Source organism: Papaver somniferum, chromosome 4 (genome assembly GCF_003573695.1).
Source record: "Papaver somniferum cultivar HN1 chromosome 4, ASM357369v1, whole genome shotgun sequence".
In the NCBI taxonomy this organism is placed as follows: domain Eukaryota; kingdom Viridiplantae; phylum Streptophyta; class Magnoliopsida; order Ranunculales; family Papaveraceae; genus Papaver; species Papaver somniferum.
In genome coordinates this window covers 37,966,898-38,038,986 of record NC_039361.1, presented here as the reverse complement: position 1 = coordinate 38,038,986, position 72,089 = coordinate 37,966,898, and the positions used below count along the sequence as shown (strand labels likewise).

Here is a 72,089-nt window from a genome sequence, read left to right as displayed (position 1 = left end):
TATAGTGACCAATCCTGTCTTCGTCTCTAAATTCCTTTTTTTGTGACAAAATATAGTGACCAATCCTGTCTCTGTCTCTAAATAATTCTTTGTGACGAATTACTTCGGTCGCAGAATTGGTTTCTAGCGACAAAGGTAAAATATGGTCCCCAAAAATCTTATTGCCAACAATTCAAAACTTTGGTTCCTGAATGTATCTTATGCTGACAAAATTAGTTTGTTGCCGAAATGATTGCATGTCAAATGAGGATTTTCCCGTTAGAACTATTAGTATCCGAAAAAATTGTAGTCATAAGAGGATTGTTTTCTAATGACGGAAAAGAAATTGGTCCCTAAAATTATTATTGCTGACAACATATAACTTTTGTCCCAATATCTATTTATGCCGACAAAAAATGGTTCGTCACCTAAATGAATACGAAGCAAATCTGAAATTTTGCCATTAAAACATTGCTAGCGGCAAAAAATTGTTGCCTGCAAATCCGAATATTCGGTGACCGAAAGTGAATTCAAATCGGTATCTGAAACTGAAACTAGAATTAAAATTAGGAATGATGCCAAGCGACACAGATGAATAAGAATTTCTGATGAAAAAGCTCAAAAAGAATTTTTGTGTGCACTTGTTCAATTCACAAATGCTAACTGAACTCAATCTTATGACAAACTTTTTTTTTCTCAATTCGGCACAGATCAGTAAAATGAGCATAATACCAGATACAGAAGCCAGAAAACTAACTATACTAGTTATACAATATTACAAACACAAAAAATAGAGAAGAATAATTGAGAGATAACAAACTAGGCTTAGTTTCAGTGAACATCAGTCCTGCCCCAAACAAAATTGTCATCATCATCCTGTTGCGTACCACATTGTATATTTTCCAATGAATAGATATCCTGCGTTGCTTCATTAGGACTCGAAATCTGTATCAATATCAGGCTCCGGCATATCATAATAGTTGTGAGATTGTATTTTTACCATCCTCTGCCATTGGGACCCATGTCCTTCATTCACATACATAACCTGTGATACTTGAGACGGTAGCACATATGGTTCATCTTGCCAACAACTTATGGTTGTAATACAAATCAACATACACCAATATAAACTATCCAGTGTAGTATTGTCTACCGATTATGGAGGATATTTTAGACATTTAGAAAAAATGAGATAAGGGGTGGATTTATTTTAGTTTTGGATAACCCTATTTTGTCTTATTAGTCGCTACTAATTCTTTGATGGTCGCCCATAATGACGCCAGGTTAATTATGTGAGGAAAAACATTTAGTCACCATATAGAAATACCATAGATTGGTTGTAATGGGGGATGGTGAATAAAATATAATACTACGATTATTACGAAATAAAATAATTAAGGAATTGATGTAAACCCGGTTTGCATTGATTAACAAACATCAATAAATTGAATGCACAATTAAACAGCTTGGTAATCGAAAAATCAAGGTTTATGTGGTTGCACCATCTTCAAGTTCGCAACGACTAGTTCCAACCGTGACATACTATTACCGATCAACTATTTTAACGTGTTAAATTCCATTGGTAAATATATGTGTATTTCTTTTAAAAAAAGTTTGTGCGTTTTCTGTGTTACCAAAACATTAATATTTCTTGTGCATCAGTTTTTTTGTTTTTCGGATGGTCATTTGTGTTTATTTTAACATCAAAATTAGTATATATATATATACACGGTTATTACCCAAGTAATATTATCTAAAGTATATTACCCAAAAAACAAAAAACAAAAAGTAAAAAGGGCCATGTTTTGAACGGGGCGCAAAATTTCGTTATTATTCTCAAGCGAGGGCCAAATAGGCTCCTGGTCATGGTACAAATTTTGGTCACATGAAACGTGAACAATCAACAATCTAGAAGTTAATCATATCCGTCAATTAAGTTTAGTTTTCATTCAATCCTAGGGTAATGTAAAACCTATACAAACCCTAATCTCTTTTACTTTTAACTCATTTCTTATTTGGACGCTTTTCAATTCCTCCCCCTCCCCTTCTGTCTCAGAAACTGAATGCCTCTCTCCAAATCCTTCATTATTCTGATGTTGCTGCTTTACTAGATCTTGCCGATTGATAAATAATAAACCTTGTTCACTTGTTTGATGATGTTAATCGAGTCTTATAATTTTGATTGATTTATATCTCGAATTTTACTTGAACGTTAACAGATTGATTGATTTATATCTCGGTTTTTACTAAAACGTTAATAGATGTTGCAGATCTTGAACGCTGATTGTTTTCAGTGTAATGTATTTAGGGATTATGTTTTTTTAGACCTATACTAGGTTATTTTTTGTTCTTTCCTGCATCTTCTTATGATCTTATCTGTAATCTTTAACATGTAAAGTTCTGATCTGTTTCCCGGTGTTGTTTCGACACTAATTAGACTTTGAACTCTTTTCCTGGATTTGGACCGTAAGCTATTAAATCTCTGTTTTTTCTCAAAATGGATCTGATTGGTTTTCCTAAATTTTTGTTGGAATGAATGAATCAGGGTGATTTACTCCAAATTGGATTTTATGGTGATTAGTATGTTTGGAAAAGGTACCAAAATACCAGTTTTTACTTTTTATTATTTGGTCTATTGATTTGGTTCTTGATGTTTAGACTACGGATCATCTTTCTTATACTAATTAGATCCGGACTTATTTGTATTTTTAATATGCAGGCCTCAAGTTTTTCATTTTTGTTGATGATGGACTAGATCTGGAATGAGTACTCTATTTGATCTCAAAATCAGAGCTAAAAAACAGATTAGTGATGGAAGGTCACAACTGCATGGATCTCTAAATATTTTTCATCTTGTGCTTTGAGAATCAAAGAAGTTCCGTGGGTGCTTCAAAGTTGAAGTACTATTCTTCATCTTTTGTTTCTAAAATTGTGGAGATAGTAATTTTTTTTATAAAGAAATAATTAAATTGTATTTTTGTTTTTTTTTTCCCCTCTGTGTAAGGAATATAACTTTTCTAAGAAATGATGAATAAATTATGTTATATAATATAATTCATTTTCTAAGGAAAAATTAATTATCATTGATTATTCTATTTTTTAGAGAGAGTATTTGTCTTTGAAAAATGCATTGCGTGGCAAAGCGAGCCTGTCATGGATGGGCAAAAGAAATTGTCAAAATGAATTGTCTCTGATACAAAAAAATTAAAGACAAAAAAAATCTTCCGTAGAACAGGAATTTGGTCACTAAAAATTTGTTTGGAGGCATACTTTGTCTCTAATAAAAAATTTAAAGACAAATAAAAAATCTTTCAGAGAGGAGGAATTTGGTCTCCAAAAATTCTGTTGGAGGAAAGAAATTTGGTCACTAATAAAATATTTAGAGACGAACAGTTAATCTTCAAAATATGATATTCATGGGCTCTTGATTTTGTCTCTGAATAAATTAATTAGAGACAAATTTTCTTATTTCAGATGATTATTGTTAAAGACAAATTAAATCGACACAAAACTTTTGTTTTTGAGATAATTATTTTGGTCTTAAATAATTATCGTTAAAGACAAATTAAATTGACACAAAACTTTCATTTTTGAAACAATTTATTGGTCTTAAATAGTTATCATTAAAGACAAATTAGTTTGCCCTTCAATTTACATTTTTACGACAAAAAATTTGCTCGTAAGAAAATGCCTTTTGGTGTCAAATTTTTTCGTCATTAAAAATAACGTTCAAAGACAAGTTTATTCGTTAGTGAAAGAGACTTTTATTGACAATAAATTTTTGGTTTTTAATTAATTTTTCTCGTGACGGTTCGTAATTTTGTCGCGATATACTTTCCCAGACGGGGTATTTGAGATAACTTCGTGACAAAAAAAATTTCATCTCGGAAAATATTTCTAGACGAAAACCGTGGATTTCCTGAAAGAAAAAAATTGACACTAAACCCCCATTTTCTTGTAGTGGGAGGAAACGCTGCACGAGCAGTGAGAAAAGCTGCCCAAGAAGGAGAAGCAAGGTGAAGGAAACGCTGCAAGATCATCAGAAGACCGTCGAAAAACAAAGAGCAGTAGACCGCCAATTCATGACTATGAAAATGAAAAACATCGACAAACTCAAGTGAACTTTGTTTCAGACTATGACAAGAATAAGATTCTAAGTGCAAACACCTCAACAATGACCCCTAGACAATTGATGGTATGAGAGATGGAGAGGTTAGCAGAGGAGTTGGAAGAAAAACGTAACAAGAGAAATTTAGAAAACAAATTTGGAGGTCAAGCTGAAGATGAGGATGATGAAGACTACGATGAAGTAGTGCCCCTTAATTAGTTAATGTATGAGCTTTAATTTTAATAAAGATGTAGTAGTTCAGTTATGATGAACGAAGTTGTACTAGTTTTTCATTATATTAGAACTTTGTAGTAGTTTTTCATTACATTAAAACTTAAACTTGAAAACATCCATTGAAATTAAACATTAAATTACAACTTGACAACATTCATTAAAACTTAAGACTAAAACTAAACTTAAGACTAACATCACATACGAGTTATTGGAAACTCCTTAAGAATTTGGTAATGCGCTTCGTAATAAAAAAAATCCTTTCTATCTTCGCTACTCGTCTCGAGTTCGTATTCCCAATTTAGCATTGGTGTCACCTCTAAGACGATATCGATTGACAATACTTCTCATAGCTATAAAATCCAAAAGAAGTTTTTTGATAGTCATGAATCGAAAAAACAAAGCAGCTTGATCCCGGTTATGAGGATTACATGTCTCTGTGCAGAAGGTTTCATGAATTTTACCCCAATAACTCATACTGGGTACGTAAACCATTCACATGTCATTTTTCATCTCTCTACGGGTAGTATATTACATAGTTTCTATAAAGAGATAAATCTTCATCTTCAGTAGAGAAGATACCATAATATTACATAGTTTCTATAAATAGATAAATCTTCATCTAGGATCATCCATAAAATACCCAGAAAGTAGAGAAGTTTTTAATTAAGTGAATGTGTGATTTTGAAATGGATGAAGTGGAGAAGTTTTTAAGTGAATGTGTGATTTTGAAATGGATGAAGTGGTATGTATGTATAAGGATTATTGGCGATTGATCTAGGCCGCTAGTGATTGAGTCTAAACCGCTACTTCTAGTGAAAAACGTAAAAAAAACTTAAAACGCTTCGAAATAACTTAAAAACAAAACTATGCAACAAACAATTAAACTTAAAAAACTTCAAAACAAAACTAAGAAACAAACAATTAAACTTAAAACAACTAAACTTGACAACAGTACTCAATTAGCCCTTCACGTCTTCCAAACTCAGGCCACATATTCGCACTGAGATATTCCCTTAACCAGTTATACAGAGCTCTATTCTCAATGTGACTAGTCATTTGCGCATAGTTCCTTGTATGTAATCCTCTTTATGGTTGAGGCCTTAAGTCTTCATCTTCATGGTTAGTCCAATTCTTATTACGATGGGTTTCCTGAATTACCATGTTATGTATAATTATGCAATAGTCTTATGAATTTTACGAGAACTTAGACCACGATAAGGCCCACAAATGATGGCGAACTTCCACTCCAGAATTCCAAAAGCCCGTTACAAATTCTTTCTCAGTTCCATTTGTCTATTATTAAAATACGAGTATGAACGACCCATTTCACGGGAAGGTGGCTGACGGTAACATTGAAAAAAAGTTGACCACTTTGGATAAATTCCATTTGCAAGATAATAACCATGAGTGTAGCGATTCCCGTTGATAATGAAATTTACCTGAGGACTAATTTCATACTTTAAATCTTCAAACAAAGGCGATTTGCGTAAAACATTTATATCGTTCTGAGATCCCGAAAGACCAAAACAAGCGTGCCATATCCATCAATCATAAGAACCAGCAGCCTCAAGAATAAACGTTGGTTTTGCCTAGTGACCCTTATACTGACCGACACAACATGTAAGGCATCCAGTCCATACCCAATGCATGCAGTCAAGACTACCCGGCATTCCTGGAAATCCTCTTTGTTGATTTGCTTTAATATTTCTCTAACATCCGCGTCAGTTGGTTTTCGTAAATAGGTTGGACCAAAATGATTAATCATTGCTTCGAAAAACAACGAAAGATACTTGGATGCAGTTGTTTTTCCCATACGAAGGTATTCATGATTAGAATCTGGAGGTTTTCCATATCCTAGAATCATTAAGGGTTGTTAATACCCAAAAATATCTTTTAGGTAAAATAATGTACTGTCAAAGTACTTTCTTTAGGTTCGAAAATCAAAATCGTACAAAACGAGTTGCTTCGGTTACAACGAGAGAAAATGGCTTGATCTTAGGGGAGGAAAAGCAAACAAAGTTGAGGACATCAGTGGTGATTGAATTTGGTGTGAGGTTATTGAACTATGGAAGAAGAAGAGCTTGGGAATGATAAGCTTGTTCTGTCTTCTGAATAAAGAAAATGGTATCGTTACGCCAGAAGTTTTTGGAACCCGTAAACCATCGATATTTCCTCGTAAGTAGTGGAGATTGTGGAGATATAGAGAAATGGGAATAGTGGAGATAATGGTATGGTTACGCCAGAAGTTTTTGGAACCCGTAAACTATCACTCCATTATTTAGCCACTTCCTTCTACTGCTTACCACTACTTGTAACTTCCTTGTCATGAGATGTTGCCATGTCGCACGTTGCTATAAACCACCAGACTAATACCCATAAATAATTTCTCCATGTAACATGTTTTGATTTCTCGTAGGAATTAATAGAGTTACGGATTTATTTTTATTCTTGTCTATATCGTCACAATACTTGACCGAGTAATAGCCTAAGCTAGCCAGTCGGCCGTAGCTTGAAGAGACAACTCGATCCAAGAGTATATGTGACCAACGAGTTTTCCATAAGATGGCATTGTAAAGAACTAACCATAATAATACACCAATATACACATACCAAGCTAATGACTAGTCTTAGGCATTGACTTAGTCGATAGTTTACCGAGTCGGCATGTACATGGGTGCTTATGAAGCTTTTGGATATATTGATTCGTAATCGTGGCCTACGAACTTTGGCGGGACGAATCACGACCGAGAAACTAGGTAATCGTGGCCATGATCATAGTTGACCGAGAAATAAGAGGCCCATGACTAGTTAAGCTAGGCTAGGCCGGCTAGCAAGGAAGTCGTGGCTAGTTAGGGACTTGGACAACTAACAAGGAGGCCATGGTCCAGAGGTTGGGTGGACGGCTAGGCTGGTAGCCGTGGGCCAGGCCGTACCGAGAGACAGGGAGGCCGTATCTGGGAGACCGTTTCCTGGATAGCTAGGAGGCAAGGAGGTCGTGGCCATATGGCTAAGCCAAAGACAGAGCCAGGCCAGCAGATAAGTTAGTCGTGGATAATGGCCAGGCTAGGGGTAAATAGGTCGTTGTCATGATCAGGCTAGTCCGTCTAACAAGGAGACCATGGCTATGGTTATCCAGGCTAATAGACAAGGAGGTCGTGGTCGTGGTTAGCCAAGCCTGAAGACAGGGAGGCCGTGTCCATATGGCTGGGCTAAGACATGACCATACTAATAGATAAGATAGTCGTGGCCAATGGCCAGGCTAAATGGGAAAAGAGGTTGTGGCCAAGACAAGGTGGCTATGGACGGTTAGGCTATACTAGGAGGTCGTGGCTAGTTACAGAACTGGTGGCCACGACCTTAACTAGTTAACTATTTAGGGATAGGGATGTCGTGGCCAAAGACATGGCCAGGCTAAGAGATAAAGACATTGTGGCTTAGCTAGCTAGTTGGATAGCTATGGAGTTAATGGCCATGGCCTGATTATGGAGCGCGGCCATGTTGACGCTAGCACTATATTTGTAGCGTACATATTCGAGGAATTCAGTCGTGGAAGTTCTGCAACTCGAGGTAATATTCCAAATATTATGCTTCTGATAATGCTAATATTCAAAATAGTGTAGTAGATTATTCTGAATATTTATAATTGCAGCATCAGTGTAAACTGATCAATGCATGACAATTTATATGGTCGTACATAAAATAATGAGAGTTCAGCTGGGTGAAGCTCTAAAATATTGTGTAGGCATATTGAAGGCCAGTATGGCCATTAGATGGATGTGCATTCTCAATTCTCTTGCGGAACACATCGTAGAAGTACGAATATATAATTCTGATGGCGGATCAGAAGCTTATACATAAGCAAAATCACAATTTTTTCCCTTGTCAACAACCCAACATCTACAAGGGAGAAGTAACCTTTTGTTTAGGGCTATGACCTCTAATATTCAGTGCATCATACTGATAATTAAATTGAGGTTCTACCTGACAACGCTCACCAATAATCTTTAGAACCAAATGTTGGGGAATGCGGAACCGGCCTTGGAAATTTTCATCAGATAACACACAGTTGGAAATAAAATAATCGTGCATCAGCTTCTCACATCATTCATCCCGACCCTGGTACGTATATCTTCTTTTGAAAACTTCTTTTGGCTCTGGATCTCTAGGTATATGCCTCGATAAATATAGCTGCAGCAAATTGTTGGTAAGTTCTATATCTTCATATGGCTCATCATCAATTTGTCGCAACGCCTGAACGAATATTCATTGTTATTCTTCGAATCGATCCATATGAATACGCACCTCTTCGTCAGAAGAATCCATTGATTTGAAACTAAAAATCAAACCGACGATTAAGGTATAAAAGAGTAAGACGATAGAGTTAATGGGAAAAAAGATGTGTGATTAAATTGAATTGAATGAGGGGAATTTATAGGGAGACGTGGGTGTGGGTGTGTGTATGGGGTGGGTGGGGATAGTCATTACATCTATATCTAATAAGCGACAAACTCTAGACCTCTAACAGTTCAGTCTCTACCGCTCGGTAGAGGCACAATCGCTTAACATTCTCCCATAATGGCTCGGCCAGTTTGCTAGGCCAGCTGGCATGGCACATGAAGGGATTAGCCACCCTCCATAAAGACCGGCCTAAGGGGCCTATTTTTAGGTAAAAATTAAAAAAGTAATAGTATCAGTTTTTCTTAAACAAAACAAACATAATATTAACAGCCAATTATATGGAATATTTTATCTAAATGGAAAACACTCGAATATTGTCTTGGACCTTCTTGATATCTAAATATTTTAAAGCCACATCAGTTAAGAGTGCGAATTTGTGTCCCCTTAAAAGTCGGTGCACAAATGCTTTTCTTTTATTAGGTAATTTATTTTAGGACCTTGATACATCCCATCATGAAAGTCTTTCGAAAAAATTTCCAGAGACATAGGGGTTGTTCGGTTACCATTATTTTAATTGATTATTAGCTTATAATCCATTATGCAGATTATAATGGATTCTATATGCGTTTGGTAACCATTATAATAATTGCTTATTTTAATCATAATTGAAAAAATCCATTATTTTCATAAACAAGAAAAAGTTGTTTTGAAAATTTATTATAATCAATTATTTTTTCAAAGGAACTCAAATTGAATTTTTTCTTCTGATTTTCTCTAAACTATCAAGAGAGAGACAAAATAACAATATAAGACTAAAGAAATATCGTAGATCATTATTCTTTCCTCTCCTTTTTGAGATCATCATTCTAATATAATCAATTATCTGAAGAAAAAAAGTGTTTGGAAAAATTTATTTTTAAAATAATTGTATCAAAATTATTTATCAATTTATGATTATCTATAATCATAAATAGATAATCATAAATTTTACCAAACAAGACCATAATTTTGCATAGACTAGTAGGTGCTTTTGTAGGGCTGTGTCTTTCGATTATTATTATTGGGAGACTTTCATCATAAATCTCGAATTATTGTTTATTGTAAAAGGCACTATAATGCTTGTGTATCTCCAATGCAAATTCTAATAATAATATGGGATTTTAAAGATAGTTAACCAATGAGAAAATGATTCTTGTGTATGCATTGTAATTTCGTGGTTTATTGATGTGGACTCACTATTCGTAAACATGTCATTTCCAACCAAACCAAATTTCTCTCGACTCCTAACCAAATTCTCTGTTAAGGGCATTCATCTTTTTTTTGTAATAGATTTTGGGATTACAAAACATCCCATGTGATAGGTAGGCAGGGAATCCTTTACCGAGCGACTTTACTTTATAATCACAAGAAGAGTGTACGTGCGATGCACATCGGCGACGGAAAAGTAGAACCACCGGAAAAGTGAGAACTACCCGGGAAAAGAAAAGGCCATGAAGTATTAGGACAGTTTCTATATTAAGGTCCTTATACTTATTTCTTATTTCAAATAAACTCCTAAATAGGTAGCATATCTAACTGAAATCCTTTTCAATCTAAAATCAAATGGCTACGGTGAATAGTTCAGACGGAAATTCTTTTAGGAATCTCTTCAGATCCGACAGATGAATCTTAAATCAGGGAGATCTGACGGTTTCAAGGAGTTGAGCTTTAAGATTTGTTGCTCTCATTAAAAGGGGGAGATAATTTACCAGAGAATAACTTGTTTTTCCGTGCAAAACACTTCTAAACCTATGAGTGAAAAGTGAGACACTTTGGTATTTATCTTCAAGTCTAAGATCCCTTTTAGAGTATGAACTTTATTATTATTATTATTTAAAAAAAAAGTGGCCAGGCCTCTCAAATATAGATTGATGATGCCGATACGAAATCGGATTCGTTACAAAGATGATTAAAGATCATATGACAATCAATGATGCTTAGAACTCTCCTCCAGTTATTGATTATTCCTACAATTCCAATCTTCACAACTATACCTGGAATTCTTAAAGAAACACAATAAAGGTGTCTCAAGACTAATAGGCCAAATTTGTTTTGTATTAAAATTAAATTTTCACTACTGCAGTGTCGCAGTAGTGGGAACTTTAAGAGATCCATCCAAGTTTTTCACAAAAACTAAGGATTTTTGATCACTTGGAGAAAAAGGAACAAGAGTAAGAGTAACATAAGTAACAGTAGCCTGAGTAACATGGGTTTTTGGTTTCGCCGGAGTTGGTCGGAGTCTGTTAGAATCTGTCTAAATCGGTATGGAAGTCTTTGTAAACAATATTAAAGTCTTTGTAATCGTTGTTGTTGTTGATGTAATCCCTGCCTCTTCTGATATTGCTGATGTTGTTGATCTGGTGATTGTTGTTGCTGGTATTGAAGGATTTGATTCTATAAAAATATTGTTGAAGTTCTTTTGGGAAGAATCATGTTCTCACACTTAAGCTTGCTCACCAGTGGCTGAATCCAATCATGGATAAAATCTGTAATACAAGGAGAAGCCTTAGTAAAGAAATCTAAAAAGAAATCAAAATTAAAACCAATTATGTATTGTAGGTTTAATAAATTAAATCCGACCATGGATTCTCTTTAGTTTAATAAAGAATTTATTAATTTTTTTAATTAATGAAGAAACCGCAATAACAGAAAATCCCCGTACCTCGTCCATATTTGAACACCAAACTATATTAAGCCACTACAAATACTAGTCTACTATCATACTTCGGATTGGAATGTAGTTGAGACTGAATCCACCCTCCAAGCGATTCAGTCACAGTCGCGCTCCTTACGTCTCTTGAACCTCGCAAGGCTCTACGCAATTGATTCCTTAGCTGACGTCCTTTACAATCTAAGAGTTGCTTTAACCTAAGTGAAGACTTTTGATACCAATTTTCATCTAACAGATAAGCCTATTTGATTTCCGTTTAGATCAAAGACCAAGGTGAGGAAATATGTTTGCAATAGAAAAATCTAGCAAACCTCACACGTCCAGAACTTACGACTCCCAAAGAGAAACCTAGATTCTTAACTACTTCTCAAGAACAATCTCCAAAAGATCAATTAAGATCAGTTTGCAGATATATCTGGAGGAATCACAAAGTCTAACATGAAGAGAACTTTGTGATTACTATATATCTTGCCTGAAAGAGATTACGAAAACCTCGATAACATAAAAGCAAGATCAGGATACACAAACTATCAAGGTAAAGATAGTCTTACCTGACTTTACGAATCCCCAAAGCGAAGTATTTTAGTCGTAGACCTAATTATGTTTCTCAGAGAAAACCTAAGGTCTATAGAGGACGACTATAAAATCCACTAGGACACAAAACGTCATATTTTAATTTTATCAGTCAAAAGAGGATATCTATTTATATATTTGCAAGGACCAGGGGTTACTTAGAATTCAAGCTAAGATAACTTGAGAATCAAGTAAACACTTTAGGTATTGAAAATACAATAAAAGAATATACACTAGGAACCGGTTCTGGAACCGTGTATAATGATTGTTTTCGGTTTGGAAAGTATGCTAAGGAACTAAAGAAATTTGATATTCACACCTAAGAATTTAATCATGATGCAGACACATAAGTGTTTGAGTGATCAATGAAGTCTTACAAGTGTTTGAGAGAGTTCTTGTAATGCAATTTATACTTAAAAAATAAGTCTTTGAGCATTTACTAAAATCTTAAAATGGGACAGTTGGTAGAGTGAACCGTTAGGCTTGTTCAAGAGTCAGGGTGCAACCACCAGAAGGAGATGAGAAATCAAGAGAAAGGTTGACCTTCTCCTGAGGAGCAAATCTGAGGAGAATATTTTTTAAGTGGCTAAGGGTTTTTCAATCGGATAAGGGAGGAGAGAGTATAAAATTTGTGATAGCATCTCTAGTTGGAATTTTATACATAGTCATAGGGAATTAAATTTCTTCGTGAACATATTAGCAAAGATATGAATAAATATTCCAAGGAGAGAGTGACTTATTTTTTATACTAGACAGGTTTTTTTAGGGAGGCTCGAGAATGCTAATCAATCATATTTCAAAGTCTATTCAAAGTGTATAGTTAGGTGCCTAAAAATGAAGGCAATTTACTTTTTTGGGGTGGTCTTTGGTTGCCCTCTGGAGTTTTTATATTTTGTTTGGTTTTTCTTTAGATCAATGAATTCTTATTATCAAACAAAAAAATTAAAATCCTTATTAGAGCATTTGTATTCTGTTATTCCCCGCATCACATGAAAGATAATCCGTTTCCTTCTTTTTTTTGGTCCATGATAGATGATCCTTTTATTTTCATAATATTGTTAAAATTTTCTCAAAAAATATTAAGAATTTGGTAGTAATGTTTATACTCGTTGTATAAGACTTTTTAAAATATTTCTAACAGTATAATATTTACACATAGTTAGGTTTTCCAAAACAACACTAAGTAATCATTACCTTAGTCTAAAGTTTCTTTACCTTAGGTTTTCTAATGTTTATACTCGTTGAAAAATAGTCATCCTTTGTTTGCTAAGTCTAAAGTTTCTTTTAATCATTACCTTCAAAAAAACTAAAAAAACGTCTTTTTTTGTTTACTAAAACAGTCACCCTCTCGTCAGTTTATAGTCACTTCTTATCGTTCTCCTCCCACAAACGCATATTTTTTTCTTACATTTTTCATACTAATTAATCACAAACAAACTAGTCAAAATGAATCAAAATTTTATTGTCAATTTATTCTGTGTTGTTCTTTTTCTCTGTTCTGCTTATACAAATGCAACCAATTAAATCTAGAATTTCCAAATACGGAGAAGAATTTGGACTTCCCCAGATCTTATTGATTACTCCATTTCCTCTTCTTCTAGTGGTGAGGACTTGGGTCATCAAACTAGTTATTGTAATATTAAATGTTACATGTTGGAATGTAATAAGCTCGTTCTCTTTATTATATTTTTTGTTGTTAATATGTATGTACTTTACTGGTTTATAATATTAGTTTTGTTTGTGTTTTTATTTAGGTGATAGAAAGTTTTACTTTTTTTTTAAATAAAGATTCAACAAGAGCAATCCTATTATCAAATGGTTGCAAGGAGAACCAGGGTGTAATAGGTGAATTTACTATATCCGACAACGACATCATAACTCTCATGTGGAATTAATGAATTTGGTTGGGACCAAGTATGAATTTACAACTAAAAGTTTTTCCATATATATATATATATATATATATATATATCAATTTTACTACATTCGACTTAATGGCACAATAATCACTTGGAATTCTAGTTTCATATTTATATGTTGTCAAAGTGTCAGATATTTTGTAAGTTTATCAAATAATTGGAATTGGTTTCCGATGTATGAACGTGATCTTTATCAGAACGAAGAGATATTAACATTGATCTTTATGATTTCATGCAGGTAACTCATGGTTTAATGGAATTTATATTCATCAACTTTATTCATTAGTACTTTTAGTTTGATTTTGACAAACTATTAATTCGCTTAAAAATTATCCACTGTATAACTTTGTTATAATTCCTACATGATATTTTTCACGAAACATTCTCAAATTATAAACAATGATTTATAAATAAATAGAGTGTCGTATGCCAAGCACTAGATTCCTGCATTTGCTTCTCGAGTTAATAAAGGAAACAGAAACAAAGAAGGGATGTTCACATAAACCTAAAGGTTGTTAAAATTAATTAATTTTCTACCTAATTTACTTATGTTGATGGTGGTTTTTAGTTCAAGGATAAATTTGTAAAAGTCTATCTACCTGACCCGGCATCAGATGTAGTATACATTGATATGTCTATATTCCGCAGGGAATTTGGAGAATATATCAAAATCTGATGAGTGCCTACGTATCTCTTCATATTATATTGAAAATCAAGCTCCTAGATGAATTGTTCACTAGTATAGAGCCTAATGAGTGTATAAGCTCCTAGCTGCATTACTCACTAATGTCGGAGCCTGCCAAGTATCTTTCTTATGCTATGTTCCCCGGCTGAAACCTTCATATTGATATGGCATGACAATTTGTGTTCACTCGCATCATAGTAGCACGAATTTCCAAGTATCAAGGTTAAGGTCCTTGCATAAAAGTACTCAATCGGAAAGCATACTGCTCTCTGGAAATAAACTTAAAGAACTTTGTGTAAACACATAGAATTCAATCAATTTTGTGATAATTCACAAGATTCAGATATTACTCTGACTAATTTGCAAAAGTTAGGGTTTTGCGCCCTGCGCAGTATATTAGACCTCGCCGGTCGAAATTAAGGTTAGGCGAACTAGGCAATTAGTAGGTGCAAAATCCAACCCAAAATCAGAAAACAAGGAATAAAATGAGCTGCGGGATAGGAGCAGCAACAACGGGAGGTGTGGCCATGCCATAGGCCATCCGGAGCCACTTGCAAGTGCCCACACCCTATGTTGCCTGACCGGCCCCTGTTTCCCGTCGACTAATCAGATCGCCTTAAACCCGCCACACACACATGAGTTGTGGCTGGGCCAATACTTGCCGGCCCATATTTCCCATCGACCAATCAGGTCGCTTTAAATCCGCTACGCGCACTGGAAGTGTGGCCACGCCCATTCTTGGCCGACCCCTCTTTTTATCGACCAATCAGGTCGCTCTAAACCTGCCACAGTATTAAAAGAGGCAAAATTGTGCCAGATGGTCATAATGCCAAATCGGCTTTCCAAAACCGCGCCAACATGCCAATGGCATGCCAAACGTGCTATCCCGCTCCGCATGCTAATGTCATGACAAACATTCCATGCCGCGAAAATGCACTAAACGTGCATACCAAACATGCCACTTTGCTGCAACAGCATGCCGAACGTGCCATAAACAGAGCGCCTACGTGCTAACCCACCTTTTGTCCATGGCCAACGCCATAACATACTTCAATTAGGGTATCCTAATCAGAAACACGAACTTGCTTTAGTGGCGTTAAGCGAAACACTAATTTCCAATCGTGGCCCAAATTACGCCACTTCGGGCCCCAGAACATGCCACGAGCCATGCTGGACCCAGAAAACCCTAAGAATGGCGCCATACCATAGCCACTCATAGAAACCCTTTCTCATGTGGCCGTTTCCACATTAGGCCTTGCTATAGTTCCTTTGGCATGGTTATGGCACCGTTTGCACAAAAACATCACCGTGTCGTGGCCACATGCCACACGCATTAATTAGGGTTTGGGCATGCCAAACCCTAATTTAGGTAAAGTTGTTACGCCAACCAACATAATTAATGCTACCCAGAGCATTGGGATTGATGTGGCAACTGGAACTAATGTTGCCAAGACATATTTGGGTCTAACACCAATGTGCCAAAATCTAGCGGCCATGGCTACGTCAGGCGATGCTTGCACCACCATGTCATCGCCATGCACTAACTATGCCAACCATTCCATTATGCCACTAGCATGCGATAAATATGCCATTGTGCTATTATCACGCGCCAACAGAGTGTGGCCATAATCAACGGCCACCCATTCTCATGAGTTACAATCTCACACGTCCAAATTCGCCACAGAATTGACAGGCATGTGGAAAGTCTTAGGCTCCCAGCCAAGACAAGCCTAATAGCATCACATGCTATTCTCCTGTGGCAAGTCTCTTGATTTTGACTTGCCACACATAGCAATCTGATACACGTTTTCCACGAAAACACTCGAGACATCAAACATGTCACAAACTGGGGGATGCTCATTAGGATATTGGTCTGGTGGTTTACAGCGTACGGCGTGCAACACGCCTATTATAAGAAAGTGTCAGAAAGCAGGGTAGTTAATGGCGGCAAGAAGTAGTGGGTGTAAACTAACCCGTTTCCTTCATAGTGGGAACGTGGTTTCTGAATTTACACATGACCCCACTTCTCCATCACTCCATCATTCTCACTTTCTACGAGATCATGGTGCGTTCAATATGACTTGTATAAATAGGTTTTACCTATTTCAACCAGACACAAGTTTTGGTTAGAACAACAACACAGTATCCAGAAAAATACCAAATAACTGATAGCTTATATTCCGCAAGACACTTCCAAATTTTCATACAAGTCATAAAATAGCCACACCTTCAGAATTAACCATTCTGGTCTCAACACCTTCTTCGCTTCCCTCCCCAAGACCAACCCTTCTCCTTCACTTTGTGACCGAAGCAAGACTGGAACGACCATTTCTTGGTTTAGGCCAGGATTGTACAGATTGATCTCGAATCTAAAGTACTCCCTGCAGTGCATTTGTTTTAGGTTTAGATTCGTTTCTCATCCACACACCCAAATTTACCAAAACCAGCAGAAACAGTTTTTACCCATAAACATTTGCGACCACAGTGGGAGATTAATCTTTCGGTTGCGAAGCCAATTTCTCAATTTACATTCCAATCTTCCTAAACTCAAGATGGTGGATATTAGGTCTAAATTCAATCATTAACCAGAATTCACTTCAATCAACAATCCCAACTCTCCACTTCATGAGTTACCTCGGCCATCCCAAACACTTACAAAGCCTCTAATGCTTGAAATCCAATCACCATGGAAGAGTATGGCAAACTGGCTTTAGCAGGAGCCAGCAAACATCAGCTCTGAGAACGCCACCAATTTCAGAGATGGCACAAAAAATGTTGAATCCTTGTTTGAGGTCTTTGCCTCCGCCAACGACGATGCAGACAAAGTGTGTGGACGTATCGAACAAGAGAAAAAGGGAATGACCAACACCAATGTATCGTCCGCAACCGCAGTCAATACATCCCATGGCGTTACATCCTCTAGCACCAACACCAGCAGCACCGGAACCATCCCCTCTGGCGTGACGCCTCCTATTACTAGAGCCAGATCCGCCGCTACTCCTAATATTTCTTCGAGTATGACGCCTCCAATCATCACCAGGGATGCTACCACTTCTTCGTCAGGACGAGAAACTGGAGGAGCTAGAGGAAACCAACCTCCCATTACCATTGTCGATTTAATGGAGAGACATGAAGTTCTTGCCAAAACTCAGACGGACATGGACACAACTCAAAGGAAGCGAAACAACTAACATCCGAATGATTATGTAAAGGGATTAAAAATCCGGGCGTTAGATTGTCATGATCTAAACGTGATTGAACATCAATTGGTGGAGTTGTGCATTAATGCTTTCTGGGGACTCTGTTCACGAAACCGTGTAATCTATGATGGAACATATATTTTCAGCCCTCAACCGTATTGTATCGGACAGGCGATTGTCTTCAATTGAAGAAGCTACCCCGAAATACCAGTCTCTCTTGGAATCTATGGATGGTAAATGTAACTGGGGACTCCTAACCACTACTCACCTGAAAGGTGTCGAGTTTGAAAGCGCACTGATTGACGCGACTTCCGACTTCAACATTATAACCATCAAGACTCTGAGAGTTGCAAGGGAAAATCAAACAGAAGTATCGTATTCTTTCCCAGGAAGAGAAAACACGACTTGTCGACCAGCACTATTTGTGCGCCGTCTTCCCATCTGCCATATCGTATCAACTCGTCTTGCGAAGTCAAGGGTTAATAGCGCCCTCACTGGAGTTCGCTCCAGGAGCTGCTTCAACGTTTCTATCCAGGAGCCGCTTCGCTTTAACGTTTCACTCCAGAAGCCACTTCAACGTTCGCTCCAGACCCGCTTCAACATTTCGCTCTAGGAGCCGCTTCGACGTTCTCTCCCGAAGTCGCCGCTTCACCGAAAATAAATAAAAAAAAGGAATAAACTCACATATGTGAGTTATCAAAGACCGTCAATATTCATGGACGTGGTCGTCCAAGGTTCGTGCTTGTAGATGCCGCTCCTTCCTTCCAAGATCCATGGCCGTAGCCACCACTCTTCCCTGCCAGGATTTGTGCCCGTAGTCACCGCTCCTCCCTGTCAAGGATCGTGACCGTAGACATCCAAGCACCAGCCAGCTTGTTTTTGTTCCCACCAAAACGCAATCTCTTCTGATCACAGTTGCTTCAAAGAACCATTGCTGCTCGTTTGTTGATACCAGCCAGAGATTCATCATAGCAACAACCACTATATACAAAGGTTATTCGAACTTGTGCATATTTTAGTTTCCCATGGAGGAAGTAATGGAGCCACCAATATGGAGGCAAGATGGTGACATCTTTATGATGGTTAACTCACCGACCATACAAGATAGAACCACGAAAACCACACTTGGGGACTGAGGTTCAACACGGAATCCCTTAACTATCGAGAACCTTTCAACTCAGAAGGGGCAGCCAAACAAGAAGTCATAACTGTGACAAGGTCACCACTCTTCAAAGTTGTAGTGCAAGGATATCACCACCTCCTTGTATGGAAGGCGCCTGACCAACGAGCATATTTTGCTCAGCCATTCATAAACGTTGTTGTTAGTGAAGAATCAAAGAGGAAAGTCACGCCTCAGCAAGCCACACACACCAAATACACCATGTCTTCCACATCACCTACTCAGAACTCAGCTCCGCCTACCCAAGGCCTGCGTGAAGCTGCACATCGCCGACAAATCCAAATTCGGTGTTTCTAGATTTCCAATTTCCTATGGAAGAGGTGCATGGGCTACCAGAAGTTGGATACAATGTGGAGCTATCAAGTGCGACTCCCGCCCACTGATTAACAAATGACGAATCTAAAATATTTCCGCCTTCATCAATTAGTCAACCACCTTACCGACAAATGCAATAGAAATACGTCTTTCAAGATAAAATAGGCTCAGGATAATTACACCAGGGGACTGCCAGCACAGGATGTCCTCACGTCCCTCAACCAGGTTATTTCTGATATCATCATCATCGTCACTGTCAAAGCCTTACGAGCCGTATGAATTTCTCAACATGAAGCCGTACACGTGCATCAAAGACTCCAAAGTACATCGCAGAGATATATTCACATATCCGGCCAAGCCATCAGATCTATGACCAGACATAAGTGTAACTGGGGACTTCTCATCGCATCCCATTCGATACAATAGTCCAAGATTCAGAATATGGTTCAATGGATATCGCTTGGAATGAAGTCCTTGAAGACTTGATAGCAGCACGTCGGCAAAGGAACGTCTCTCAGCTCGTTTACTTAACCCAGCGGTTCCGGAAGATTTCGACCATACAAACATCCACAACATATCATCACCGCAATAAGAAAGGAAAGAATAAGCCTCCAGACACCGGCTCATCAGTCCAGACACCAAATAACTTAAAGTCAAAGACGGATCAACAACACATCTACACTCTCCAAGATTAGCCCTGACATGATCATTGCCGAGCATATATTTCATCCATCCATCCCAGGAGTGCAATGGAGTTTGGTAAATTCTGAAATCCACTAGAGAGGTTAGATGCTCATTCTTCTGGAGTCAGAACCTTATTACAAATTCTGGAGAATATCGATGGTACTGTTGGGTGGCTACATGCGCAAAATAGAAAAGAGAACCTACCTTGAGTTCTCCTGTCTCGCCTTGCTACTGATTATAACTATTGGAGATTGCTTTGTTGTCGTTGACGTCGCTAACAAAGAAAGTCATTCACATCGAGCTAAATGTCCAAAATTGATCAACTACTCATGGATATTACACTCGCAACTAAAATACGAAGACTAAATGAATTTACCTTGCCGCTAACGATTGGCACACCTATGATGGAGCTGCTGCAAACGAACACAAGAAGCAGACGAGCGAATAATAAAAGAGAGGAAGTTAGCACACCTTTTATACGCAGAGTGCTTTTGGAATCCTAGTAGAGGAGGGTTTTTCTTTTGGACCATGCACGGAATAAGGCAACTGGGACCGCAGCGCCAACGCTCCACGGCACCAACCTCCATGACCGAACCAGCAGCGCGCTAGCACGAGGAACACCAGTCGCTCAACCTCCAATAATTCGTGGCCGGTCCATCCGCTCAACCTGCAATGTTCCGTAGCCAAGACATCCGCTCAACCTGCAACGCTCCGTAGCCAATCCAGTCGCTCAACCTGCAACGCTCTGTGGCCAAGCCATCCACTCAACCTGCAACGCTCCGTGGCCAAGCTAGAAACACGCCAGTACAAAGATCGCCGGCCACTCATGCCTATTACTTATGGTCAATCAAACTTTTCCTGGTAACCTCTACATGTCTTGTCTTTTAGATTTTACTCCCGTCTGTCACCATCTCATGTTTACCCCGTAACAATGTCACTGTTACGTGCTAAGCATGGGACTTAATGTTGATGGTGGTTTTTAGTTCAGGTCTAAATTTTTAAAAGTTTATCTACCTGACTCGGCATCAGATGTATTAGACATTGATATGTCTATATTCCGCAGGGAATTTGGAGAATATATCAAAATCTGATGAGTGCCTATGTCTCTCTTCATATTATATTGAAACTCAAGCTCCTAGATAATTGTTCACTAGTATAGATCCTAATGAGTGTATAAGCTCCTAGCTGCATTACTCACTAATGTCGGAGCCTGCCGAGTATTTTTCCTATGTTATGTTCCCCGGCTGAACCCTTAATATTGATATTGCATGACAATTTATGTTCACTCGCAGCAGAGTAACACGAATTTCCAAGTATCAAGGTTTAAAGTCCTTGCATAAAAGTACTCAATCGGATAGCATACTGCTCTCTGGAAATAAACTTAAAGAACTATGTGTCAACACATAGAATTCAATTAATTTTGTGATAATTCACAAGATTCAGATATTACTCTGACTAATTTGCAAATGTTAGGGTTTTGAGCCTTGCGCAGTATATTAGACCATGTCGCTCGAAATTAAGCTTAGGCGAACTAGGCAATTAATCCGCCATGGATTAGTAGGTGAAAAATCCTACCCAAAGTCAGAAAACAAGGAATAAAAGGATTCGAGGGACAGGAGCAGCAACAAAGGGAGGTGTAGCCATGCCATAGTCCAGCCAGTGCCACTTGCAAGTGGCCACACCCGATGTTTCCTGACCGGCCCCTATTTCCCGTCGACCAATCACGTCGCCTTAAACCCGCCACATGCACATGAGTTGTGGTTGGGCCCATACTTTCCGGACCCTATTTTCCATCGACCAATCAGGTCGCTTTAAATCCGCTACGCGCACTAGAAGTGTGGCCTCGTCCATGCTTGGTCGCTCTAAACCTGCCACAGTATTAAAAGAGGCAAATTGTGCCAAATGGTCACAATGACAAATTGGCTTTCCAAAATCGCGCCAACATGCCAATGGCATGCCAAACGTATCATCCCTCTCTGCATGCTAATGGCATGCCAAACATGCCATGCTGCGACAATGCACTATACATGCATACCAAACATGCCAAATGTGCCACTTTGCCGCAGAATCATGCCGAACGTGCCAACGTGCCATAAATAGCGCGCCTACGTGCTAACCCACCTTCTGTTCATGGCTAACGCCATAACAGACTTCAATTAGGATATCCTAATCAGAAACACGACCTTTCTTCAGTGGCGTTAATCAAAACCCTAATTTCTAGTCGGGGCCAAAATTACGCCACTTCGGGCCCCACAACATGCCACGAGCCATGCGGGACCCAGGAAACTCAAAGAATGGCGCCATACCATAGTTATTCATAGTAATCCTTGCTCCTGTGGCTGTTTCCATATTATGGCCTTGCTATAGTTCCTTTGGCATGGCTATGGTACTGGTTGCACAAAAACATCATCGTGCCTTGACCACATGCCACACGCACTAATTAGGGTTTGGCATGTAAAGTTGTTACGCCAACCAAGCTAAGTAATGCTACCCAGAGCATTGGGATTGATGTGGCAACCGGAACTAATGTTGCCAAGCCATATTTGGGTCTAACACGAATGTGCCAAAATCTAGCGGCCATGGCTACGCCAGGTGCTACTTGCACCACCATGCCACCAGAATGCGTTAACTATGCCAACCATGCCATTGTGCCACTGGCATGCGCTAAATATGCCACTACATGCCAATGGTGCCATTGTGATATTATCAGGCGCCAACAGAGTGTGGCCATAATCAATGGACACCTTTCTCATGAGTTACAATCTCAGTCGTCCAAATTCGCCACAGAATTGACAGGCATGTGGCAAGTCTTAGGCGACCAGCCAAGACAAGCCTAATAGCATCACATGCTATTCTCATGTGGAAAGTCTTCTTACTTTGACTTGCCACACATAGCAATCTGCTACACGTTTTCCACGAAAACACTCGAGACATCAAACATGTCACAAACTGGGGGACGCTCATCAGGGTATTGGACTGGCGGTTTACAGCGTGCGGCGTGAAACACGCCTATTATAAGAAAGTGTCAGAAAGCAGGGAAGTTAATGGTGGAAATAATTAGTGGGTGTAAACTAACTTGTTTCCTTCATAGTGGGAACGTGGTTTCTGGCATTTACACATGACCCCACTTCTCCATCACTCCATCATTCCGACTTTCCACGAGATCAGGGTGCGTTCAGTATGACTTGTATAAATAGGTTTTACCTATTTCAACGAGACACAAGTTTTGGTTAGAACAACAACACAGTATCCAGAAAAATACCAAAGAACTGATAGCTTACACCGCAAGCCAGTTCCAAATTATGATACAAGAAATAAAATATCCACACCTTCAGAAATAACCATTCTGGTCTCAACACCTTCTTCGCTTCCCTCCCTAAGACCAACCCTTCTCCTTCACTTTGTGACCGAAGCAAGACTGGAACGATCATTTCTTGTTTTAGGACAGAATTGTACAGATTGATCTCTCGAATCTAAAGTACTCTCGTGCAGTGCATTTTTTTTTAGGTTTAGATTCGTTTCTCATCCACACACCCAAATTTACCAAACCCAGCAGAAACAGTTTTTATCCATAAACAACTTGGACTTGTCCTAAGATTTTAAACGATTGAACAGGGATGTATCATCGGTAATGGTCCTACCAATCCAATAATCCATTATGAAGCTTATGCACGTTATGGCCTGGAAAAGAAAATCATTCTTGAATCCGACTACAAGCACATAAATATTTATTTATTTCGACGTTGTGAAAAGACAACAAAACTTTATGGTAGTTCCTTGTTTATCTAATATTCTCAAATAGATTATTTAAAATATTTTACATGTCTCATTTCTAACACATTTCAGGTACAAAAGGTGATGAATATCGCCTCCAATCTTTCTAAATCCAATTATATGATCAACTCTATCGAACCGAATTGCTGGAAATATCAACGTAAAGTAGCACTCGGATTCTATAATTGCACTTTAATACTTTTAATATATATGTGTGTATGTGTGATTATATATATAATATCACAATTTTATACTTTTAAAATATATATATAATTGCACTTTAGTATAGACTTTATATGAACTTCAGAAAAATAAAGTTATTTGAACTTGATGAATATCTTTTATGGTCTTTATAGATTTATGACATAAAAATAATATAATCTGTATTGCGTAAAAAAAATTATAAATTAAGATTCATTTAGAAAACATATAATCTATAGTGCGTAAAAAATTGCATCAAAGGGCATTCCGAGCTCTTTCGCACAAAGTCATCTAAATGTCAGAGACGAACCTGTTTGTAATACTTAGATGTGCATTGTACACATGACAAAGAATTTTGGGTAACCATGACATATGAAATCATCCTCCTTGTATGTCTTTCTTTGGCCTTCAATTGGTCATTGTCTGAAGACTTCAGTGGGGATTGTGTTAGACCACTGCTCGGTCGAACTCGCATGCGTTGCTATCTCAAGCACGTTTGTCAATGTTAGTGATCAAAACTATAAGTATTGATTTCTAGTCTACTTATAGCTAAGTCTCGGACTAGGATAAAAAGTATAGTTGAGCTCAAGAACTCCATGGCAATCATCATATAAGACGAAGAACTACTCAAGGAACTGGTGAAACTTCATCGACTAAAAGGTATGTGGAGACTTGAACTTATCTATCACTTAAAAGTCTATCTACTCTATCTCCTATCTTGAGACAAAAGTCGTTTTGCTATATAGACTATGATTATACACATTTCCTATTTCGAGCCGAGTTTATCTCGCTTATCTATTTCTATAAATACGTGTTGGTAAGCTTTCTATTTGGCCAAGTTCATCTTTACTAGTGACAAAAGTCATTTTATGTTTCAATTACTTGAAAATGGCTTTGACGAAAAATGGTTTGTGAATAACAATCATATAACATCCTCTAAGAATGTTTCAATGATTGAAATGATAGTTTAGATTATATAACCATGGTTGGATATAAACATTGTGAGGTAACTCATACATGTATAAGTCCTTATTTCTTGAACCAAAGTATGCGTACTTTGCAAATCACGAAAATCGGAACTAGTGTCCGCATACCCAGTCCGCGTACTGTTGGAGGTTCTCATCCCGAGAATTTCTGCTGGAGTTTGTGAATTGAAAACAAACTTATTTCGGGTACTTAAGTCCGCGTACTTAAGTTGGTTATTTTCTAAAAACGATTATTCGTGAACTTAAACTTATATAAGCTAAGGAATGCAAGTTTGCAAACCGTGGCTATAAAGTTCATGAATTGATTCGAGTGAATCAAATCGTTTTTGTTTTGATTGTGTCTATTATAAAGATCTTAGCAATTGAACAACTCTCTAACTAGTTTATTTTAGTCATTTGAACTAGTTATGGTAAATAAGAATATGGTTGATATGAAAGTGCTCATATGGCTAACCATTTGGTTAACTACTATTGAACCAACTAGATGTACATGTTTGGGTACGGTTACACGAACCTAGATATACGTGCATTTCATTTGAGTGTAACAAGCTAAGTTTCGATCTAACAGTTGAAAGATATTAGCTTGAATCTAATCAGGTTTTCATCTAACGGTGAATATTGAATGTTTTGTTACTAAGCTAACATTGATTGCAAACCCTAATTTGAAAGACTATATAAGGGAGAACTCTAGCAACTGGGAAACCCAATCCCACACCTCCTGTGTGATACTAGTTGTATTAGCTAGAGTCGATTCTCCTTTAACCTTAGGTTTCTATCGAGACCCTGTAGGTTAACGACTTGAAGACTTCATTGGGATTGTGAAGCCAGACCGATACTACTTTTCTTGTAGTTGTGTAATCTGATCTTGTTGTTTCTATCGTACTAAGTACAATCATAATATTGGATTGAGATTGATTTCTCCGATAGGCAAGATCTAAAATTAATCACAAACACTTCGTCTCATCGTTTGTGATTCCACAATAAGTTTTTTCGCTAGTCGATTAAGTTTATTGTGAGGTGATTGATAATACTAGGCTGTTCTTCGGGAATATAAGTCCGGATTATCAATAGGTTCCTCTTCACCTTGATTTATCAAAAGAAGGAACAAAAACTCGTAAGTATTTCTGTGAGAGACATATTTATCTATTATCGTAGACTTTTCTATGCGATACAGATTTGTTTATTAAAGTCTTCGACTTTGGGTAGTAGCAACTCTTAGTTGTGGGTGAGATCAACTAAGGGAATCAAGTGTGTAGTATCCTGCTGGGATCAGAGACGTAAGGAGCGCAACTGTACCTTGGATCAGTGTGATATTGATTGGGGTTCAACTACAGTCCAGACCGAAGTTAGTTTGTAGTAGGCTAGTGTCTGTAGCGGCTTAATACAGTATGGTGTTCAATCTGGACTAGGTCCCGGGGTTTTTCTGCATTTGCAGTTTCCTCGTTAACAAAACTTCTGGTGTCTGTGTTATTTCTTTTCCGAATTATATTTTGTTATATAATTGAAATATCACAGGTTGTGCGTTGAATCGATCAATTAGGAAATCCAACCTTTGGTTGTTGATTGAAATTGATTGATCCTTGAACATTGGTCTTTGGTACTGTTCAAGTGATTTCTATTGTATTCAATTAGACTCGCATATTTCTATTTGCTTGAGTAAGTATTGAATCGAGAAAGTGAGATATAACTCTTTGATATACTTTTATTAAGATTGAGTATGACTGTCTAGTTGATTCTCTTAAAAGTATATTGGAGTTTGTCCATACAGATTGCTAAGCGAAATATTGGGTATGGTTGTTAGACCCCCGTTTTTTCAGATTGCTACTGAACCATCTTCAAGGATGTACCTCAACTTGATGATGATTATGAATAGTTTGTTAGATTTTAATATTGAGATCAAAACTAAGATGAATATGATTGATATCAAAAAACAATAATATTTATCAACGATAAAGCAACTGAATCAGAGATAAGTAACCTACATACTATAAACAAACGAAAATACAGAGATAAATAACCTACATACTATAAAAAAACGAAAATACATGTTTAACGTGGTTTAACCAATTTAACCTTTGTCTAAAAGCAAAGTCACATGGGGTGAATCATATTTCTTACACTCGGAAATCACTAAGATAGTTTTGTAACTACATTTACATTTTTATTTATAGAATAACATGAATAAATCTTCTAACATCTTCTTTTCATATATTGCAAGGACATGTAGGTGGTATTCTCATGAGAATCTAGTGCTATAGAAAAATAAAAGAAGTAACTTGGAGCGTAAATCCAACAACATGTGGTTACAAAAGGGGAAATAAATATATATTTTTTTATCAGACAAGCCAGTGCTAGTAGGAGATTCCACATAATCAGGTAACTTTATATAGGGGTGAGTTGGTTTCCGATAGATTTAAGTTGCAAGACCATATTATGAGATTTTATAATAAATTTAGTCTCAGAAAAAGAAACCATACTACTTGTATAAGATGGCATATTGTTCGACTAAATAAGCTTTATGGAGTCTGATATTCCAATGCCAAATTCACTGAAGAATAAGTGTTACAAGCTAAGGAGTTGGGTCAAGATAAAGCACTTGGACTTGATGAGTTTCCCATAATGTTTCCTTTTAAAAGATAGAGTTTCACCAAAACTGACATCATAGGTATATGCAGTTAATGAATTTTATGCAAATAGGAGCATACATACTAAACACAATTCCAAACTCAAAACCTTGGTACCATAAAAAGAGCTCTAAACTACATTATTTATTCATTACCTTATACATAAATAAAAATTGGATATTTTTGCGGTTTATTGTTATTACTCTTTGCGGTCTACGTGTAATAGGTATTTTTATTTGTATTAGGGTTTTGATTATCTTGAATTTTTGATGTTTTTGTTATTTTTGCAAGAGAACATTTAATCACTATTTTAATTTGAATGAATTGAAATGTGTTGATTGACCTAAAAAAGCTAACCATATAAGATCGCAGAGCTATATGTCTCCTAATTAGTATATAAGATTATTGCTAAGGTGTTAGCATCTAGATTAAAACTTGTTACGCCCAAGATCATCTGTCATGTGAATGTGCATATTTGAAGGAGAGACAAAATATAGATGGGACTTTTGGTTGTACGTGAGTTAGTTAATTAAAGACTAGAAGATACCAAGTCTGGTGTATTTGAAACACTGACGTGGAAAAAGTATTTGACAGAGTAAACCGGAAGTTTATGGAGTTTTTTTTGCAAGAAATGGGCTTTAGTACAAGATGATGTAGTTTTCTTATATTTTGTTATTATACAACTAGTTTTTCATTCTTAATAAATAGTTCAGCCTTTGGTTATTTTGGCATCACGACAGGTATCAGACAAGGTTTCTCAATTTCACCTTTGTTGTCAATATAATTAAGGAGGTATTTCCAAGATACAGACACAAAGCTGCTTCTATGGGCTTGTTTAATGATTTTTCAGAATGGTTTGGTTGTGAATCATCTTACGTTATTGACACGATATTATTTATTGACAATAAGAAAGAAGATATTTCTAATCTTTTTCCCTTAGTTAAATTTTTTGAGTATATTGCAAGTCTGAAGGTAAATACAGCTAAAACTTGAGTTATTGTGGTTGGTGATATACTCCTAATTAGTGACTAGGCTATTGATTTTGGGTGTGCAACTGATATTCTTCTTTTTATGCATTTGGTCATGCATTTGGGCACTAAGACATATTCTAAAGCCATTTGGGATCCTATTCTTGCAAAATTTGATGCAAAGTTAACATTGTAGAAGCAAGGAAATCTATCCAAGGGAGGTAAACTGACTTCGTTAAATTTTATTCTTACTTAAAAAGGTGGTCTGAGTGTTTTGAATTTGAGGGTGATGAATCAGTGGATGTTTTGCGAAACTCTAAAAAATAATACAGTGGTTGTAAACACTTATATTTACAAATAATGCTATTCCGACTTCAATGTATATATCCTTTATGTAAAATTCATTTACATAATAATATATTAATATGACTTTTTCACGTATGATTTGCGAGTACAATGTCATCTGCGGACCAAAAGTATACACTTAGGCTTAGTCTAATGGTACTCCAAGACTCAGACTTTGGAGAAAAAAGTGTGGTCTAATGTGTCATTGTTAGCCTGATTCCCAATTGATCCAAGCGATTGCTTGGATCTAATCTGGGTGCAATCCAGGCACGCCATTAGAAATGGCGCACCCAAAAAATGCTATACACCATTACAAAAGGCGTGTTTTAGTATATTCGAAAATTTTGTTCCCTCGTACGTCGTTAGAAAAAGCGCGACACGTTATTTCAAAAGGCGTCCACTGGTAACGCCAATTTGTTACGACACACCATTGAATCTTCTTAACCCGTTTCTTATTTTTTGTTGAAAGAACTAAACATACAAATGGCGTGTGGACCAGTCAACGAAGTCAATACGCCATTCCTAATGGCGCGTGCTCTTATTTCAATGATACGCCATTTCTAATGGCGTGCCGCGCCAATTTTAAAGGCGTTCCAATGCTGGATCCTGGGTTACCACTGCAGCTAGGAAAAGCGTTTTGCTGATGTGGTTCCAGGATACAGCTTGAATCCTGGAGGACCATTAGACCCGTCTTACTCTAGTTTTTCAATCTCTACTTCGATAAAGCGATGCCAGTTTTGGCAATAGATATAATGCTCTTGAGATTTATGATGTGGATAGTCAGTTTAACTGTATGATCTTAAATTATGTCACTTGATTCTTATCTGGCTTCAAATATTTACATGGCTCTTCAATAATGGATGTAGTTCAGCTCCGACATTATGTCGTGAAACAAGGTTACTCAAATATTTATTACGCTAACAAGAGGCGAATAAAGAACCTGGTAGCTAGCAGTTCAAAAAATGAGAACAGACAAAAATAGTCAACGATAACAATATAATAACATCCCAAGCTAGAGACAGCAATAGAAAATTAAATGATTTTTAGACTGCCCATCTCCGATCCCGATTCCAAGATATCATGGCTTCTGACAGGGGTACCAGTTATTCGGAGAGTTTCATTCTAAAAATTAAAATATTTTATCTTATATAAAATTTAATACACCCTCGAGTAAATCGGCACCCATTATTAGCGATCTTGCAAGATATAATAGTACTTCATTTTAGGATAGTGATCGCAGCGCAGAACATGTTCAATTTTGGGACATCTCAAGTTTTGTTTGGTTTTTTAAGAATATCCAACCCTTATGCTTGTGCTCCGATGAGCGGCATCTGTTTATACGGCTGGCTTGTCTTGTGCAACTAATGTTCGAAGTAGAGGGATTTGGGGCGCAAAGCTTTGAGGATTAGACCATAACATGACACCTCACAAATGCATGTGGCAAGTCCTTAAACAAAGGCCTGCGGGATTATGACGCCAACTAATACTGTACTTATAATTTTGTTTTCACCTTCGCGATGGAAGAACTAATATCCTGCTTGTTCCCATTAACTGAATCGAAGAACATAAGTAGACAGATATAAGCAGAGAAACACCGCTGATTCCTAAGTCTTGCAATTTTATGAGATGGAAGGAGGAAGTCGAATGAAGAGAGGTACGGTATGTGTAACTGGTGGAGCAGGATACATCGGTTCATGGTTGATCATGCGACTCCTCGAACGCGGCTACACCGTCCGAGCCACCGTCAGATTGGATCCTGGTAAACTACGGCAACCAGAATAAGCGGTTTGTTATTTGATAGATTTTTCAGATAGAACAACAGCAAAACTGGCACCAACTTAATCAGTTCTCTTAACAAGTAATTCCTGTTTTATGTATTTTGTGCCAGAAAGGAAGAGGGACGTAAGCCATCTTACAAACCTTCCAGGAGCATCAGAGAGGCTGCAAATCTTCGACGCCGATCTTGAAAAACGTCATAGTTTCGACGAAGCAATAAAGGGTTGCGTCGGTGTTTTTCACGTAGCGTACCCGGCCGATTTTGTAGATGGAAATGAAGCAGATGATGCAACGGTAAAAACAGTTATAGCAAGAAATCTAGACATACTAAAAGCATCTTTGAGATCAAAGACAGTGAAGAGAGTTGTGTATACTTCTACTGCAGCAGCAGTTTTCGTAAACAAATCAGGTCTCAAGGAAATGGATGAGAATTCATGGAGTGATGTTGAATTCTGTAGAGACATGAGAATTCATGGGAGTTCATATATTATACCCAAAACTTTGATTGAGCAAGCAACCCTTAAATTTGGAGAAGATAATGGTCTAGATATTGTTTCAATCATTCCACCATTAGTTGTTGGTCCATTTACCTGTCCTCATCTTCCTGGCTCCATTTCAGTATCTTTGGCGATGATCTTAGGTACGTTAATGAAACTTTCGTCCCGTTTTAATTCTCCGTTTAGACGAATAAGCTAAGATTGATCGTTTCATTCATATTGCAGGTACAAAATATGGACTCGGACGTGGTTTTGAAGAAACGCTAATGGTGCACATTGACGATGTAGTTTCAGGACATATATTTCTATTCGAATGCCCAAATGCAAAAGGTCGATACATTTGCTCGTCGGCCGAGACATCTGTATATGAACTAGCCAAATTGATTTCAACTCGTTATCCGGATATTCAAATGCCATCAGAGTATGTTACAATTCAGTTTGCACATTTAGTTTTCATATTTTCCGCATGTCTAACTTTTTGTAGTAACCCAAACCTATTTGGCCTTTCTCTTTCTGCAGGTTCTTAGATGAGACAAGAAATGAAAAGAGTTTTCATCTTTCACCTAAGAAGCTTTTAAATTTGGGGTTCGAATTCAAATATAATCTCAAGCATATGGTTGATGGAGCAATCCAAAGCTGTAAGCAAAAGGGTTTCTTGTAGAGATGTGTTGTGGCGTTTGACAAGACTAAAACACCCTGTCTGGCCGGATACAGTTTCATTTCTATGTTTTTCTACTATTCTTTTCTTTTTCATTCTTTAATTCATTTTGATGTCATATAGAATTTGTTTGTCAGATATATGAAAAATAAATTGATTCTTTTGTTTCAATCTTATCGCAAATGCTTCACCATCCAATATACAGCGTATCTGGAAATCGAGAAATAAATTGATATCAATGTGCAGCTTGAAAATTTAAAGATAGAACTCGTTGTACAAAATACTCTTTATCACTTGCAACATGTTATGCGCAATTCTAGTGACACCTCCTAGCTGACTGCATTTAATTCAATCCTGGTATAGGGGCTGACTGCATTTAATTCAATCCTGGTATAGGGGCGGCAAAAAATGATACAGGGGGCGGCAAGTTAATAAGACAAAAAAAGTCATTACAAGGAAATTCAAGTGTCCCTTATCAAAAAAAAAATCTGGAAATGACTAATTAGCCCTTATTGTTGATAATCAAGATTAATATTGATAATCAATTTTCACTTATAATAACTCTAAAATCAGATTTTTAGTGTTATAAAAAAAAAGTTTAGAGGAGAAGAAAAAGAAAAACTTATGTGATACTTGTGAAACCCTAGATTTTGATTCACTCAACCAAATGAGTGATTCCAGATGCAAATTTGAGATGGATGAATCTCTATATGATAGAAAAAAATCAGATTTTTTAAAATTTCAGAAGAACATACGGTTGGAATTGAGCTTGGTACCAACCGTAACTATATGTTACAGTACGTAATGTATCAATTACCAACCGTAACTGGTTCAATTTTGGGGAAAACCCAAAAATAATACCAGTTATGATTGGTATAATTTGTTTCATTGCGACAGTAGGAACTTACGGTTCGTAACTTGGGAAAACAATACCAACCGTAGGACCTTACGGTTGGTAACTTTGGTTCGTCTTCAACCGTATAAAAACTTGAAAATTAGTTTTGAGACTCAGGATAATTTACGGTTGAAGAAGCAACAAACCTTACATGTCGTAACTAACTTATGGTTCATAATGGGGTTTCAAATACCAATCGTAACTGAGAAAATTTCTCAGACCCCAAGAACATACAGTTGGTATCTTTGATGAATTCAATAGTTACGAACCGTAGAAGCATCAAATTGTTCAGTTACGGTTGGTAATTGAAACAATACCAATCGTAGAAACAGGAAATCCAGAATTTGAATTTTTATTTTTAATCTAAAATCCTAATTTTTGATGGAGCGTACACTTAAATTGAACACAATAAACAAAATACTAACTGGGTTTTTCAAAACAACGATGAAATTTTCGATTGAAATGGAGGTGGCTACAGTTGTAATGGAGGAGAAGAGAAGATGAAAAGAAAAAAAAAAACTGATTTTGATTTTTCTTCTAGTTAGGTTTAAATATGATAGAAGACAAATCAGTCTTTTCAATTTAAAAAGGAGAGACAAATTAGTTCATTTAAAAAAAAAGGGTAATCTAGTCAATTTATACCCCTATAGGACATCCCCTAACCAATTAGAGGGACATTGTTATCACACTTGCCGTCCCTCTATCGGGACTTGCCGCCCCTATACCAAGGTTGATTTAATTTGTCAGACCGCCAATCAAAAATAGCTGTTTTTGGTTGGATCAAAAAGCTCTCGATTAAATCATACTGTAATACATTGGTAGAAACAAAACATAACACCAAGTAATGTTGTGTGCTTGTGTTTGTTGCTCTCAATTTTAACTTCTTTTACAACCAATTTATTAAATTATATGTACACAAAAATAAACATAGCTAGACAAGAAAAATCCTATACAGTAATTGTGTTCCTTTTGGCTTCTGGTATCTTATTTGTGTAACAGGCGGCTATATACATGTAACAGGGCCTCAATGAAACCGGCTATGTACTGTGTAACAGGGCCTGAGATCTTATGTCCGGTATCCACACTGCCCCAGGGTCCAGCCTAGTAACATGTGGACATTTTTCCTAAATACATGATGGATTGCGCGTGTTAGCTAGGTAACAGCGTCTATATAAAGTGCATACTATTTTTAAAGAACTGCCACGTGTATCCTTAATAAATTTCAAATTTATTTTTGTGCACATTATTTTTAATGAATCTTAACTTGATACGCTTATTTGATTAGTTAAGTAGTTAACGGATAGTTTCACTGTCATATATGTTCTTTTTAATACAAAACAAAAAAAGATAATCATTGGTTGAAATAGTGATCTACATTGTTCTGTTATGAGCATTAACCGCTGAAACAAGCCAATCATGAACTTCAAAAAACTAATTATTTGTCTCATTCATAGACATAGAATGTTCTGCTACTGTATCAGCAGCTTTATTAGCATCTCTATGATTAAAGAACAACTCAGCTGCCGGAACTATCTAATAAAAATAGATAATCATTGATCATACTTGATGAGGTCCATTTAACTGCTCCCTTATTTCCTTTTAAAGCATTAATCACCCTCGTACTGTATTCTTATATATGGAGAGCGCTATCTCTCCATTCCTTTGCGTACTTGATGGCCTCCAGTACTGCTAATGTTTCTGCATTTTCTGGATCTAAAGCTTTTGTCAGTTTGCATCTAACTCCATATGGAATCTCGTCGACATAAGTTCCAAAATTAAATTGAAAAGTCATGCAGACTCGTCAGAGAGCGTGCAAAAAATAGGACTCCAACGTCTCTGATTCTCTGGTCTACATAAAAAACAAAATAGTGGTCTGATCGTGCTTGTCCATACGGATATCCAGTTTCCTTTGAAAATATTTTTGGGTCCACCACACAAAATGCATAAATACAAAGGTGAATAGTAAACTCAAAATGTTATTTTACGGATATTGATCAGCCACCCAATACGAATACTCAGTTTTGATATCCAAACTTTGGTTGTTTAGATTTATGCATCTGCAATATCATATAGTCAAGACTAGGTTATCCACTGGAAATGAGAGACCGACATTTGATAGTTGTGTTTGACTATGATATGGTCAAAGCCAAGAGAAATACTAAGCCCAATTAACATGTAATCTAGTTGAATGGTATCAAAGAGAAGCCTAATGATGATGCCACTGACCCATCAAAACCGACTCAGGGAAAATTCAGCGGGGCCGGAAAATGCGCAAATTTTCCCATTCTCACCCCACAGTGGACATGGGAAATTGTCAAACTGGATGGGAAAACGCTCCAATCTGAGCATTTTTTCCATCTGGCTCAAGTTAAATCAAAATCCTCCCAGTTTACTTAAGTTTTTTCAATTACGAACAACAACCCATATCTCCATGTGGATCGAATCTGTTCTTACAATTATACTCTTATTTATAATTATGAATGGAAAGAACTTAAAATAATTTCGCTTGGCTGACAAACGATAAATAAGCATATAAATTTCCAGACCTTGATTGTATGTGTTTCTAAATGAAATCAAACAAGTAATTCGTTCGAGAGAAAATAGTTAAAAAAAGTCTTCACTTAGAATGAAGCAACTCCTAATCCTATAAAGGGTGTTAGCTAGGGGAATCATGTTGCATAGGATCTTACGAGATCCAAGAGATGTAAAGGAGAATAACTGAAGCTGAATTGCTTGTAAGGCCGATTCACCTCAACTACATTCCATTCTGAAATCTGATAGTAGGCTATCTAGTGTGTGTTGAGGCTCAATACAGTATGGTGTTCAAATTCTTGACTAAGTGTTCAAATTCTAGACTAAGTCCAGGGGATTTGATGCACATTGTAGTTTTCCTCGTTAACAATATTTATGGTGTCTTATGTTATTTCTTTCCCATATTATATTATTTATCTTTATAATATAAATATCACAAGTAGTACGTTAAACAACCTAGACAATGTTTAAGCCTAAAAGACTGTACTGAACATACAAGATTTATTCTTGAGAATTCGTATCTTAAAATGCAGATTACAAGACATGTTCTTGTTGGATTTGGGTTCGGTAACAGTTCAGGTACATACTAGGTTGATTCTTGGATATTGATTTTTTAGATCTTCCAAGTAAACTCGTCTACATATCAGGTATCGGATCTTTACTGTTGATCTTTGCTACTGATTGTGACAAGTTTGTCCGTACAGGTTCCCAAATGAAAAAATTGGTGGTGTACTTTGTACCTTCTCCTTTTCAACATGACTTCTACTTAATACACGCTCCTCAAATTGATAAAGGCTAACACCAAAACACTAAACAGACAAGAAAAATCTCATATTTATTAGACAAAGAAACAACGAAAAAAAAAAAACAAACAACTCAACATCAGTAAGAAGAGATAAGGGAAAATGTGGGAGTTTCATCAACAGAAAGGCCCAACAAATGACTTGGAAGATAAGAAAAAGAAGGATAACAGTGACCCTTGGTAAAAAGATCAACCACTTGTGCTTTAGACTTGATATTAAGTATTTTCAAAAAAAACATTATCCACAAGTTTACGTATGATATGAAAATCAAGTTCTACCGGATTCGTCCTGGCATGATAAACGGGGTTAGCCATATTAATAGACTTGTATTATTATTAAAAAACTTAATGGGATGCTTCACAATGAAATTGGACTAGGTAGGAAAGTCACCGAAGTTCTGAAGCTGCAGAAGACAAACACTTGTATTCAGCTTCACAAGAAGTAGACCTTCTTGTATCATGGCAACCAGCCCAATCAGAATCTAAATGAGCTTCTATAGAATTAATATCAACATCACTTAAAGTAATACACGAACTAATTATACCCTTCAAGTATATCATAATGGCTTCTTAACTAAAAGAAAATGCACATGAGTTGGTGCAGGCATAAGTTTTGAAACATAGTTCACACCGAAACACAAATTCAATCTGGTAAGAATCAAATATTGCAAACCACCAACTAACGAATAATCTTCTGGTTTTTAGGTAATGTACCATCATGAATAGAATCTCTTGATCAGTTTTAACTATCGATGTATCACAAGGCTTACATTCCAGTATATTATCATTATCAAGTAACTTAGAACATATTTTTTTCTGGGTCAAGACTAGAGAATCAGATTCCCTAGCTTCTTTTACACCCAAGAAGTAATGAAGATCACATAAAACCTTCATTGCAAATTCAGAGCTTAAAGTATGAATAAATGCAGTCAGTAAATAATCAAAACTACGGGTTAGGATGATGTCATCCAGAAATAACAACAAAAAAACATTTCAAAATTAGTAGTATAGGTAATTAAACGTAGAATAATCACATGATGATCCATGACAAATCCAAAAGAGAGAAGAAATTTGCTTAATATATCAAACCAGGCTCTAGGAGCCTGTTTTAAGACATATAAAGTCATCTTCAAGTGACAAAAGTGATTAGGAACCGGAAAACTAACAAAGCCTTGAGGTTGTGACATATAAATATTTTTAGGGTGTTAGTAGTTTGAAGTTTGAACTAAATATTTGATATGTGAGTAATTTATATAGTTAGGAGTATTTGTTACGTGGACGTTTTAATTTTTTTCATGATTTATGTTAGGTTGTTTATTTTTATAGGCCAATATAAAAGCCGTTTAGTTACTAATAAAATAATGAAAAAAAATTCTTATGTATTATTCTCATAAGTATATTTTGTTTTCTTACAATAATGATTTGAATTTGTTGATCAACTTACATTTATTTGGAAACATGCAAAATGGTGTAATACCACCTTGTAATTATACGACTCGAACACGATTGTTATCTTTTTAACATATGATATAAACTTGTCTACTATTATGCAAGCTTACCAAGATACTATTAACCTCAATAATTATAAAGTTTAACAAGTATTGAATTACCAGGAAGGGTGTCGAGTATGCATTTTTGGGTGCTTTAATCAAATATAATAAATTACACAATCACCTTGTAGTATTTGAAAACTTACAAACTGATTATGATATGTTATATTATTTTGAGCAATTTGATTACGGAACATTAAACATGTAATTCTTCTGGAGAAGTTTTTCTTCCATATTGTTACCATAACCCATTGCCTTGTTCATTACTAGGTTTTGAGAAATGTGGAAATATATTAGCAATAACTAGACGATCTTGTTAAACACATCTTTGCGCATCAAGTAAGAATATCAAGAAATTTTTATTTTGGTAGAGATGAAGTTGATCTATCGTATGATGTCAAAGAGGATAAATAAATATGGCGGCAATTATCAATGAAATCAAGAGCTTATGTGAAAAATAAAAACAAAGTTAATGGAGATGACGACGATGATAGATATGATTATCAAGAAGGGTGTCATATGAACAAGATATGAAAGATGAAACAAAGCATATGAATTGAATGATGAGATGTCAAAATTTTATTAAATTATCTTAAAACTTTAATTATATTGTGTTATGTAACCATTTTTTTTAGTTTCATATCACTATTGTAATCTTGCAAAAAAAGAACACGAAGAATGTCTATACTTAGATTTTCACAAGGTTATTTTAAACTTGATAATTATGTACTGATAATATCCTTTTGTTGTCGGAGCATTTTATAATGAAACACGATTTTGCTTTTTCTTTTTCTTAATCAACTCATGAAAACTTAGTTGATTTTTTACAGAAATAACAAATAAGATGTTCGTTATCATCATTATAACCATCAATAATACTAATAATGTAATATTGTGAATAAGGCCAACACTGACACTAATGGACGAAGTGCTGAAAAGTGTCACTTTACATATACATTTTTAATCAGTAAGTTCTTACTATTTAATCGTATCTATATATTTTGTTAGTTCCTTTTCAAAAAATCTCACATGTATGATATTTGGTATGATAATTTTTCTAAAAAACTTACAAATCTTTAATAAGCTCTGAAGAATCCATTGATTTTTCATCCAGTTTTTTGCGCTTTCTAGTTGATCTCACATATGTCCATTCTTGAATTGATGTGTTTATAGAGGTATTGTTCATCAATATCTTCTTCTATATTATGTCCTTCTTAAAAATAAAACTTCAAGGTATCATCGGATTTGGATTTGAGTCCTTTACCTTTTAATAACATATTTAGGGTTTATTCATCACGTAATATATTTTTTGTTTGGTTTTTCAGGTGGAGGCATAATAGTCTTGATGATTATTTTCTAGGTGATAAAGTGTTCAGAAAAGGAGTGGTTAATAGGTTAAAAATACCCACAAACATTGGTCAAATGTTGAATTCTGCTCAGTTGGGGACTCGATGAGTATTTTCAACCCGTAGTAACTATCAGGTACATTGTGCAATTCTTCGATAAAATGAAGATGAAAACATATGCTTGATGAGGCGTACAAACCTCTCTTGGACATTACAGTGGATAATTGTCCTGGTGAGCCTAATAAATCACTGCCTCGTAAATCGTTGGTATGGTCGTTCATCGACTACAAACAAGTTCGGCTCAAGGATGTTATAGTTATCAACATTAGTGATGAAGTTGGGAAAGTTATCTGGGTAAGTAAATGAACTCAATTTTGATAGTAACATGGTAATTCATTGTAAGTAAAGTCCAACAATGATGATGACTATTAGCTCCTACTACTAAAACTTTGTGAATCGTCTTATGTATTGTGAAACCTTTATAAACTGTTTTTTTTAAATAAATCCAAGGACTATCCATTTGCTTAGAATCTTCAATTAGTAGGTAACTCAGTATAACTATATGTTAGACTTAAGTCTATAATATCATGCAAACCTTATATTACAATCCACTAAATGATGAATGCTTGATTATTAATGGTAGTCAAACACATGACACATCAAGATACATGGCACTTAGGATAAATGTAGATTTATCCATACATCATCCTATAACCATTTATGGGGTTGGATTAACAATGATTGACTTTGCAGGAAGAACTGTTGAAGGTAGGCGTTGCTAGAGAAACTGTACTACTATTGATCAATTAGAGATAACAGGAGTTGAGGCGGCTTTTCAGTGGAAAATTGAAATGATTGGCTACCATATCATCTTCCAAAATGATTACCCCATTTCCATGATGCTAATAGGAGTGTATGTTAAAGCTAGAGGAAGAAGATTCCAACAAATCTCTGACTTTCAAAACAATTCATACCTTGACATGAATTTAAAAGTTATGGCTTTTGTATTACCAAGTAGATACAATATCATTTGGGAAGCAAATCTATCATTTTTTTGTAGTATATTTTCTATCCAGATTAACTGGAGATATGAGAGCCTTCTATCCATAATGAACTACCTAAACATAAAAAAACTAGAATATACTAGTTACAAACACAAACAACTTCATTAGAAGGCGTTTGTTCTCTCTTTATGCTTGAGGTTTCATCCTCTTTTATGAAAAATAAATAAATACATATTTATTTATTGATATTTTCACACCTAAAAAACATTGTATTCTAATTTAGGTAACAAATTTTTCTTTTGAAAATAGTGAGTCACTCTTTATGTCACCTATTATTTGATAAGGTAGGATCCCCTCAAACTCTTATTTTCACAATATCTCACACTTTGGACACTAATTTGTTTTTATAAAAATCAATCGTTAGAAGCGTATTTGAAGTTAATATTTTGAATATATGTTCCTCTTACAAAGCTCTACATACCCATAAAAAATTAGCACATTCCGATAGCTCCACCATCCACTACTTTGAAAATCAATTATCGAAAATCAACGAATTTTCAAATGTTAAAATTAAGATTGATAGATTTTGGAATTGGGTATTTCGTATTTTTATTTATTTTTTGTGGTATGTAGAGAAGTGTAAGATGAGAATATACCGAATTATTAGCTTCAAATACGCTACAGTTTAAGTTTTATTAAAAAAATGTCTCCCAAAATATGAGATAATGTGAATTTAATAGTGTGAGGGGATCATCCCTCTTATCTGATATCGCCATATCACTAAAACTTAGAGCATGTTTGGGAAGATGGATAACCCAACCTAGGTTGAGTTATCCTTATAAATACGGTTATCTTGTGTTTGTTTCCTACATATTCCAACCGTGGAAAATGATATCAAAATCTCCCGTGAATTTCGAACACCAAAAAAGCAATATTACGGTATTCTCTTATAAACTTGTTCTCCCTATTTTCCAACCAGGAATAGTGCAACAGACTCCACTAGTAAACCTACTAAATCCACAAAGGTTTTATAAATACGTTCCTTTCTACATATTTCTCCAATCTTCACATTTCTTTCTCCATAGAAATCTAAGGTTCCAAAAATAAAATAAAAATTATTATGATTAATAAGATTTTCATCCATAACCACATTTGCGGGGAGTGTATAAATGATTTGTTTCTTGATGATGGAGGTGTTGTAAATTGTACAAGAAACCGATCATGAGATACCGGAAGACAATAATGAAGGTTCTGGACTCAGGATAAATAAATAGCGAAATTTAACTCCAGAACTTCGTACTTCAATTGATGACGCAATATGGGATAATTTACATCATTGACGTACCATCTAGTTTTTTATTATTAATTTTATCAAACTCTTAGTTTTGATAAATCTATTTTAAGATATTTTTATTTATTTATCGAATTCTTATTTTGATATTTCGATTTTAAGATTTTTTTTTTGTCGTTTTAATATTTTTATTTTACAATGTCTGATGTTGGTCTATACGTATTGCATATTAAAATTTTAATTTTATTTTTTCGTAAATAAGATTTCATTAAGGATATAAGAAGAGGCCAGAGCCATGATTACATTTGAACTAGAGCCATCTAATATTGGGATATTCATGCTCCCGATATTTGATTTATCTACTTGGAGTTTAATATTAACACATAAGGGGGGAATTACATCCCAATCAATAATATTTTGAAAATGTTTTGCTTCTTTAGTTAGAGTATCTGCTACTGCATTTGCGGTTCTAGGAACAAAATGCAGACCTTGAAAACTTGCACAATTAGAAACTTTTTTATTTGATTCCTCCAAAATAGTCTTATTGGTTCAAGAGATGTCTGTTGAAGATCCACTTACACTTCTGATTAAAACTTCACAGTCACTTTCGATGCTGAAATCTGATAGATGTTTCTCTTCTGCCCAAGCTGCTGCCTGCAAAAGTCTTGTTGTTTATGCATCTTGTGGATCTGAACAAGCTGATGGTCCTGCTCTTCCTCCTTCAAATTTCTTGTATCACCTCTTAATATCAAAGCAAAACTGTATGGAATAGTTTCACATATCCTAAAAGCATCCACATAAATCTCTTTTGTATTTTTATCTGGCGGAGTCCATGGGATATTCTTTTTCTTATTATTCTTTCTGTTTAAGATACTTGTAGATTTTTCATTTCTTTTCCAGAAGTATAAATGTCTTTGGATTTCTTTTTCTAATTGTTGGTGGGTCTATGTGTTTCATTGAAATTTTTTATTGCATCTTGCTTTCCAAATAAACCATATTTTCATAGCCACCAGTTCTAAGGGTATCATTGAATTGGGTGTTTGAAACCAATCTTTACAGATGTCAATTATTTTTGCAGAAGCAATGAAGTTTACATGGACAAGGTTTGTTCCTAACTCCAAACATCCTTTGCAAAAGGACAATGCAGCAACACGTGTTTTCCAGTCTCTTCATGTTCACCGCAAAATTTTCATTTTGGGTTAATGTCTCTAATGATACATTTTATTTTTGAGTTTGTTGACAGAGCATTATGTAAACATTTCCACAAAAATAGCTTGATTCTAGGTGAAACTCCTAAGTTCCATAGAGATTTCTAGAAATTGTCATGTTAGAGGAATTTATACTATTTTCACTTGGAGTTTGAAACAAACATCATTTATATTAACTTTCTATTGGATATCGTGTCAAACAAACACAATTTGAGTTAACCCAGGATATTATATAATTTTAGACAAATATCACTAGGTTATGGTGCTAACCATCTTCATTTGTATGATGGTCCATAGATCAACAGTAGAATTTCCATCAATTATGAATCTTCTTCAGCCACAAAGATTACACAAAGATCCAACATAAACTTCATGATCATCAAAACCCTAAACTTAGATCCAATCAGAATTTCGAATTTCTCTGCCACACAAATTGATGCAGTTTACCAGCTGTGATAATAGACTAGTCTTCAGTTACATGCATTTTTCAAACTTGTCTGGTACTTCTCAAAAGATTATTTTTCCTTTTCAACCTCTGACCAAAAATATCTCCCAATATCTCTGGTATACGTACTCTAGTTTTAAGGAAAGACAATTAAAGATATATATTTTATCTTATACTACTCGGCTAAACCTAATAGTCCGAACCTTTATTCTTGGTTTTAGTTGTTTGCAAACATGAGAGAAACAATCTTTGTTATCAAGTTCTAGCTCTAGCACCATGGCTTCAAGCTCAAAAAACCAAATTAATCAACTTTCAAGACAGCTAAGGAACGATGCACTTGAAATTCTTGTAAATCATAGAAGAATAGTAGGCACTGCTCAAACTATCAATCAAGCGGCTAAGGAGTGGTCTCATTGAATGTTGGGTAAACTTATGGTGAAAGTAAAAACAAAAATGAGTCAAATCAGAGAAGACATCAACTCTTTATGGGGGGAAATACAGAAACAAGGATATTCGTGTAATGGGTCACAATCCCATGTTAGTAAAACTGAATAGTGAAGAAGTGAAGAAAAACAGAATGAAGTAATAAAGAATGGACCATGGATTTTTGGTGGAGCTCTCTTCGTTGTGCAAAATTACTACTCAAACATCCCTCTAAAGGATTATTTTTTTCTCATCAGGAGTTCACAGTCTTGTTTAAGTATTTGAAGTTGAGCACATGAATGCAGAAGTTGTGAATGAAGCCATTGAGTTTACGGGGAAGAAAATTTCTACATAGCCTAAAAATTGTAGACCGAGATATATAAATATTGTAAAAGCAAGGATTGAAATAGATCTGAAGAAACATTTACATCATGGAGGATGGTGGAAGACAATATCTAGAGATGATGTGTGGATCAGATATCATTGGGGATGACAGCCAAAAAACATATGTGACAAATGTTTTGTTATTGATCACAATGATGAGACTTGCTTTTACATGTCGCATCACTTGTATCTTGATAGCTTGTTCTATGCAGAGTATGAGGCATATATGAGAGAAGAAGTCGATGCTAATGAAGGAAATGATGACAGAAGCTTGGGTAATTTTATTTTTGAGGAAATGGAAGATGAAGATACTATTAAGGATCCAAGAAATAGTATGAGAATGAGAAATTCGATTTTTAACCAAGAACCAGTTACGGACCCCCATAACATCCATATTCAGCCACCTAATACCTATGGAAATTCTGGTTCTACTAGTGTGGAAATTCATATTAATGCAGGGATTGACTCAAGTGCATCAGAAGCAAGCATTTCTAACTCCACAATCATTTTGCATGGATATGCTGCTCGAGTATGTTTCAAATCTCTTCTTTAAAATTATCTGTCTTTCGTTTCAAATACTTTTTATAGAAAAAGATTTGTTAAAATATCTTTAAATAATTGTTATCCTTGTGATGAATGAAGATAATCTCTTGGAACTTTAATGGTTATGCGGCTAAGGATACTAGGAAATATATGAGAGATATTGCATCAAGATATTATCTTTCTTACAGGAAACCAAAATAAACTTGGATAAGATTATTCGTATTATCAGACCATTAGTTTCCCAAATTATTTCTATGTGCCTTCAATTGGAAGAGCTAGATGAATTTGTCAATTATGGAAGGATGGGTTTGAGTTAGATATTATTTATCATATCATGATAAAAAAAATATGATTCATTGTCTAATTCGTAGTGACCCTGCAAAACCACATTGGTTACTCTCTTGTGTTTATGGTTCGCCATATCCACAAGAAAGAAACACTCAATGAGAGTTTATCAAAAATGTTTGTCAAAAATTCAATATTAATGTCCCATGGGTTCTAATAGGTGACCTGAATATAACTCTGCATGCTGATGAAAGATTTAATATCAATGGTAGCACTTCCTATAATTATAGGTTTGACCAAATAATAGAAGATGTTGGCTTTAGTAATTTAGGATTTACTACTAACCCGTATAAATGGACCAATAATAAGCATGGTACTGTACTTGATAGAGCATTAATCAATTTTGACTAGCTAACCTTAAGCACTTGATTTTCCTAGGATCAGACCATTGGCCTATTTTTCTTGATCTGTCACCTAATGATGTATGTAGTTCTACAAATTGGAAAGTCTTTCAATGCTGGTTACGTGAAATCTCATGTAAATAACATATTATTAAGGCTTGGTCAAAGCATGTCCTGTTTTTTGTGTCAGATAGAAAGCTCAGTGAAACTAGATGCACTATCAAGATTGAACAATGATTCTTATGGGAACATACAAAGTAACATCAAAGCCTTGCAACAAGAACTATCAACACTATAACAACCAAATGCAATAGCAGAAAACATACATAAGGTGCAAGAAGTAGAGAAGCAAATAGAGGAACATAGAGGAAGAGTTATATACAAAAAAAATCTAGAGAAACCAATGTCTTAGAAGAGGATCAGAATACTAAATATTTTCACCTACAAGCAAATAAATGGAAAGCTAGGAACAAGATTGAAGAAGGGAAAAGATGGTATATGGTGCAGTGGAAAGGAAAATTTAGAGAAATTATTGAACTCATATTTCAGTGAAATAATGTCTACCACTAATCTACCATCTAACAACAATTTGCTCGACTTACTGCAACCCTGCATCTTTGATGAAGACAACGCAACATTGACCAAGATACCAGATGAAACAGAAATATCAACAACACTCAAGATGATACAGCCGTGGAAATCACCGGTCCGGATGGTTTTTCTCTCGTATTTTCAAACTCAATGGCCTACGGTAGAAGATGATGCAGAGCTTCTTTGCAAGTGGGAGAATGTTAAAAAAAAATGAATACAACCAACTTATGCTTGATTCCAAAATGTAACCTTCCTAAAAAAATATGATTCATTGTCTAATTCTTAAAAAAAAAATATGATTCATTGTCTAATTCGTAGTGACCCGGAAGCTTCATTGTCTAATCCATATCCTTGATTGTTGCATCAGTAATACAAGAATCAATACAGTTAAGAAAATCACCTGGAGATTACATGCCGATTGCACTGTGCAATACTACATACAAACTGATTATAAAGATTCTTGTTACTTGTTTGAAGCTTCACCTGGATAAGTTCATCTCTCCAATGCAGGTGGCTTATGTACCTGGAAGACAAATTAGTGAAAATACTACACTTGCTCAGGAAGTAATACAGTACATTGCAAGAAGAGAAAAAGGACTAAAAAAGGTTATATGGGAATAAAACTCTATATGTCAAAAGCTTTTGATTGCATTGAATGGTCTTATCTGGACGCTATAATGAAGAGACTTAGTTTCATAAAAAGTGGTGTAATCTTATCTATGAATGTATCAACACCTTTGAGATTCAAGTATTTCTAAATGGGACACCCTGTTAAGCTTTCAAACCCACTCGTGGGAATCGACAAGGCGATCCAATCTCACAGTATCTTTTTCTTCTTACTTTGGAGGTTTTCACAAGATCACTTGCACGGGCAGAACAAGAAAGTAAGATTGAAGGTATCAAAATAGCAAAAAAGGCTCCACAAGTCTATCTTTTGTTGTTGTTGATGGTGGTTTTTAGTTCAAGGATAAAATTGTAAAACCAGTATTTAATGCGCTGTCACCCTGCAAGGGGTAAAGCCATTTGAAAAGTGACGAGTGCAAAAAACCTCCTCGCTCATTGAGCAATTCAATGTATATGAAATTCATTCTGAATGGTGCGCGTAGTAGCAATCCCAAATATTCTGTGATTTCTATTCTATACCAGCATTATTAATTAATGCATGATTTGCCTGGTATTTTTCCATGCTATGTTCCCAGCCGAACTCTCAATACTGACATGACATGACGATCAATGCTCACTCTCAGCAGAGTAGCATGAATCTCCCGAAGTGCTAATATTGGGATCTGCACGAAAATACTCATACATGCTACATCTCTCTCTGACAAAGAGATCAACGCGTTCACACACTATTTAATTAAAGTTAGCGTGATCGAACATATATTTATTCCTTAAAAAAAATCTAGACTGTTAATATCAGTCTCAGAAACGATCACGGCCACACAACTTGGCCGCACGATTTAACAAGCATAACTTACTCCTAAAAGGACTAGGCAATCACCCTAGTGACCACCGGAGGGTGTGCACCACTAGTGCCTAGTCGATCGAGTCTCATTCCCTCATCCACGAGTGCTTCGAACGCCGACCCCAAACATGGGTGATCGCGCAGTATAAAAATAGCTCGAACGAGCTGAAACCATTAAAAAGGGACTCAAAATGCATCACGACCGTCCAACTTTGCCAGCCTAGTTGGACGGCTTAGATCTTCTTACAAACGATTAAGGAAGTGTCAGCATGTTCATTGGCGGCCCAATTCTCCCCTTTTCCAATAGACATGCATGCGGCAAGCCTATAGGGCGCTCAACCGTTTTCCCAAACTCGATCAAACACGCCGTATTCAAAACCCTAAATTGGGTCGCGGCAGTATACAGCTGTCGCAAATCGATCGTGTTCGTCCAACTTGGCTAGACTAATAGGAAGGCGTAGATCGAATCTCGAACGATCGAAGAAATACCAAAGTATTCATTGGCGGCCCAGCTCCTTCCTTGGTCGATCGACCTACTCGCGAAAAGCCCTTAACGCATCAAGTCGTTCGACCGAACTAGGGAAGACGCGGTCGTTTTAAAACAAATTGGTGTTTGCGGCAATATGTTACCGCCGCAAATCGATAACGGCCATCCATCTTCGCCAGCCAAATCGAGTGGCTTAGATCTAATTTTAGGTGGCCCAGGAGATACCAGCACGCTCACCGGCAACCCACCTTTGCACAAGGTCGATCGACCTGCTCGAACTAACACACAACACCTCGATTCGCTCGCCCAAAAGGGAGTTATCCACGCGGCCCCTAAAACCCTAAAAATCGCGTCAATGACAGTGGACAACTGCCGCAAATTGATCACGGCCATCCAACTTCGCCAGCCTAGTCGGATGGCATAGATTTATTTTTCAAACGCTAACAAAGAAGCATTGAGATCACCGGCCATTCATCCTCCACAAGGGGTGATTGACCAAGTCATAGCACATCCCTAGGATCCTCAAACGATCACCCAAAGATGGTTGGTCGTGCTACTCAATCCGCGACTTATTCAATCAAGCTTTAAAACAATGATGCTTCATGCATATCGATTGTCTTAAGCTTCTTGCTTAAAAGCGATGCATTACATGCATCGAACACATGGGATATTTTATGAATATCGAATCCATTAATAACTTAGTTGTTTCACTTAATAGCACTGTATGCTATTCTTTGCGGAAAGTCCCACGACTTGGTCCACTTACTCGAGACATCAAACATGTCATAAACTGGGGGATACTTACTAGGGTATTGGTCTGGCGGTTTACAGCGTGCGGCGTGCAACGCGCCCATTACGAGAATGTGTCAGGAAACGATTGATGGTTAACAATGATGGAGTAGTGGGTGAAGGTGTGACAACACAACTATCACCACCTCTTACACGACTCTATTATTTAACCTCCTCCACTTCCTACGAGATCAGGGTTGCGCTCAAATGACTTGTATAAATAGGTGTTCAACCTATTTCGACGAGAACACAAGTGTTATCAACACAAGTATCCAGAAAACATCAAGAACTGATAGCTTACATTCCGCAAGCCAGTTCCACATTCTGATACAAGTCATAAACAGCCACACCTTCATAATTCAACATTTTGATCTCAAACACCTTCTTCGCTTCCCTCCCTAAGAGCAACCCCTTCTTCTTCACTTTGTGACCGAATTGAATCTGGAACGACCATTTATTGGTTTAGGCCAGAGTTTTACAGATTGATCTCTCGAATCTAAAAGTACTCCCTGCAGTGCATTGTTTAGGGTTTGAATTTGTTTCTCATCAATACACCCAAATTTATCAAAACCGCAGAACCAGTTTTTACCCTCAAATAATTGGCGACCACAGTGGGAGATTGATCGCTCGGTTGCAAAATCAATATTTCTATATTCATTCCAGTTTTCTCAATTTCAAAAGGGTGGATCTTAGATCCAATTCAATAGTTAAATTCAATTTAGGTTCAACAACCAATTTCAGAAACGGTATTTCATTCTCTAAGAAGCTTCATAAAAATGTTTTTTCAAGCAATACTACTGGAAATGCCTTGGATAGCTGAGCACTAGTAAATCTCCCAGATGAAAGGACCAGAGAGACGCGTGGAGACACAAACGTGACTACTACTTAGAAGAACGCAACGACTTCTCTGGAGATCCGGATGAAGCAACCGCCTTTTCTGCAAACACCACAAGTGTTGTATAGAGCAAGCCAGAAATGCCTCAAAGGGTCCACACCCCAGAAAGACAAAGTGAAGATTCGCGTAGCTGTTGTTCCATCATGGATATAGTCGACAACAAATCTCAACACCATTGGAGTCCTAAGGACACACCTGCAGAGATCACAAAAGAAAAGAACATATGGCGTAATTCTGAGAATTCGTACATCTACAACAACGAAGGAGGCTTGACCCATCTTCAAATCATCATAAAGGGTTCGCCTATTATGTCAACCCGGACAACAGCTAGACACTCCTTAGATGTGACACCTCCGATCACCAGATCCACTGCCGCCACCAATATTTCTTCGAGCATAACGCCTCGGTCGTTACTAGAGCTACTGCCACTTCCCCATCAGGACGAGAGGCCGGAGGATCCAGAGGAGGCCAACCCCCTATCACCATTGTTGATTTAATGTAAAGACGAGAAGCTCTCACTAAGGCTCATACGGACATGGATACAACTACGAAAGAGGTACTCACTTTCCTCAAGACGCTAATGGAGCGACTACCACAAGAGCCGTGTCAGCCATAGAACCAATGAGGAGTACTTTCAACACTTTTGGCGCAAGCACTTCAACATGGCGTGCATTCGTAGATGAAGAGATTCGTGTTGCTCTTGAGCGCTCAAGGGAAAGGAATCAACCATCCAATTTCATCACGCGTGAGGATCTAGAACGACTTCTCCAGCATCGAGACAAGCAAAACCCGGTAGACTTAAAACAGCATCAACCTCCTTATCCTCCTAATGTTCAAAGAGTTTTCTCTTTCGAGAGGATACTCCTCTCCTCAATTTTCCCTTTATGATGGAACTGTGTATCCAACTTGTGTGAGATGGTAACCGCTTTCTACAAGAAGTGTCTTCGTATCCGAGCAAATCACCTTTTTCAGATTTGGGGATGATGTTCCAACGAAACAATGATCGTCCATCCAGGCACTGGATTGTCACGATTCAAATATGATTGAACAACGATTGGTGGAATTATGCATTAATAAGATGGTACCCATATATCGTGCTATGCTGGAGAATCTGCAATTTCAGACATCCTCTGAACTTTGTGAATCTGTTAAACGCTCGGCTACAACAGCGCCTTCCCTGCTAGAAAGAACCAGGCCTGCCAGGAATGAAGAGCCTCATGATTTTTTTGGAATCATACATCTCACCAACAGGAAATATAACCTTCAGCTTTCCTCACTGAAGCAGCAAGAGGTAAACCACCAAGATACAACATCATGCGCGTCCAAAACCGCCAACTCCAACCTCAGTACCACATGCACGACTATTACAATGATAAAACAATGTCCAAGATATACCATATCTGGCTTGATGGCAACAAAATCGGTGAGAGACGATTTCAGAATTTTGTCTCCCGTAGAAGAAGTAGTTGCATTACTGAAGGAGGTCGCATCCGAGACTTAAGAGGTACATACGAACTCTCTATGTCAAGAGCTTCTTCATATTTGCACAACATGTTAGTTAAGTCATCCGCATGAGGGAACTTCCCTACTCCTCAAAGACATGATCCAAAGATGATAAAGGCAAAGGAGTGTGGCTGGGGACTGCTCAACACTACCCATCTCAAAGATGCAAGCAAGCTATCATTATGATTCCAAGATGTCCAAAAACGAGGACATACTCAAGAGAGAAGACGTATTGTCAAAGACCAGCGATATGCCTGGACGTCTATGAAACGCAATGTAGAGGCAAAGACGGTCTCATGATCAATAACTCACGATCTTCATCAACATTGGGTTCAACTCCAACTCTCTTCCAAATTATTTCTTCTGAAACCCAGGGCATCTATCAAGTTGAAAGCTCAATAGATACTCGTGGGCATGGGACTGTCTCCCTCTTCTCCATTCCATGAGGAAACATCAAAGAAGATATCGATTCCATTGTCAGCTTATCCCTCTAATAACGAGACGATCTCTACCGTTATATGAAAACTGCCAAGTTCGTGCAAGTAGCTACCACGCCTCTCCTTGCCGGTCTCTTCTGATCACAGCTGCTTCCAAGAATCGTTGTTGCTCGCCAGAGCTTCACCGTAGCAACAACCACTACGGACAGAGAGTCATGTAACTCACGCTTGGGGGACTGAGGCTCGACACAGAATCCCTTCACTGTCAAGGAATTCTTCAACACAAGAGAGACGGTCAATCAAGAAGCATGTAATTTGCAAAGAAAATCAAATAGAAGAAGAAGCCGCTTCAACGCTCTCTCTGCCGAATCCGCATCAGCACTCTTTCCCGAAGCCACTTCAGCGCTTTCTTCAGAGGCCGAAGCCGCTTCAACACCTTAACAACAAATTCAATGGAATTACGTCTTTCAAGAGAAAATAAGCACGTGATAATTATACCTGGGGACTGCCAGCACAAGATGCCTTCACGTCGCTCAACCGGTTTATTTCTAATATCAGCAATCATCACTGTTGAAGCTTTACGAGCCGTAGAAAATTCTCAACATGAAGACGTACATGTGCATCAAAGACTCAAAAGTAAAAATCGGAGATGTTTTCACGTGTCCAGCCACGCCATCGATTCTGGAGTGTAACTGGGGACTGCTCATCGCATCCCATTCCATACAACCATCCAAGATTCAGAAGACGGTTCAAAGGATGTTGCTTGAAACGAAGTCCTTGAAGACTTGATAGCGGCACGTCGACAACAGCTCTCGGCTTGTCTACTTCACTTAACGGATCCGGAGGATTTTTCCCATACAAGCATCCCCAACATATCATCATCGCAATCATAAGGAGCAAGATGACTGAAAGAAATCATCAAGCAGCCAGTACATGCTTCTTAGGGCAAGCGTCATTCGTACTCTGAAGTGCAGCTGCTTAAACGACGAAAAAAACTCTCAATCACTATTTCATTGTGCATATATCCCAGAAAGAAGTTTCGCCATCTGTAATTTTCATATTTTGGAAAATCCCTTCACGGAATCAGGAAGCAGCGAGCTACTGCACGCGGTACTCCCAGATTGCAATTACTTCTTCAGACATGTCCAATCACATCACACGCGCTATTTATTGGAGATAGAGCCTCCGCACCTAAAAAATACGACTCATGGATCTCCTTTCACGGAAGCACAACACACGTGATATAACAAATGAAAGTTACAGCATGAATGAGGGATTATTATTCCCATGGATCCAGCCGCATGAAACAAAGACAACTAAACATCAAAGAAGTGTCGTCAACGCCAGGGCCAATGGTGCCTTCACTAGAGTCCTCTCCAGGAGATGCTTCAACATCCTCTACGGAAGCCGCTTCGTCACCCTTCTCGGGAGCTGCTTCAACATCCTCTCTGGAAGCCTCTTCGACACCCTTCTCGGAAGCTGCATCAACGTTCTCTTTGGGAGCTGCTTCAACATCTATTTCATAAACTGCTTCAGCAGCCTCTTAAGTATATTCCTCATGATAGGGCTCGTCCACATCAGAGTCGAGGATTACGACATCTTCATGAATAGTTTGAGATCCCAACCAACATCATGCTAGGGGAACGGTCACCTGGACGCCTCTTGAACGTGACATGTTCCAAAGACAGGACGACCCATCTCTCCTGGTAACATCTAACTTTGTCTCATAAGTTTTATTTTTATTTGTCACCATCTAGTGCTTAGCCCGCAACAGTGTAACTATTACGTGCTAAGCAGGGGACTTAATGATGATGGTGGTTTTTAGTTCAAGGCTAAAATTGTAAAACCAGTATTTAATGCGTTGTCACCCTGCAAGGGGTAAAGCCATTTAAAAAGTGGTGCAAAAAACCTCCTCGCTCATTGAGAAATTCAATGTATATGAAATTCACTCAGAATGGTGCGTGTATTAGTAATCCCAAATATTCTGTGATTTCTATTCTATACCAGCATTATTAATTAATGCATGATTTGCCTGGTATTTTCCATGCTATGTTCCCAGACGAACTCTCAATACTGACATGACATGACGATCAATGCTCACTCTCAGCAGAGTAGCATGAATCTCCCGAAGTGCTAGTATTGGGATCTGCACGAAAATACTCATACAGGATACATCTCTCTCTGACAAAGAGATCAACGCGTTCACACACTCTTTAATTAAAGTTAGCGTGATCGAACACATATTTATTCCTTAAAAAAATCTAGACTGTTAATATCAGTCTCAGAAACGATCACGGCCACACAACTTGGCCGCACGATTTAACAATCATATATAACTTACTCCTAACAGGACTAGGAAATTACCGTAGTGACCGCCGGCGGGCCCACTAGTGCCCTAGTTGATCGAGTCTCATTCCCTCAGCCACAAGTGCTTCGAACGCCGACCCCAAACATGGGTGATCGCGCTGTATAAAAATAGCTCTAACGAGTTGAAACCATTAAAAATGGTCTCAAAACGCATCACGACCGTCCAACTTTGGCAGCCTAGTTGGACGACTTAGATCTTCCTACAAACGATTAAGGAAGTGTCAGCATGTTCATTGGAGGCCCAATTCTCCCCTTTTCCAATCGACATGCATGCGGCAAGCCTATAGGGCGCTCAACTGTTTGCCCAAACTCGAGCAAACACGCTGTATTCAAAACCCTAAATTGGGTCGCGGCAGTATACAACTGTCCAAATCGATCGTGTCCGTCCAATTTGGCTAGCCTAATTGGACGGCGTAGATCACATCTCGAACGATCTAAGAAGCACCAAAGTATTCATTGGCGGCCCAGCTCCTTCCTTGGTCGATCGACCTACTCGCGACAAGCCTTTAACGCATCAAGTTGTTCGACCGAACTAGGGAAGACGCGGCCGTTTTAAAACATAATTGGTGTTTGCGGAAATATGTTACCGCCGCAAATCGATCATGGCCATCCATCTTCTCCAGCCAAATCGAGTGGCTTAGATCTAATTTTAGGTGGCCGGGGAGATACCAGCACGCTCATCGGCAACCCACCTTTGCACAAGGTCGATCGACCTGCTCGAACTAACACGCAGCACCTCGATTCGCTCGCCCAAAAGGGGGTTAGCCACGCGGCCCCTAAAACCCTAAAAATCGCGTCAATGACAGTGAACAACTGCCGCAGATTGATCACGGATACCCAACTTCGCCAGCCTAGTCGGATGATATAGATTTATTTTTCAAACTTTAAAATCAGCATTGAGATCACCGACCATTCATCCTCCACAGGGGGTGATCGACCAATTCATAGCACATCCATAGGGTCCTCAAACGATCACCCAAAGATGGCCGGTCGTGCTACTCAATCCGCGACTTATTCAATCAAGATTTAAAACAACGATGCTTAATGCATATCGATTGTCTTGAGCTGCTTGCTTAAAAGCGATGCATTACATGCATCGAACACATGTGATATTTTATGAATATCGACTGCATAAACAACGTAGTTGTTTCACCTAATAGAATTGTATGCTATTCTTTGCGGCAAGTCCCACGACTTGGCCCACTTACTCGAGACATCAAACATGTCACAAACTGGGGGATACTTACTGGGGTATTGGTCTGGCGGTTTACAGCGTGCGGCATGCAACGCGCCTATTACGAGAACGTGTCAGGAAAGGACGGACGGTTAACAATTATGGAGTAGTGGGTGAAGGTGTGACTACGCAACGATAACCACCTCTTACACGACTCCATTACTCCATTACTTAACCTCCTCCACTTCCTACGAGATCAGGGTTGCGCTCAAATGACTTGTATAAATAGGTTTTCAACCTATTTCGATGAGAACACAAGTGTTATCAACACAAGTATCCAGAAAACATCAAGAACTGATAGCTTACATTCCGCAAGCCAGTTCCACATTCTGATACAAGTCATAAACATCCACACCTTCATAATTCAACATTTTGATCTCAAACACCTTCTTCGCTTCCCTCCCTAAGATCAACCCCTTCTCCTTCACTTTGTGACCGAATTGAATCTAGAACGACCATTTCTTGGTTCAGGCCAGAGTTTTACAGATTGATCTCTCGAATCTAAAAGTACTCCCTGCAGTGCATTGTTTAAGGTTAGAATTCGTTTATCATCAATACACCCAAATTTACCAAAAACAGCAGAACCAATTTTTACCCTCAAACAGTTGTTCGTAGATGATTGTCTGCTTTTTGTCAAAGCACATATCCATAATGTAAACAATATTCTCCCAACAACGATTAATTCCTTCAGTGATATATCTAGCCGGAAAATATATTTTCAAAACTCAGCAGTGTACTTCTCAAGAAATGCCCATCCTAGACATGGCAGAATTCTTCTAAGAAGTTTAAAGATGAAGAAGATGAGCTTGGATGAAACATATTTGGGTATCCCACTTTTTCTAAACAGGAAGAAGACATGATCTTTTTCTTCTCTCGTTGGAAAGATGAACCATATAATAACAAAGTGGAAGAGGAAGTTTGTGAATCAAGAAGGACGTTCTATTTTGGTGTAGCACGTACTCGATGTTATACCCTCACATAGCATGAGTGTATTCAAGTTTCCGGATGCAACAATCAAGGATATGGATAAATTGTAAAGTGATTTTTGGTGGAATAAACATGAAAAGAAAGGTTTTTACTTCATTGGTTGGCCAAGAGTATGCAACAAGAATGTAGAGGATGGAATGGGTTTTCGCGATCTCAAATTATTTAATCAAGCACTTCTTGCAAAAGCATCATGAAGATTGTTTCATTATTCCAAACAATTATGGGGTTCAACTCTAAAAGAAAGATATTTTCCGGCTACATCAGCTCCACATGTGAAGAAGAAAAATAATTCAACATGGGCATGGCAGAGTATACAAGGAATTATGGGTTTTGTTCAAATATTCAGTTTTTGGAATCTAGGAAACGGGAAGAACATCTTAATATGGCAAGATAATCGGATTTCCGGAATGCAATCTCCACTAAAACCAGCAGGGAACTTGAATGAAGCATATACTTACAAGAATGTTTCGTATCTTATTGATCAGGAGACGAATTCGTGGAAAGTTAATTTGGTAAATCACTTATTTGAGCAGGGAGATGCTTTAGAGAAATTGAGTATGAGAATACCAGTATCAAAGGAAGATAGATTGGTCTGGCACTAATAATAAATGGATTTTTTATGGTGAAATCGGCATATAACGAACTGGTGGAGATAAAGGAATAATTCCCACACAAATACAACTACTTTTGAAGTACAATTCTGGAAAAGATTATGGAATATTAACACTCTCCGCGTATCTAACACTTCATGTGGAAGTGTATGACTGACATAGTCCCTTCTAATGAATGTAAGGTTAAGGTCTTAGGTTACTCGGGGGATTTAATCCCTATTTGTAAACAAGAAATTGAGACTACTACACATTCTATGTGACCACTTTCTCAGGAGTTGTTTGGGTTTCAGTTCTAGGGGCTAGAAAAAGTATGCAAGATCCTAACATATCACTGCAGAACTGAATCAAAAGTTGGTTCGATAATGAGATGTGCCAGTTTGATGAAGACTGGATAGTCAAGATGGATAATACTGTCCGGGAAATATGGAAGGCGATATGCAAGTGTACTTTTGAAAATATATGACCAAACCTTGTTGTGGTTATTATATTGGTCCCAAGACTTGAACTCTTCAACTGGTAGTTCTATGGCTAGATCTGGTCATACAGTATTAAGTGATACCACAGATACAGTGATTCAGGCAAGATTTATACCACCTATATCTCCTTTCTTCTATATCTGTTGTGATGCATCTTTTAAACAATATGATGGTTATACTCAGACTAGACATGGACCAATCATGCGTAATTTTGCAGGAGAAGAATTCATACAAGATTTACTACAAGATTTAATACATGGACATTTGAGTGCGGAGGAGGTTGAATGTGAAGCTTTACTACAAGATTTAATTTGGACAGAGGAGTTAGGGATTCAATCCATTTGTTTTGAACTTGATGCAAGGCTAGTGGTGGATGCAGTCAATAAGGATTACCAGATTGCAGCTTGGGAAAACCACACATTAATCTTAGATATCATTACTAGATTAAAAACTCAACCTTTGTGGACCTGTAAGCTCGTATAGAGAATGTAATAAGCCTGCATGTAGATTAGCAAGGCATGCAAGAGCATTTAAGATTTCGAAATGTTGGATTAACTATGCTCTAAAGTTTTATTGCTACTCCAATATTGGAGGATGTAATATTATATTTGGCTGGATATCTGGGTGGTGGGACTTGATTATCCTCCAATACCAAAAGAATGAGTTACAGATAGTGAGACCTATATTTGGGTTCAAGAGCTTATGCTTCATGGAAGACAACAATGGAATTCTGATCTGGTTCTATATATTTTTGATGCACAAACAGCTGACCACATACTGGGAATGAGAATACCTAATACTTCTGAAGATAAGTTAGTTTGGAAACTAACTAAGAATGGGAACTTTACTCTAAAGTCTGCCTATAACAAGTTGCATGAACTCACTTTAGGCACTATGCAAGTCTCTCTTACCATAGAAGGAACTAATATTCGATGGAAGTAATTCTGGAGCATCAATATATGGCCAAGGATAAAGCACTTCTTTTGGAAATCCTTATTAGATATCTTGCAAACTAAGGAAAGGATGTCAATGAATTGTCATTACATCAACAGACAATGTCCTCTCTGAAATCAACATGATGAAAGTACGATGCATGTGCTTTTCTCTTGCCACTTCTCAAGGGCAGTATGGATGCTCATTCCAGGAGGCTCGACTGTTTTATCTGGAATTCAAAATAACATAGGGTCCATGCTTGAAAGTTGTATGCGACAAACTCAACATCAAAACATGTCTAATAACGGGTTTCTTCTGGCAATGGTAGTCTCATGGACCATATGTAATACAAGATGCGATGTTAACTTTCAGAACTTGAAGGCTGAACCACAATCATCATCTAAAAAAGCATTGAGTTTCTCTTCTTACTTGGAGAATATCTATTGCAGAAGCCATAACCACAATACTTCAGAGCCTTCCCTTATGACTATAGAACGACATTGGAAACCCCCTGTGTCTCCTTTCTTTAAAGTTAATTGTGATGCTTCTTACGATCCAAATACAAAACTAACAGGTGTTGCTATTGTTTTACGTGATTCTACAGCTAAATGGAGAGGATGCTTCTCCAAATGCTATGCAGGAATAAGGAGTTCAGAGCAGGCTCTGAAATGTTTAGCTTTCTATGAGGCAGTCACCTGGAGCCAAGGTTTTTAAAGCGTGAAGCGTTTTTAATTTTTAAGAAGCGAATCGTATGTTGAAGCGTGAAGCGACGCTTCATGATTTGTTATTGAAACGCTATATTTTAAAATATACACTTATAAATATCATTGAATTATATAAGGAATCCATATTTAATGTATGATTATTTGTCCAAAAAAAAAACTATGTTCACTTTTAACACCAAAAACTAGTATGGTACAGTGGTATAGGGTGTTCTTTGACGAGCAGGAGCTCTTAGGCTCCATCCTTAACATGCTCTTTATATTTTTCTTAGTTTAAATTTTTGATTTTCAAGTGGTTGACTTAGTCAACGCTTCAAGAAAAAGTCAAAATTACGCTTCCTGGGTGTCCCGCTTCAGAGCTGCGCTTCGAAGTGTTTAAGCGAAATTTGAAGCGAAGTCGTACGCTTTTAAAAACCATGCCTGGAGCATTGAGATGCAAATTTCACATATAATGATAGAGACAGACCTAGAAAGTATTGAAGGATAGATGCGGATGCAGCTGAATCACTGGTCCGACTGATTTTTAACAGTTGGATTTGGATTACCTAACCCCTCAAGGGGAGAATAGATGCGGATGCAGCTGTTAAATCTGAATAGAATCTCCATTTCTCATTACTCGTATACTGTCTCTGTCCTCTTCCCATGCTCCGGTGGTCATCCATGAAACCTGAGCATCTCTTCAATCATCCAACTCTAACATTATTAGGAAAATGCAAAACTCTAACCACGCTGAAAAAAATTCATGCTCAAATGATCACAACAGGTCTAATACTTCATACATTCCCTCTCAGTAAAATCCTTCTCTATTCATCAACTCTTTCATTAACTTACTCTCTCACAATCTTCAGCCAAATATCTAACCCATCAATCTTCTTATTCAATACTCTTATATCTTCATTTGCTTCCAATAACAATCCCCAAATTGCTTTCTCTCTATACTCTCAAATTCTCACTCATAAAACTCTTAAGCCAAATAATTTCACTTACCCGTCTCTGTTTAAAGCTTGTGGTTCTCATCCATCATGGCTTCATCATGGTAGAGCTCTTCATACTCATGTCTTGAAATTTCTTGATCCCAGTACAGTTGATCATTTTGTTCAAGCTTCTTTAGTTAACTTTTACTCTAAATTTGGTAATTTGGGTTTGTCTAGATTTTTGTTTAATCAAATTAAGAAACCAGATTTAGCTACTTGGAATTCTATCTTAGCTGCTTATGCTAATCCAACAACTACATCAACTACTACAACTTCTGTTGATGAACAGGATACGACTGGTTTGGCAATTGAAGTTTTGTGTTTGTTCAATGAAATGTTGTTAGTACAGTGTAGGCCTAATGAAGTCACATTGGTTGCTGTAATTACTGCTTGTGCTAAGTTGGGAGCTTTTACTCAAGGTTCATGGGCTTATTCTTACATATTGAGGAACAATCTTAAGTTAAATCGTTTTGTTATTACCTCATTGATTGATATGTATGCGAAATGTGGGTGTCTTGATTATGCGAAGCAACTGTTCGATCAAATTCCTGAAAAGGACGTATTGTGTTACAATGTGATGATCCGGGGTTTCGCTGTGCATGGATATGGTCACCAAGCACTTAGCCTGTTCAATAAAATGAAAGTTGACAAGGTACAACCGGATGATGTAACATTTGTAGTTGCTCTGTGTGCTTGTGCACATGTTGGATTGGTTGAGGATGGTTATAGTTGTTTTAACTCCATGAAAGATGTTTATGGGATTGAACCAAAGCTTGAGCATTATGCGTGCCTAGTGGACCTCTTGGCTCGTGGTGGGCGTCTTGACGAGGCTCACAGAACGATTTCGACCATGCCAATGAAGCCTAATGCAGTTCTGTGGAGGTCTTTACTAGGAGCATCAAGGGTTCATGAAAATTTGGGGTTAGGGGAACTGGCACTGAGGAACTTGATAGAATTAGAACCAAGAACTAGTGGGAATTATGTACTCTTATCAAATATGTATGCAAAGACAAATAGATGGGATAGTGTAAAGGAGGTGAGAAAGGCGATGAAAAATTTGGGTGTAAGTAAATTGCCTGGTTCTAGTTTGATTGAGATTGATGGAGTCTTACATGAGTTTTTGATGGGAGATAAGACACACCCAAATTCAAAAGAAATTTATGTGAAGCTTGAAGAGATTAGTAAGAGATTAAATGAATATGGGCATAAATCAATTATAAATGAAGTCCTGTTTGACATTGAAGAAGAGGAGAAAGAAGATGCTCTTAGTTATCATAGTGAAAGGCTTACGATTGCTTTTGCACTTATACAGGCACCTAGTAATTCAAGTGTGCCGATTAGAATTATAAAGAATCTTCGGGTTTGTAGCGATTGTCATGAAAGTACTAAGCTTATATCGAAAATATATGGGAGGGAGATAATTGTTAGAGACAGAAATCGGTTTCACCATTTTAAAGACGGGACTTGTTCTTGCTTGGATTACTGGTGAAACTAGTTTATCTTAGTGATGTTGTATATTTGCTTAAGTAGGTTGTTTGCAGACAACAGTGATCTGCATGAGTACTGCGACGAAGATGAAACTGGGAGGCCGTTAAACTGGTACTGTTGATAAAAATACAGAAATGATGAAATCTCTCAGGTTTCTGATGCATTAAAAGTCCAGCTCCATGGAGGTGTTAATAATGGTGGAAAAAATATAGAATGACTGGAAAGTTCTCGTGCAAGAGAGCTATGTACAGCAAGTAAAACTCCCTGTCACTTCGTGGGCAGTTTCATGATCTTGCAGAACTTCTCCGGATTGGAGGAAAGTGCAGACACTAGTACTTGTTATGGGAGATTATGTGGATCGAAGGTATTATTCTGCTGAAACTGTGACTCTGCTGGTGCCTCTGAAATTGTGTTACCTCAGCGAATTACCATTCTTCGAGGAAACCATGTAAGTCGTCAGATAACACAGGTTTATGGGTTTTATGACAAATGCCTATGGAAGTATGGCAGTGCTGATGTATGGAAAACCTTCATGGATCTCTTCAACTATTTTCCATTGACAGCTTCGGTTGAGTTGGAAATATTCTGTTTGCATGGTGGACTGTCTCTGTTGATACAGACCCTTGAAACATACGGAATTTTGACCGCGTTCAAGAAGTCCCCCACCTGAAGGGCGTATCTGTGACCTCCTATGGTCTGACCCTGATGACTGAAGTGGATGGAGTATTTCACTCCGTGGAGCTGGATGTACTTTCGGCCAAGACATATCTGAGCAATTTAACCATAACAACAATTTAAAGCTGATATAAGAGTGCATCAACTTTCATGGACGATTCAACTGGGGACATGAACAAAAAGTGGTTACCATATTTAGTGCACCTAACTATTGCTGCCGTTGTGGAAACATGGAATCTATCTTGGAAGTTGATGACTGCAGAGGCCAGAGGGCACACATTCATTCAGTGAGTCAGCTCCAAGGAGAGGAGAGCCAGATGTGAATCGGAGAACTCTTGACTACTTCAACTAGCCTAGGCACAAGTTTATTTGCTGATCTCCCAGCGGCAAATACTACCTATAGATCATGCTTGCTTGTGGACACATTGATATCAAAATATGGTGGCTCCATTCCCCATTTTTGTTTAGAGGTCTCTGTATTGGATATCTGATCTGTAATAATTTTACCACCTATGCCTCCTTTGATGGTGATGGAGGTGTCTTCAGAAATAAAAGAAGAAGAAAACAATAGCAAATAAAGCTCTGAAACTAGTACTAGTTTACTACTGTACCAAAAATGGGTATCCTTGCAAACAGTGCAGTGGAGCTGGCAATGCTGCGGCAGCATGTAACATTTTGCAGCAAAAAAGATTTCTTGGGCTTCCGATCTACTGGAGCCGATGTGACAAACCCGATAAAACGCTTCCTATCCAAATTGGTTCCGCAATTGAACCGACTAAGGAGAACTCTAGTACAACAGGTGTCATAAATATGAGACAGACCGTACACCAAAGTTACAGTATATCACTCCCTTTTCTGGCCAAAATAGCGCGAACCCTTGAAAGGTTGAAAATTTCATTTCAAAATTCAAATCTCATTTGAAAACCAAAAATTTTCTTTTCCTTCTGCTCCGAGAGAGAGAGAGAGGGAGAGTAAAAAGCTAGGGTTTCAGTGAAGAGGTCGATTTCGAAAAATTTCAATGGCAGAAGTTATTAAAGGAAGTAGTGGAAAACGAAGGGGAAAGACAACAACTGAAGCTTTAAGTACAGAGAAAAGAAAGAGAGAAGAGGATGATCTAGATCTTAATCTTTCTAGGTAGTATTGTTTATCTCTTTCAGTAATTTCAATTCTCGGATCTGTTTATCGAAGATCTATTGAATAATACTGTGTTTTCTGAATTTTATTTTTTTGATTTTTTTCAGTGATATTCAAGGAATCATTGCAGCACTGCAAAATATTAGAGAAAAAGCTCATAAAGATGATAAGAAGAAGAGTGAAGAAACGATCGCTAGGTAACATCTCTTTTTGTTTTAATTTTCAGATCTGAAAATTGCGACAAAGGAAAAAACCGATTTCGGATTTGATTTTATATGAAGAATTTAGGGATTTGATGTTTTGTAATTTCCTCTTAAGTTTCTAATGTTAAGTCGCAATTCGGATTTGATTTTGTTTATATCTGATTTCTATTGAAGAAATTGTGGTGTGATTTTCATGGTTTGAACTTATTTTCTGAATCAGTGTGTCGTCAGAAGTCAAGACAATACTAAATGATGCAAAATCAAAACTCGAGAAAGAACGGTGAGAGCTTGAACAATTTCATGCTCTTTAGATCTGATTGTGTATTTGGTTTCGTCACTCTCTCGTAAGTTGTCTTATGATGTTTTTAATTACAGGCAGACTTTTGTGAAGGCACTTTCAAAGAGCTCTAAAGAGGTTGTTAATATTTTGGGTTTATAGACAGTTAAATTATGAGTAGAGATCTTGAGTATGCTGGTTCTGGTGGATTATATTTATATGGTTTGCTTGAATTGCAGTGTGAGAACTCTCTCAGGGATGAGTTTGCCAAGTTCCAGTCAGTTTATGAGAAATTTTCTAAGGAGAAAGCAGCACATTTGCAGGCGTTTGAAGGTAACTGTCTTTAAGAATAGGAGATTTCATTTGCTGGTAGATTGTTGTTTGAACTTTGGTAATGTAAATTAACATTACAGTAGCAAATATTTCGTTGGGAAAAAATTATCTGACCAGGAAATCATTGTTGTTCATCTCAAAATGTTAGCCTAACTGGTTCGGAAAATGAGATTCATTAATAACTATGCCACTCAATTTGGAAATCACACTGAATCTTCAACTAGCGGAGTGTACTCATTGCATCTGACCAATGTAGTTATCCATTTCAATAAATCTCTTTAGGTGACTAGGTTTGTTCTCAGAACAAGATGACTGATATTCTCGATATAGCTGTAGTTGGTATTCTTGGAAGGGTCAAATTAACAGGAAAAGCAAAGTTGCTAAAATAAGTCTCACACTTTTATGACTACCGACTATTTGATTGGCTTGTGATGAATTTAAACACTTACTCATCTCATCAGCTTAACTGTAGACCAGATTTTCTGTTGTTGTCTACCAGTTTACTGGCATGTTTCTTTGCTTAGCTAATTTAAGCATTTTGGTTGCTATAATTACCTCTTTGATAGAAGTGATAGAAAGCCAGAATACAAGTGATAGAAAGCCAGAATCAATGTGACCTAGGTATAATTGCATTACTAATTGAAGAAATCCACTGCTGCAGTGTTTGTGAATATGCTACAACCCGACTAGTGCCTTGCATAAAGTGGCTCGAAATGGGAGCACTGATTGCGTATACTTGTACCTACAGAATGATATGCTCACTAATTGAGAACAATAACCTGAAACCATTTATTCCACTCTCTGAGTTGGAGACAAGAAGTTGAATTATGATTGTCTTTTTACAGATATATTCTCCAAATTTGACAATGAAAAGGAAAAGCTGTACCTTCGTTATGAACAACAGAGTGAGTGACATAATCTTTCTCAACAACTTTAACTCTTTGTTCTGTCTTAGCTTTATTCTACATGTTGATTTAGGAAATTTGCTATTTATCTATGTTGCAGGGAAGAAAGAAAAGAGTATGTTATCTGAAATGGAGAAAACCTGTGCTGATAAAATTACAGCAGCTGAAGAATCTCTAAAGAAGAAAAAGAAGGTAACTGAGCTTACCATAGAAGCAAATTCTAATACAAATCTATGTAGAGATCATAGCAGAATTAAATCTTTCATATATTTTTGAAAAGCAGGACGACAAATCTTTCAGCATTTTACGCAAATCTCTCGGCTCATTCCTGGATGGTGCCTCAGATGATGATCTCCCGGCTGATGAATGTTTATGAGTTCTGAAAACATCCTGAAAATTCCTCATCCACAGTTACTTTCAGTAAGTATTAGGTTCTAACTTCTAAATACTGTGGTTTCTTAGTTCTATTATAATGTTATAGGACTCCACTTTTACCATTTTTACATTCTCCAGCTTTAAAAGGTCACTACTCATTTTACATGTTATATCTGTAAGACTGTAACTATCTACAAGTATAAATATTACCTGCTGAATATGCAACAGTTTAAGTTTCTGTGCATTATGGTATTTTGATTCGATTAAAGAGATTTGGTATTATGGAGAATAGGGAAAACTTAGTAAGACCTTCTAAACAGGTTTGGTACTGTTCATGAATTCTTCTGAACCTTGGAACTTGGTAGAGCGCCCTCTCTAGCTTCTATTTAATCATTTACCTTACAATCACAGAAGTTATAGTCTATCTGGAACAACCAGCTCACAAACAAACATAATTTCCCAGCTAGCCTTCCAAATACACAGAAAGAGACATGAAGCAAAGCTGAACTTAGATGAATGGGCAATGGAGATGCAAATAGGATTATAGGAACACCGCTTGAGAGAAAGCGCAATTAACAAAGGGAACATTAATCAAATAAGTTAATTAACCCTCTCAATATCATCACGAGTACAGAGGTAACAAACCTTGTCAATTCATGTTCCCCCAACTGACCAAGTGGCCGCCACTCTTGGGATTCCTCTTGTAGCACCCCAACTCTAAGTTGTGCGCCCATTGGCAGCGTTTGTTTTTTTTTGCCAAGGGGTCTTTTATCTTTTCATCTCATCACTAGTAGTAGTCTTTAAGTGAAGTGTCATTAAGTGCCAATGCTGGTAATTATTTGTACTGCATCAAAATCTCTAAAATTATCTTTTGTATTTACTAATACTAATGTTGTGTCTGTACTAGGGAACGAAAATTGGTTTCCCGATGCTTCAAGTGTCCTGCAGAAAATCTTAACAACTAAGATCGTTTTCCAGATTTTTTTTAGGACGAGCATATTTTGGCAGGGGGAAAGTATTGTTATGTGCTGGTATTGTGGACGAGTTCGAAAAGCCATACTCTTGATTTTGCTCTCGAGTACAAGAACAAATTTTAGGGGCAGAGAAATGTTTTGTGCTAATATGTAGAAGCCTTTTCAAATGTTATGTCCACACAGAGGTTCAAATAGATGGAATGTCTCTCCCACTCGCATATATTTTCTCGCATCCAATAGAATTACATCTATGGTAGAGAGCCCTTTGCCCGCTCATTAGCAAACCATAACGATCTACCTTGAACGATTGAAAGGTTAAATGTACTGTTTGACGGGTTGGAGTGGAGCCGGCTCAAAGTAAAACTCTTCCACCTAAAAGTGATCCCGATATTTAACCACGGGATAAAAGTCGAAGTAAATTACACCTGCACATGAATCTTGAAAAACCCTAATTCCCATGAGAAGAAACAATAATGCCAAGCATTCCTCAAGAGATAGAAAAAGAATTTTTATTAAGGATACCAGTGAAATCCATCTTATGTTTCAAGTCCGTATGCAAGAATTGGTATAAGTTAATTTGTAGTCCTGAATTTGTCGAGGATCATCTTATTGTTGCCAACAAAGACCCTAAACTCATGATCAGATCAGATTCCCGAAGCCATAGTTGCTTTTATTCCTTAGATTTTGATGCAATATTATCAGCGTCAGCATCATCATCGTGGTCCGCGACCTGCAAGTGCGACGGAGTGATTCCAATTGATGATCCAGTGAAAGAATTAAAAGGAGTTACTTTCAGTACAGTTTTGGGATCTTGTAATGGCTTGCTTTGTTTAGGTACCATCGGCAGTAATCCACTAATTCTTTGGAACCCATCAACTAGAGAATATAAGGTAATTATACTACCAGATTACTATTTGTTGCTTTCCTATGGGTTTGGTTATGGTAGCAAAAATAATGATTACAAGTTGGTATGCATAGATTCGATTTATTTTCATGCATTCACGTTAAAAACAGGTTCATGGAGAAAAGTTGTCTAACACCTTCCCCTGTGTGAATCTTGGGGAACGAGTAGGTTTGCTTCTAAATGGTGCTCTTCATTTTACACAAACTACTAAGAGCCTCGGCGAATTCTCCAAAGCCATAGTTGCTTTTGATATTAGCAGTGAGAAGTTCATGAAATTTCCTTTCCCAAAAGAATTTATCATACGCCATACTGATAGCACTTTTAATCTCAGAGTGTTGGGAGATTCCTTTGTTCATTAATTTGTGGTGTCTATACTCGTCGAGTTGATGCATGGGTCATGCAAAATTACGGAGTGATGGAGTCTTGGACTAAGAAATTCACCACCACCAAAGAAATAATTACTACATATCCATATCGACGGATGTTAAAGTTACATCGGTATGGTGATACTATTCTTATAATGGTTGGGTCTCGTTTTGGTTTATACGATCAAAAGAACGACAGAGTTAGATATCTGGCTATCGATGGTACCGACGACTGTTATTTGGAGACTTACGTGGAAAGCTTAGTTTCGCTAAATTCAGGTACTTATACGGCAAAAAAATTCCAGATAAACTAGGAAGAAGTTCAAGAAGGGTAACTGGATGAATGCAACCTCAATTTATGCAATTGGCTTCATTTAATTTTGAGCACCTCTTTGGTGTACGCATATCTTCTCAGGGATAGTCCTGTGAAAAGATGTTTCATGTAGTATGGGGTTGCAAATGTTCATGAGGACTACAAGTCCCTTTTATCTAGTTCCAACATCTTTGTAAGCGGCCTATAAGCGCTTTACTCTGTGCACGAGTATTTTTTTGTTTAGTTGTTCGAATGACACACTTTCATTATCTTAGTTTGTTCTATCGGTGATATCAATCCACAATCTGCTTGTCTGTCAGCAGGGACGGGCCTCGCAAGGGGCCAATAACCCGAGCTCCAGCCTGTCCCTATTTTTTTGTATTTAGCCCACCCGAAATTGATATAATTTTAGCCCATGATAGAAATATTAACTATTAGTTTTGTGGAAAAACTTTCTCCATTCATCATTTATCTTTTTTTTTTTTTTTTTTCCATAATCATAAATTTCTTTTTCCAGTCACGTTTTTGTTATTAGTTTTGTGGATTTTCGTCTTCCACTCGTCTCTTTATATAGTATTTTACTAGGTATCACCCCGGTCTACGGCCGGGGCTCAACCTTTTTCGTTTTCGTTTTGTTGTTTGATCGGCTGGTCCGTATTCTATCAAAATATTTTTTAGTCATTCGCAAAACTAATTAGATTATAACGGTCAAACATCGAGCTTATAAGTTAGTTCGGACTTGCGTCCCTAGTATTTGTGGTTGTGTCAAATTAGCTGGGGCTTACAACCCCGGCAGTGGTCCCTTGAGGATACCATAGTATTTTGTTGATCGGGTCAAATTAGTCGGGTCCGTGGTCCCTTGAGAATACTATAGTATTTTGTTGGTCAGGTCAAATTAGCCGGGGCTTACAGCCCTGACCGTGGCCCTTAAACATTCCCTAATGTTTTGTTGGTCGGGGTTGTGACACTTAAATCTCGCACATAAATCTTTACCGTGTTTTTTATTTTACTTGTTTTTTAAAAATAGCTTTTAGATTAGTTGAGACTAACTTAAATTTTCTTGAGAAAGTTATGGTACAAATCATTATGCTTATTGGATGATTGAACGTTCGACGGACCAGAGTATATCTGGTGTATACGAATAATCTTCATGGAGGGTCATCAACCAAACATAAGCCAAACAGACCCTTAGCCATATGTTTTCCGTGAAGATGTATTAGTAAGGAGATATTTGGTTGCATTAAACATAAAACCTCTTACCCAATTCACTCCTCTTCCTCTATTAGGTTTTCTTTCTTCTCTTTTCCTCTTTAGACCAATTTTTTTTTAAATCATCAACTCTGTTTTCTTCTATTTCACCGTATCCATCCTTTAAATCATCCATAATAATAACTTAGTATTAATAACTCAGTATTATTATGATATAGAGAGACGAAGTTAAGAATTAGAAGTCGTTAATGGAGGGGAAGAACTATAGATAGAAGACCATCTGTTGGTGAAACCGTTAAAGAATGACGCTCTTCTGTTCTATAAATACATCTACTTAGTGTTAGCCTATATTAACGGAAACTTAGTCAAATTAGGAAATCCGACGCTGCAGTCAAATTAAGAAATCCAAGGATCCGACGCCGTTAAATAATCTTTAGAATCATATTTTTATTAGGAATCCAAGGGATCGGACAGACGTCTATATAGGACATATAACCGATCAATCTCCATCGTGGGATGACGAAATCGATGGTCGGATTTGTAAGGCTACACACACCACTTCTTTTTATAATATAGATAAAGAAATCCAAATTAACTATTGATCATGCAATTCTTTCTAAAAAAAAAATTGTCGCAGCCTTGGGCTGCACTGACCTCAAATAATATTATAGCCATGTCCTTGGAAGATTTTTGGGTCCGTCCTTGATTGTCAGTGTATTTCATTTAGTTATCAATTCTTATTGTTTCATTTAGTTGCAAGGGGATCACCTGGTCCGTATAGAGGTGGAGTGCTAATAGATTTGGTAGATTGATATGAGACTGAATAAGAAATTCAAAGATACAACATCACACAAAAAACGTATAAGAAATCCCAAGAAATTCAGTTATTCGATGATGAATAACTGAAGACATGAACATGTATGACCAGGGACAGACTCAGAAATTATGGTTAGGGAAATATTTATACAAAAAAACAAAAAAAAAAGTTCTATGAGAAATTGAAATTGAACAAAATTCTAAATAGTATATTTCCCTTGATGTGCAAAAGGGCCTTATGTACCGGTGCGCTTAGCGTCGGCAGCAGTCTTCTCAATTCTCACCTTGTTTTGGGACGAGCATTTTTGCACACCAGTAGCGGATCCAACAGCTAAAATTGAGTTTCAAGTGGAGGATAATGATGTTTTTGGTGCCAACATATAGAAGTGGTGGATATAACGGTAGAGAAGATTCTAACTGGAACATCAATGAGTGGTTGGTCCCCTATTTTGGGTTCTTATATTAAGTTTAACTTAGCCATGATAACCAAACTAGCTTGGAGACTTTTGACTGAGCCTAAGGCTTTTTGGGTATCTCAACTTAAACCTGGATATTTCAGGAACTCCTCTGCTTTTAAAGCAAAAATTCCTTCTACTAGTTCTTGGATTTGGAAATGTATAAATAAGGGGATTAAGCTAGTTGAACAAAATAGTATTTGGAAAGTCGGAGATGGAAATAGCATTAATATCTGGGGAGATAACTGGATTCCTAAACTAGAAGAAAACCTTAGTACCTACAAAACTATCAACTCTCATTTAACACTCTAAAGAATCTAATTGATCCAATCACCAATAAGTGGATTCCATTTTAATTTTTGAATTGTTCCCTACTCATATAGCTAGACAAATCAGTAACATAAGAATTTCCTTGGATAATAACTTAGCAGCCAAACCAGATACTCTTAGATGGATGCTTACCAACTCAGGTAAGTTCACTGTCAAATCTATGTATAACAAGCTAAATGAAAGAACAAACTATCTCAGATGAGAGACTGTCAAACTTCAGTGTAGAGGAAGATTGCAAGAACCTTTTTGATTATTTGAATGGAAAACTATCTCAGATTACATGACAGAATCAAACGATTATGGATGAAGTAAAAAAAAAAATTAACCTTTGCCATAATTTCTTAGGTTTTTTTTGTATTCCTAGATTAGCAAACAATGTAGCGGACATCCTTGCTAAGAAGGTCAAATCTTTTCGAACTATTGTTAATTGGAGGAGAGATCCACCATCATGTATTTTACAAGCTTTGGAAGTAGATAAATCTAATGTTTGGGTTGGAGTCAATTGCCCAACATTAGATGACTCTACTATTAATGATGTAAGGGTTACTAACTCCCTAAATTAGTCTGTTTTGAATGCATTTCAACTTACAAAAAGAAAACGCCCGACCCCAGTGTAGTATGCTTTTCTTTCTAATTTAAAGATAAAGATAACCCAATTTATAAAGATGGTGGTTGGTTTATTAATAACATCTTAGCATGGAGATACAATCAAGTGATTTGATATTTATTTCCTTGATTCTTTCGTTACTTTGAATTTGTGGAGAAATTGTATTTATTGTTAACAGACATACCTGTACATAGGAACCCAAACCATAAAGTAAGAGAAGCCTCCTTCAAATGATTAACTGCAATATTGTTTATTGGCGAAGGTCTTATACAATATCAACTTATCTTTCTTAGCTAAACCATTTCCGAACTTTTTAGAAACTGAATTTTAATCATCGACCACTAAGATAAAATAAAAACAGACATTTGTCAACCGTGTTTGTAAATATTTGTATGGAAAATGAATCACAACTCTTATTAATAAATATAATACTAAATAATTCAAGAAAACCTGTGTGTTTGTATGTGAATGATGGTGGAAAGCAAACTAAACTTTTCGTTTTATTTAACAAACATCAAAAATTGGGGTTGATACTGGGCTAATTTAGTCAACTGTTGGGCTAAGATTAAAAACCAACCTATATGTATGCTAAAAAAATTCTATCCAAGTTAAGGGACGGGCAATAGCCTCAGTTAGCCCCTTTCTAGGCCCATCCCTGTTACAAGTTATGGTGCAAATGCAATAATCAACCGCCTAATGGAAAGAGGAAGTAATGACCTGACCCTCCACCGATATCGTCCCCACTTAGCCATTGTGGTCATACGGCAGTGTGGGATTTTCAACAGGAATCACTGGTGTTATCCATCAGTAACATCCCGAGAGATCACCTATCCCTTAATTACTCCTATCCGAGCATGCTTAACTGTGGAGTTTTCCGCCAACTCTGGAACCAATTGTGCTGAAAAGGCTTCGGTATAATTTGGACATTCCTTATCTCCTGTGAGACCAGTAACCGCCCACTTCTTAAAAAACTCACCCGCACAAGAACAAATAAACCTAGTTGTGTCCCAATTATCACAGATATTGTTCCCTGTCAAGTTTACAAAGAACAATATAAACTTTTACATTTTACATGTTACAGTGCAATAATCAATCGCCCAACAGAAAGAGGGTGCAATTATCCGACCTTCTACCGATTATGTCTCCACTTAGCCACTACGGTCATCTGACAGTATAGAGTTTTCAATGAGCATCGTTGTGGTTATCCAGTAGTAACTTTCCGAGAGGTCACCCATCCCTGGATTATGCCCACCTAGGGGTGTAAATTCGGGCAGGCCGGGCCGCCCGACCCAAAAACTAAGACAGGCCAGGCAGGCCAGGCTTAATATTTGT

General features: G+C 37.1%; 4 protein-coding genes, 1 long non-coding RNA gene and 1 pseudogene across 6 annotated transcripts; 5 read left to right on the top strand and 1 right to left on the bottom strand.

The window, feature by feature from the left end:
• Window positions 1–2,003: 2,003 nt before the first annotated feature.
• LOC113273744 lies at window positions 2,004–3,033 on the top strand. The gene is made up of 2 exons (XR_003322584.1): window positions 2,004–2,574; window positions 2,699–3,033. It is a non-coding gene; the product is annotated as an uncharacterized LOC113273744 (long non-coding RNA).
• A 27,494-nt stretch (window positions 3,034–30,527) lies between these two features.
• Window positions 30,528–31,823, top strand: LOC113272367 (vestitone reductase-like). Its single transcript, XM_026522212.1, has 4 exons — window positions 30,528–30,642; window positions 30,772–31,299; window positions 31,382–31,577; window positions 31,676–31,823. Exons 1-4 carry the CDS (start codon window positions 30,528–30,530, stop codon window positions 31,815–31,817), a joined length of 981 nt encoding a protein of 326 aa, XP_026377997.1. The 3' UTR covers window positions 31,818–31,823.
• Window positions 31,824–36,430: 4,607 nt separating this feature from the next.
• On the bottom strand, window positions 36,431–37,845 carry LOC113272366 (uncharacterized mitochondrial protein AtMg00810-like). Its single transcript, XM_026522211.1, has 3 exons — window positions 37,784–37,845; window positions 36,758–36,950; window positions 36,431–36,589 (listed from the first exon to the last, which is right to left on the bottom strand). Exons 1-3 carry the CDS (start codon window positions 37,843–37,845, stop codon window positions 36,431–36,433), a joined length of 414 nt encoding a protein of 137 aa, XP_026377996.1.
• A 21,235-nt stretch (window positions 37,846–59,080) lies between these two features.
• LOC113275169 (pentatricopeptide repeat-containing protein At5g43790-like) lies at window positions 59,081–61,209 on the top strand. The gene has a single exon (XM_026524612.1). It carries the CDS (start codon window positions 59,081–59,083, stop codon window positions 60,881–60,883), a length of 1,803 nt encoding a protein of 600 aa, XP_026380397.1. The 3' UTR covers window positions 60,884–61,209.
• On the top strand, window positions 60,902–62,117 carry LOC113272365 (annotated as a pseudogene).
• Window positions 62,118–62,430: 313 nt separating this feature from the next.
• Window positions 62,431–66,067, top strand: LOC113273743 (titin homolog). Of its 2 annotated transcripts, XM_026523368.1 has the most exons (9): window positions 62,431–62,691; window positions 62,799–62,888; window positions 63,115–63,174; window positions 63,270–63,309; window positions 63,411–63,504; window positions 64,350–64,409; window positions 64,510–64,601; window positions 64,693–64,829; window positions 65,692–66,067. In XM_026523368.1, exons 1-8 carry the CDS (start codon window positions 62,576–62,578, stop codon window positions 64,783–64,785), a joined length of 645 nt encoding a protein of 214 aa, XP_026379153.1. In that variant the 5' UTR covers window positions 62,431–62,575; the 3' UTR covers window positions 64,786–64,829; window positions 65,692–66,067. The 2 variants fall into 2 exon arrangements, with proteins under 2 accessions (XP_026379153.1, XP_026379152.1); XM_026523367.1 differs by lacking the exon at window positions 65,692–66,067 and having other exon boundaries at window positions 64,693–65,044.
• The last annotated feature ends 6,022 nt before the right edge of the window (window positions 66,068–72,089 follow it).

Coding starts and splice junctions, on each gene's coding strand:
- LOC113272367 (XM_026522212.1), top strand. CDS start 30,528: ATGAAGAGAGGTACGGTATGTGTAACTGGTGGAGCAGGATACATCGGT. Junction 30,643..30,771: donor CACCGTCAGATTGGATCCTG/GTAAACTACGGC, acceptor ATTTTGTGCCAG/AAAGGAAGAGGGACGTAAGC. Junction 31,300..31,381: donor ATCTTTGGCGATGATCTTAG/GTACGTTAATGA, acceptor TTCATATTGCAG/GTACAAAATATGGACTCGGA.
- LOC113272366 (XM_026522211.1), bottom strand. CDS start 37,845: ATGGGTTATGGTAACAATATGGAAGAAAAACTTCTCCAGAAGAATTAC. Junction 36,951..37,783: donor AATTACATGTTTAATGTTCC/GTAATCAAATTG, acceptor TCATACTTTAAG/CTCTGAATTTGCAATGAAGG. Junction 36,590..36,757: donor AAGAGATTCTATTCATGATG/GTACATTACCTA, acceptor ATATACTTGAAG/GGTATAATTAGTTCGTGTAT.
- LOC113275169 (XM_026524612.1), top strand. CDS start 59,081: ATGAAACCTGAGCATCTCTTCAATCATCCAACTCTAACATTATTAGGA.
- LOC113273743 (XM_026523368.1), top strand. CDS start 62,576: ATGGCAGAAGTTATTAAAGGAAGTAGTGGAAAACGAAGGGGAAAGACA. Junction 63,175..63,269: donor TCAAAACTCGAGAAAGAACG/GTGAGAGCTTGA, acceptor TTTTAATTACAG/GCAGACTTTTGTGAAGGCAC. Junction 64,410..64,509: donor CCTTCGTTATGAACAACAGA/GTGAGTGACATA, acceptor TCTATGTTGCAG/GGAAGAAAGAAAAGAGTATG.